Source organism: Rhipicephalus sanguineus, chromosome 4 (assembly GCF_013339695.2).
Source record: "Rhipicephalus sanguineus isolate Rsan-2018 chromosome 4, BIME_Rsan_1.4, whole genome shotgun sequence".
Classification (NCBI taxonomy): domain Eukaryota; kingdom Metazoa; phylum Arthropoda; class Arachnida; order Ixodida; family Ixodidae; genus Rhipicephalus; species Rhipicephalus sanguineus.
Window position 1 is genome coordinate 139,888,663 of NC_051179.1, and position 72,089 is coordinate 139,960,751.

Consider the following 72,089-nt stretch of genomic DNA (forward strand, 5'->3'; position numbering starts at 1 on the left):
ACAGAATTCGCAGTTGTGCGACGCTTGGTGTTATTTTACTCTTCTACCACGCTACATTGCATATGCTAATGTGGTTCCTTCCCGACATGAAGCCTGTATAGGACCTTTTTGCAAAGCAGTTTCAACCACCGGCATGGCTCAGAGGTTGAATACTGGGCTCCCACGCAGAGGGCCCAGGTTCGAACCTCGTTCCATCCTGGAATTTTTTCCTAATTCGTTTTTTTTTCTTATTTCGAGCGATACTGGTTACGGACACCGGCGGCGGCGGCGGCGGCGGACAACTACGGCGCCAAAAACGGCCGGTGAAATGATCTCATAACAGCTTTCGCTGTAAAAGCGCAAGGTGTCACTACCGCACTCTCCGCATAAGCACCAAGCAATGATATTGCGACAAAAAATTGGGGGACGCTCAAGCTTCGCCTATAAGAGTTGAACGCGACAGCGATATCCGGCCCCATCCTCATCGCGCTCTGTTTCGCTTGTCAATATGTTCAGTCGCCCGGTCTCTGTCGCACACACACACACACGCTCGACATACTTATAGTAAAGGTAAAGGTTTCCGCCCTCTTCAACAGCACTTTTACGACAACAGTGTACCCACTACGTGTGTGTAAGAGAATACGTGCACTAATGTGTATGCCCATTGCAATGGGTGGCATGCTTTAAACCAGCAGAAATTACGCGCGTGGTACTTTTTCGAAGTTGCGATGCACCCAATACGTGCTCTTAAGGGAATATGCGCAGTAATGTGTGTGCCTTATGTAATGGGTGGCCGGCTTTAAACCACCAACTCGTTATGCAGTTGACATGGTGTGACGCCCAATGGCAATATACGCTTGCACCCCATTTTACTGCGATATTACATCTCGTACTGCGACACCTGTACACAGGACGCGTATGTTTGTGAAGCATAAAAGTTAATTTCAGTGCAGTTCCAAGCAATCGAGTGGCTCTGTGGTAGAACACCTACTTGCCACGCAGGCGGCCTGGGTTCTATTCTCACTCGAACTTAAGATTTTTTTATATTTATTTTACGCAACATGAATAATTTCTCCCTCCCAGCCAACGACGCCGACACCGACGCCGACACCGGAATTTCGGCGGAACGAGCTCTTTAACACTCTCGCGTTAAAATACAGAAGCACCGAAGCAATGATATCATGACAAAAATACGTAATTTGTACTGGCAGTGCTCGATGCCCACAGTCTTTTACGCCTTGGTCTCAGACGTACCACGGCGCCGAAAATACGCATGTGGCGTGTTTCGCCGATATAGAGCGCACGATTCCGGATCTTCGTCTCATCGAATCAGGCACCAGTAGCAAAAATCGAGCCATTTTTGAAGGTCGCTCGGTCTCAGCTCTTGGTAGACACACATGATTTGGGATGATGGCTTTGTCCTGAAAGTGACCTCCAAACTGAAGCTGAGGTCGCTCCTCATGCGCTGGAAATTTCCCTGACGCTTGCTTCCGGCCTGAGAGCGACGTATTCCGGCATATCTATGTCGAAATCATGGGTTGCACCGGCTGGTCGGTTCCTTTTCTGTGCATAGACTGATGCAGTGGTCCTATAATCGATTCAATATCGATAAGAATGTGGGGTGAACCGGCACACCATGGCCAGGATGTTGGGAGGCATACAGTATCGATGCTAGCTCCGCGTCATTTTGCGCGCTCACATAAGCCAGCACCAATGTCCACTTTCAGGCAACGGAGTACTGGAGTTGTGATGGCGCGGCCGTGTTCACAATATTAACGCTGCGGCGTCGAAACATTGATCCTCACGCGGACTAGGCGACACCAGTGGTATACTGCAATGGCTGTGTCGCCTGTGCATCTCGAGAACAAGCACGTTAAAGGAGAACCTCAAGGCGTTTGTAAAACTGGCGCCACAAGAACGACTAACAGCACGCACGCAGCCACTGCCCTCCTCGCTCCGCAAACTAACATTGTCTGATGCACTTCTTAACACAGCGCGATTATAAACGAACAGCAGATGATGCTAACGAAGAAATTAACGGATGGTGACGCCTGACATCTGGCGCATCTGGTACACGCTAAGAAAAAATACTTGGGGAGTATTTCTGGCTCACAACTATAACCGTAATCTGGCTTGCTCGTGTCTCATTTCTTGAAAAGCCGGCTCTATAGCTTCCTATCAAGAATGCTATGTCACGCTGATAGCGCGCAAGCCGTTCGTAAGCGGGAAGTGCCGGGACAGCGATCATAACGCAAGGAAAGTACGCGAGGTAGGTGAAGTTTTGTGGCACAAATACTCAACAAATACTCCGTTTTTTTTTCCTTAGAGAGCAGGTAAGAAAAGAGCAAGTAAAACGGGTATCTTTTTTCCCCACAACGATAATCGTCATCCACCTTGCATGCGGACAAACGGACGGCAAAAAACACCTGCAAGATTGCCGGCCCGGGCACAGCCCACCGGGGCATATGTTCGGTGAGGCATAGCCTTTCCACCGCTGCCTGGGCCCGAAGGATTGCCCACAGTTGTTTGTGTAGATCTGAGCTCGTCAGAGCGCTTAGCCATCGTTCCTCGAGAAGGTCCGGTCCTATTTTGTCCTCTCTGTATATTGTCTTGATCTGTGTGCATTTCGATAAGATATGTGCCACATCTGCGTGTTCGTGCTTCCAGAGCATACAGCTCGCTTATGGGTATTGTCTGGAATTTACTCTGTTTAAGTGTACGGTATTTCCGTGTACTGTATTTCCATTGCTTTATAGACAGTACCATATTTGACGTCTGCATCCCAGGTCAGTGGGCATGGACTGAAGATTGCCGTTGTGAGTGCTTCATGCCGCTTGAGTTACGTCGGCGAAAAGCTGGTGGAGACACAAAATTTCAAAAGTATATTTCTCAAGTTAAAAACATATTACCCTTTTGTAACTTTGCCTATGTTCAGCTAATACATAGTGCTTTCAAATGAAGTATAGTGCATATTTTAAGTCCGACCACCAAGGCAAGTTTTCTGATGCTGAATACAGAGCTTTTCTAAAAAAAGTGAAATTCGCAAGTTTTTCTCAGACGATCTGCTACACCTTGAGCGACTAAATTATTTTTCTTTTGTAGTATGTCGAACAGGCCGCCGGTATATAATTCATTTCTACCCTTTGAGTTTGCCTTGCTCTTGGAAAAAATATCAAAACTTTCCAACTTTATTCAATTTCGCTCGTGCGAAAAGACCTCGAAGAATCGATATACCTAAATAAGTCATTATTTTTACACTTACATCACTTCATTAGCTTGCCGGAAATACCATTTTATCGAGTGCATCACATAAACGTCCTCTGAAAAAAATTGTTGCTTGATGCCCTTTAGCTCAGTCGGTGCAAAAGTACACATCTCACAGATAGGCGGGAAAATTTTTGGCAACAGAAATAAACGAGCAGAACGAGTTTCGAACTTCAAGACAAACGTGGAAATTTTTTCAACCATATTTGTGATGGTCGGAAAAACGCTGGATGATTTGGCATGGAATGACACCTATATATATATATATATGAGCGCGTCTTGCCAAGCCGCGGTCAACTTGGCTGCAAAACGACGAAGCTAAGTGTACGCACCGCCATGCTCCGCTGAATCGACTTTACAGCGGAGCGAGACCTGCGTCGCACGTACCGTTGCTCTCACGATCAGTCTCCGCGCGGACAGACGAGCCCTTGCATCGCAGAAGAAAATACTTTGTTTCTTGCTCAACACAGCATTTTTATTTCCATAAATAGATCATGCGTACTTTTGATTGAAAATTACGCATGATTGTTTTCAGTTGTAAAAGAAAATAGTTCATCATCTTGGTAATGCCAAATCTCGAATACAATTGCAAAGCAATACGTGATACCCTGGTGGTTGAAATTGTATCGCTTTCGCTTCAATCTCACGCTCACGCAAACTTTCTGCTACAACTTTCACGTGCGGAATAAAGCAAGATTAAATTGGAAGTAACTTTGTATCACTTTATTTTGCACTCGGTAAACAAGCGCCGCGAATCTCAAGAGCGTAATCCACCCGGAGTATATCCGAAGCCTTCACTTCCCATCATTCCCCTGGTGGTTGAAGCGCCGCTCAAGGATCCCGCTGAGACAATAGCGCCAGATTACCCTCCAGGTGCATTACGGCCCAAAACCACCATTTATGCTCATGTGGGACGCCGCAGTGCACGGGTACGGAAACCTTAACTACCTGGGCTACCATAACGTGCACCTAAATCTGCGTACAAAGTCCTCTAGCATTTTGGTTCCATCGGAATTCGGCCGCCGCGGACGGGAATTCGATCCCATGACCTTCGGCTCAACAGTCAAGCACCATAACCGCTAGACCATTGCGCCGGGGACGCGCATGCTATCGTTGAGTGGATGACATTTTTGCCCTTTCGGCAACCATCCTGCACCTTGCGGACTTTCGTAGAAGTGATATGGCAGGCATGTACCAGACACCTCTACAAGGCGGATCGGATACGAGATAAGTCTGATGCAGGAATTAACAGACTTCAAAGGGATGTTGCCAGAAAGCGAAGGGCAGACTCGATTGATTGATTGATTGATTGATTGATTGATTGATTGATTGATTGATTGATTGATTGATTGATTGATTGATTGATTGATTGATTGATTGCGAGGCCTCGTAACCATACCGTCGTTTAGGCACACAAAAACTTGGAGTTTAACTGTCATGCTAGCAGATCTCGTAGCACTAGAGCCCGGGTTTCCCCATAGTAATTTATGTAGGGAACTCTTTAGCTGGGGTTTACATGACTACGCTGCTGAATGGCGAGGAAGCGTTCGTACGTCATCGTCGCTGTACCATAGGCTATTTGAACAAATGCCAATAACTATACGTGGTGGCGGCACTTTGCTCCTACGTATATAGAAATATCGCAAAATGTCTTATTGGCATAACTGACTGTCTTGTATGCTATTGCAATGCACGTGACAGTGCTATAGTGGAACACAGACCGAGTTTTTTGCCGCAGGAAACCATTTCGTCGCACCGTCGTCGAATGTGCAATCGCGGCCTATCTGCGTTTTGGATAAGACAGTAACCTAATGCTTGTAACATGAACAAATTGTGTCACAATTTCCTGCGCATGCGCGCCATCAGTCTGTTTTCTGTTATCAGAGGAAGTACGTTATCACAATCTATTTAAAATGGCACACAGTTATTTCATTCTTCTTTGTTCGTGTCGCCTATGCAGTGTCTGTAACTCGTTCATGACATGTCATCAGCGATAACAAAGTCTCTGCGTCTGCGCTCTTGCAAGCTCGAAAGACGGAGTCAAGCTACGCTCACTGAAAGAAATAGCTGCTGGAGTGAGGGGGCAGCGGAAGATAGTGTGTACTCCGCGTTATCAGATGCTTCGGGCAGCCGCGGGCAATGAGCGCTTGTAATCGTTCAGAGGGAACAAAGTTCCATGTATGCCAGCAGTCAGGAGTCGCCAGCGCTGGTCCTTTCTAGGCCTTGAAGCCCTGGAAATAGCGTGAACGCATGTAAACTTCAGTGTATACAACTGGGATCCCATTCAGAGTACTCCATTGCGAAGAGTCAAGACTCAAGCTGAACAGGTGAGCGTTCCTGCCTGTAATGGCGTTTGAAAGAAACGTACATTTTTCGGTGTTTCTTGTTCCTGCATCGTAGTTTTCCTTTGCTTTGCTGTGGTCGTTTTTTATCGCGCTGGCTACAGGAGCTACGAAGTTCTGTTGGCACGACAGCTGTTCCAGCAGGTTTGATCCCCACTAGCAAAGACGATTCCGTTTATCTTCGTGTTCGCAAACTGCTAAGACGACCGTGTACCACTTCAACACTGTAACCGCGAAAGCCCTTGAACAGAGCTCCAAACAAAAACATAAAGTTTGTTTCGGTGATACGCCTCGACGGTATAGCGGTTACGGTGCTCGGCTGCTGACTCGAAAGTCGCGGGTTCCATCCCGGCCGGGGCGGTCGCATTACGATGGAGGCGAAATGCCAGAGTCCCATGTACTGTGCTATGTCAGTGCACGTTCATTCATCTTTTCAATGTCGAAAAGGAATTCACCTACATTTCCAGCTGCGCAGACTTCATGCCTCGCCATTTTTTTCTTACACCTGCTGAGTAAAAAACACAGCCGCATACAAAGCAAAGCCAGCTGAGTTGCACAAGCATGTCATACAAATCGAGTGTAACAGTAACAACTACTGGGTTTTAACACGATAGCGTTAGAGAGCTCGTTTCGCTGAAATTCCGGTGTAGGTGTCTACATCGTCGCTTGTGAACAAAAAATCGAGAAAGATGCAAATAAAATAAGTTTTCGGTTCGAGTGGGGATCTCACCCAGACCTTTTGCGTGGCAAGCAGGTGTTTACCACAGAGCCACGCCATTGCTTCAAATTGCTTCGGGGAAAAAAACGCTATATGAATGTAATGTAGCGGGAGGACTCTCCTTAACGCTTGTAATGTTCCGTGGCAGAAGCGTAGAATCGCGCCAGGCGGGTTTCTTGAAGGCCCACCCATTAAAAAGCGCTCAGACATATTTAATCATCATCAGCAGCAGAAGCGTCAACAAAGTGAGCAGTTGCGAAGGTTCGCGTGCTGCCTTACAGACACGTAGTGGGCCCTTCGCTGATTCGCAAAAGGAAGAATTATGGCGTAGCGGGCACTTCGCAACCGTATTTGTAGCAGATATTCTAGGGCAGTTTGAAACGGCCAATGTTACCCGCACAGGCGTTGGTTTCCTTGCGGCACGATTGAGGCATCTATCGAGAACCGAACCAAGGCTAGCAAATTGAGTACATTGGCCGATTACGCTATGGCGTTCTACTCTTGAGGCTCAATCGTCCTCCCAAGTTTTTCGCGTGCCAAAGCCACGAGATAATTAGGAGGCAGGCCGCTGTGTGGTACTCCAGATTAGTTTTACAGCGAAAGCTGTTATGAGATCATTTCACCGGCTGTTTTTGCAACGTAGTTGTCCGCCGCCGCCGGTGTCCGTAACCACTATAGCTCGAAATAAAACAAACGAAATAAGAAAAAAATTCCAGGATGAAACGAGGTTCGAACCTGGGTCCTTTGCGTGGGAGCCCAGTATTCAACCTCTGAGCCATGCCGGTGCTTGACACTGCTTTGCAAAAGGTCCTATACAGGCTTCATGTCGGGAAGGAACCGCATTAACATATGCAATATAGCGTGGTAGAAGAGTAAAATAAACACCAAGCGTCGCACAACGCGAATCCTGTAATCAGGTGTCACACAATGCGAATTGCGCAACGAGAAGGTTGTTGAATGCTTCGAACCCATTACAAAGGGCTCCGCCATAATTCTTCATCGTCATGAGGCACAGCATCAACAAAGTGCGGATAATGCCTTAAACGCGTTTAGCAGGTGCCACGGCTCTCCGTAGAATGACGAAAAATGGCATAGTGCCTGCTTCCCTGCTTCTCAAAAATTACAATGATTTATAGCGTACTGGGTTCCTCGCAAGTGCACTTGTATTAGTTGCCAAGGGAGCCCATAAGCGCATGATCCATTTCCTCGGGGTCTCAGTAAAGTACTTCGTCCCCCCCACCTCTCTCTCTCACGTCAACGTATGTTATACAGCATGGCGGGAGAGGGACATAGCGACCGGGCGTCACCTAATGCAAATTACATAACTGGTGGGCCGTTTAAAGCTTCTAACCCATTACAAAGGGTTGAGCCATAATTCTTCATCGTCATCAGTCGTCGCGTCAACAAAGTGCACATAATGCTTACAGACGTGTAGCTGGTGCCTCGCTTCTCCGCAGAATGACGGATAATGGCTTAGTAGGTGCTTCCGAACTTCACAAAAATTGTGATTTATGGCGTAGTGGGTACCTTGCTAGTGTACTTGTATTAGTAGCCCCGAGAGAGCTTACAACGGTGCTTTAGAAACGCCGCTCTTCCAGCTTTCGCTGTGACTGTGCCGCGGTTTCAGCGCAGGCCTGGCGTTTTTTGATAACCTGGGTTAATAACGTGCGCATGAAAATAAGTACGTGGTCGTTCTTGCATTTCGCCTCCATCGAGGTGCACTCGTCGTGGCCGGTAATCGAACCCGTGACCTCGAGCTTAGCGGCACGACACCGAGTGTGACAATGAGTTATGTTTCCTGTATACAGCAATGTTGTAACGAGCTGTGAACACAGCCGTCATTATTTTTTTCTCAGCCTCGAAGCTGACCTGAAAAAAAAAAGCACTGTGACGCCGTCATATATCACAGCGTGGGTCGACGCCGCTTGACAACAGCGACGCATATCTTCTATGACAGAACGGTTTTTCGCCTGTGTATATATGGCCTCTGGCAACGTTAACACCTGTGGCACAATAAGACCACATTTTTAAATTACCCGAATAAAAGCGCAATATTCGATGTTCGTGCTACAAAAGGCTCGCAAATTTCGATAATTACTTGCATTGCAAGAAGACTACTGCTGCAGAGACATACTGAGCGGGCAACCAGTCATGCAGTAGTTAACACAGGTGAGGCGTTACGGTATTCCTTATAGTAATATCCTTTAAATGCTGCCTGAATAACACCCATCAATTACATTATTTTGATCTTGGGGGACATGTTTTTTCTTCTTTTCTTGCATATAAGCTTGTCACAGATAAGAGGCCACTGCATACTTACATTTATGCTGGCATCACGGCGATGGAATTATCGCACGTAACCGGCCGGAAAAGGTTGAGGCATCACCTAGCAGTGTATCAGTAGCATTCGCCATGCCATATAAAAAAAACTTCACTGTAGTTTCTTTGCTTGTCTTGTGCACCTATTCTAATTCACGATACTGTTCAGTGTAGTTCACGCCGTTTGGATCTGTGTTCTGAAAGTGAGTGGTGATGTTGGTGAATAAGACCACTTGGCGCCAATCAGCCATCGACAGCACTTCAAGTAAAATTGGAAACTTACGCTTTCGTGTGCCACCCAGGGTCCCCTTGGTGGATTGTCATGCCGTGGGTATTAGTTCAGCTATGCCATGTCATTTCTGTAACAGAAGAACAACAAAAACAACAAAGATTGTGTCCAGTCTGATGCCCTTAGTTTCTTTCTTAGTTTTTTTTTTAAATATGCCATTTGTACCCGAATGTATACGCTCGTTTGGCGGTGTTTCAGTCATATTCTTACAAATTCGCGGCGCAAGCTTTACTAGGACATGCAAGAAGGACGGGTGCCAGACTTCCGACTGGATCGTTTCCATGAGATAAAAGTAAAGAAGACACGCGATCATGGTAAACGCATCAAACGCCAACACATTGTGTGTATGCTCAGCGAACAAATGCGCGCACTAGTCAGACGACACCCAGACCGTTGGCCAGAAAAAGAAGTTCCTTATCTGGAGGGAACTAGCACGGCATGCTGACACAAGCATCGCGAAGTACCACTCTTTTACGAGCTCGCTCTCGTTTTAACATTACATCCTGCCAATTAAACTTCCTTTCACTGTTCGTTCATGCACTCTCACATGACATTAAGGTAGTACCCCGTCATAACGCTAAAATACCGACGGCAGCGTCATACAACCAGTCCCGTATTTGTGACGGCCGCTTTCAATAATTGGGCATACCAATTGAAAAGCAGAATAATAACCTTTACTGGCCAAAGTTCCCACAGTCAGGTACAACTTGAAGGGACGCTGAAACGGTTTTTGAAATTCTTCAGCGTTTCGGCTATAGCATCATCAAATCATTCGCACCATAAGTTAAGCGACGCACCTTGTACCAAGGCAGCTACGGGCCGGCAATTATGTTACTCTCCTGTCATCACTGCCTGTCCTCCTCAACTCGTCGAACGCGCATCCGTCGCGGGTTACGGCAGTGCACTCGACGGCTTGAGCCGCTTAACCCGCTCCGTGGCCTCCGCAATCAGCTACTAGCATCATCAAATCATTCGCACCATAAGTTAAGCGACGCACCTTGTATCAAGGCAGCTACGGGCAATTATGTTACCCCCCTGTCATCACTGCATTTCCTCCTGAACTCCTCGAGCGCGCAGCTGTCGCGGGTGACGGCAGTGCACACGACGGCTTGAACCGCGCAGCCCGCTCCGTGGCCTCCACCGTCAACTCCGGCAGCGCGCCGCGGAGACGAACGCAGCGGAGACGAAGCAGATCGGTTAGGATCTGCTCCGCCAGGTGCTGCACTACTAGCCGTTCATATTTTATTCTCCTTTGCGCCGACAATCTGCCAACCAATGCCAGAAGCATGCGGAGAAAAAAAAACTTATTTGAGAACAACACAGACAAGCGTAAGCTCGGGCAATGGTGTTGTCTTTTGGGGTGAAGTTGCAGCCGCAGACGCGTGGCTTGTGGCCTTTATCAGATAGCTAGAGCCCGACGCTCACTGCACCGACGAGCTGAAACGACTCCAGTCGCCAGTTGCCTTACATGGCTTAAACATGCGGCCCGCGGATCTTCTGGTAGCGGCCCGCGCCCGCACATGTCTTCGTCCGATATTTTTTTTTACTTCGTGACTTTGCAAATGGTACTCGCGTTATTTTCTCGCCTATCGAAAGAAAGAAATACTCTGTTTATCCTATAACATTACAGAAACGGTAATGCTTTTTTCGTATATGCTACGCAGACGTGAACGGTCTCAAGCATTTTTGCCGTGAGGCACCCCGTGCCATGTAACAAAAGCTGTGTGTTACGGGACCGGCTTCCAGACTTAAGTCATTCCGCAGGTCGGCATCGTTGTGTTGTTCAAATCCTCTGACGCCAAACACCCTTCAGAAATGACCCGTTATGCAAGGCCTAGCTTCTTTCAAATGGCACGTTGGCTGGCTTATCCCCCTTCCTGCTTCAACTTCCGTCGCTCTCCCGACCCTTGTGGAATTATATTTCGTGACTGTGGCCCGCTAGCTGAGGTCCGTGTTAGACCACTGCCTTACACGAAGCCGCAGCTTTACAAGTCACCAGTCGCTAGATTTGCAGCATACAAAGCCGATAGGGCAATTCATGGGGTCTGAGAAAAGAAACCTCGATATAAACACTCGCGCGGCTCACGTAAACAGCACGTTTTAACACAGGCAGCCGATGCTCGCTTTCCGCCGTAGGTTCAGTGACGTAGACTGGACAGATCCAATCAGATCGTATAACGCAACCTGTACTGGAATAACGCTACGTTTAAAGGAAGCCGGAAGTTGAAAACTCGTTGGGCTGCGCCGCTGGGATGTGTAGCGACTAGCATGTTTAAAGGTCTTGTAATATTATAATTTACGCAATTGACTCAGAGAGCTTGAATCGGTCGGCAAATGATTCTCGGGACTAGCTCAATGCGTTTGTACGAAATCGCCAAACCCGTTTCAGGGGCTCTTAAAAAGTCCGGTGAGGCGCAGCCCAGTTGACCGAAGTGCGGCAGCCGATCGCTTACGCGACCAAGTAGTTCCGCTCATGCTCTCGGCAATGTTCCCCGAAGGCGGAGTCACCGGCCGTCTGGCTCATAACGTCAGTCCAGACTGCGCGCTCATGGGTGCACGCTTCTGTTTATCAGTCTTTCAGGAGAAAGCACCACAGTCTCATAAGTTTACCCAACTATAGTCTTGTGGGAACGGAAAAAATCTTATCGCCATGATTCTTTGAACATCACCATTTCTTCACTCAGCGTCGTAGAGTGTGCTTCGTGATTGCGGAATTGAAACTTTTCAATGTTCTGCGCACAGAAAGCTCACTCGTACATTTGATACACCAGCGAGTGCAAGTTGTTCTCCAACACCGAAGTTGCGAAAGGAATTACGCTCCAAGCATGGGCCATTTACTCAGCTTTTCACTGCAACTGAAAGGAGCCACGCGGTTTCTCATGCATTCGCACGACGACTCCACGGTGAAAGCCACGTTCTTATTCCTTTCCTCTTTTTCCTTCTCAGTCGAGCTTACCGTCAGGGACAGCACAGAGTATGACTTAGGCATAATTAGCGCCTTGCCGTGCACCGACGTGTCCATTGAACCGGCGCCCTTTTTCATGCGGAAGTAATGCAGCACTAGCTGCTGCGCGGAAAATATGCCTGTCACAGAAAAAATTAGGCCCATCATTGAGACAGTTCACTCCACAGCGAGCACAGGTTCGGAGTTTTAACAGCGTACGCAGATACGCAAGCAAGGTGAAGCGTGTCACAATAAGCGACATTGTAGAACGAAAACGTTTAATAGTAAGAAGAACGATGCGTGGTACAGCAAACAGCTTTTTTTTTTGCTCTCACCGTTAACACGGATCAGAACTTTCGCAGGAGCTGTAGCTTACTTTACTAACGAACAACCTATCCCACACATGCAACCCAACAACGAAGCTACGTATACCGGAGGACATATAATACTGAGGAGCTATGGCGCAGCTTGCATGTGAGCTTGCGTTTAATTTCATTTTTTTTTAATGCGAAGCATTTCTTAGCGAACCTTTGGCACTTTGAGCGTTTATATCTATCTATCTATCTATCTATCTATCTATCTATCTATCTATCTATCTATCTATCTATCTATCTATCTATCTATCTATCTATCTATCTATCTATCTATCTATCTATCTATCTATCTATCTATCTATCTATCTATCGAAGCATTTCTTAGCGAACCTTTGGCACTTTGAGCGTTTATATCTATCTATCTATCTATCTATCTATCTATCTATCTATCTATCTATCTATCTATCTATCTATCTATCTATCTATCTAGCCGCCTACGTCTGGGTGCTGTCGTTATCGCTTCCTTAACTTGGTGTATACCAAAATTGGCATGGTAGGGTAAGAGGTTTTGACGAATATGACTGTCGGGTCATGACATGAATAACGCAAAAATCTTGTCGAGTACGTCGTCAAACCCGTTCCTCCAGACGTGTGGCACATACCCGTGTACGACGGGCCGCGGTGTGTACGCGTATACTCCACAGGTGATTGACAGTTTATATCTACCTTATTTATTTTATTATTTGGTTTGCATACATAGATACAAAAGGACAAAGAGAAAAGAGGCGGAGAGCAAGCTGGCAACTGCGACCTAGAGCGGCACACCGCCTGCCTAGTCTTTCGGGAGGAGGTAAGAGGAAGATCGGAGGAGAGAAAGAGGAAAGACGATAGGAAAGTAAAGAAAAAAAATTGACGAAGACTTGAACAAAAACAGATGAAAACACACACACCAAAAGAAAGGCTTATAAACGAGTGGCCAGATCTGTTTGGTCCATAGAGTTCAGCAGAGCTCGATGGGCCTGGTCGCGTCGAAATACACAACCTCTCGGAAAGAGGTAATCGTCAATGGTCGCACACTTCAGTCCGATGAATTTATATTCCATAATCAGCAAAGCCCGCTGCGTAACAATTAAACGTGGGACAGTGTAATATAAGATGCTCAAGTGTTTCACAGGAGCCACAAGCCGCTCACAACGGACTGTTCACACGCCCTTGACGGTACAGGCGTTCGCGCACTAATACTGAGCCAGCTCTTAGTTTATATTACAGTGCTCTGGAACGAAGAGGCAAGCCACGACAACGAACACGGGGAGGGAACGATTCGTTCGCGACACGCTGGTCTGGGTGCTGCTTTAGGGGGTGGCGGCGTATAAGCAGAAGAGCGTTGTCCATCATAGACGAAATTTCCGGGCAGTCACATTCATCGTGATTAAAAGTTGAAGCCACGCGATCAGCCTCTTCATTTCCAGCAATGACCACGTGCGAATGTATCCACTGGGCAGCTAGGAACACCCCACGTGAGAGAATTTTGGCGTCGGATTTTATGATACTGCAGAGAATAGGGCTGTCCGCCTCTTTTCTAGTAAGTCTGCTAAGGCTAAAAAAGGCGAGAACAGACATTAGTAATTTAAATGCGAGAGCGTTAAGAAAAAACGACATCGGTCGCCTTGACCCGATGAATGCAAAGAATAAAAGTATCGAACCCAAGCATTCCGCGTGGCAGTCGGGGATTCTATCAAAGAGCCATGCCACGTCTAGAAACTGCTTTGGAAATATACACTATGCAGGCGTAATGTCGGTGCAACGTCAATTATAGTTGTGGTGCTGGCTATCTAATTTTATAACAAAGTAATAACACTAAATATGTACTCCTACGATACAGGTATCATGTCAGGTTAGGTTCTGTGGTTCCAGTGTTGGCTCGGCTTTTATAGCAATCTAATAAGCTATTCTCATTTCTATTTCGATGATTCAGCAAGCTATATTCAAGCGTTGCTCGAACCCGCAGGAATGCATTAACTAAAGTTACGTAGGATATTCACATCATCGCACCGTAAAGTGCACTTCGTTTCTATAATACTGACGTATGTGCTCTAACGTAAGTTCTGACGTTACGTCACACCATAAGTTGCCCTTTAAACGACAGTGTTGTAGACATGCCTAGTAAGCCCACGGTGTGCACACAACTGCTACACTTACAAAATCACGTTGACCTACCTCGCAACGCTTGGCTCAGTCATAATACAGCATAGAACTACTCGCTGACTGCTTCGCATGAAACCGTTCCCACAAGGAGTGGGATCTGCCAATTTTTTTTTATTCGTACTTTTTATCTTTGCATGTAGGTGCCCTGCGAGTGGTAACCACTTACTCCACCTAGTAAAATTAGACTGTTTCTTTTCTGTCTTTCGAGTTCTAGAAGTTATTACGAGGGGTACCAGTCATTAAACTAACACTGTGGTGAGATTCAGCGGTCACACGCACACACACAACAGCTCAACCGTTTCTCGCAGGCTTTCCGCGATGGCTGCAGCCCGGAAACCGTACACGCAAATTATCGACGGCGTAGCGTGCAGCCCCTGGGTTGACCCGGAGGCGTATCGGAGAAGCGCATCGTTCCGAGCCTCCAAGGGGGACCTCGTGCAGAGCTCGTACCCAAAGAGTGGCACGCACTGGGTTCAGTACATCACGCAGCTGATCCTCAAGAATGGCGATCCGATCGACACGTACGCCGAGTTCACCAGCAACACCCGCATCATTGAGTACATGGCGGACCACGAGTGGACGCCAACGCTGCCAGTGCGAACGCTGCTGACGCATCAGCCTCTACGCAGGGAAGCCATGAACGAGGACGCTAAGTACGTTGTGGACACATTGATTGATTGATTGATTGATTGATTGATTGATTGATTGATTGATTGTGGAAGCAAACGAAGAGTGAGACACATGGGAGGAATGTACAGTAACATCAGCCTGCCTTGGTGATTGAGGGAGAAAGAGAGCGACCTCAGTCGCCAAAGCAACACACGGAGATGCCGTAAAGGAACTGTCCGTATTTACTCGGATCACTTGGGTATCTTTATCGTACATCCGAGAACGCTAAGTGTTTTCTTGCGTTTCACCTTTGTCGAAATGCGATGTGCAGCTTAGTGGCATCTTTCCGGCACGATAGTTCATATTCGATTCTCTTGGGTAAGGTACGCACGAGACGCTCCATCTTAAAGCGGGATGCGCCACAGGGCTTTGTCTTGTCTGCGATACTGTTTCATCTTCCTTTTTTTCCCCTGGTATGGCAACTGGTTAACATCTCTGACGCATCATTTCTTTATGCGCGGTTACGAAGTGAAAGCGTGATCGCTACATTCAAATTTGCATCGCCTGGAGATAGCCGTTTAGACCGCCCTGGACCCACCTGTCCGGTGCGCAGGCATTCGCGTCACACTCTCAAACACCAAGACAAAGTTGTGGATTGCAAACAGATGAGGCCGAGACCGCCTCGTACGGACACCCATACAATTGAACTTCAATGGTCGAGCACCAAGAAGTGGCTCTGAGATCCGCGTGCTCGGTTTAAGAGTAAACTACTTGCGCACTGCAGCCCCACGGGTTCCCTCTGCGCGCTAGAAGGCTGTGAGCAGTCTACAGCTTATCCGTCGCGCTCCTGAGAATGCTAGTTGCTCTCGTTCCCGCATCGCCAGTGTCCTCAGTTACTTGAAATATGTGCCACCGCAACGTGGAATATTGGGTTATTCACCGTCAACATGCCACCGGTTACCGACCGTGCTCTGTGTTTGCTACCCTTGTATAAAGCTTAATTTTGAATTTTAGACATATCGTAAACAGCAATCACATGCGAACTCCAAACCTCCCGACGCACTTTCTATCGCAAAAGAACACAAACAAGAGTGTACTCTCGGAACTGATTCGACTTTTCCGACACTTTGATATATATAACCGAAAAAAGGGCGCTTAACGCAATGAATAAATTAGCACCATGTGACAGTCTTCATGTCCTTTCAGAAACACATTACAAACTCAGCCGCGCAAGCCAAGCAATAACGATGAAACGCTCAAAAACCTGTCTCCACATTTCCTGAAAGCTAAAAGGTCCGTTCACGCACCATCGTAGCCCAGCTATTTTGTGGCTTACTGTATAAAGTGCATGCGAACTCGCACGTTCAAGCTTATATTTGAATTGATGGGGCAGCTGTATGCCGATCCAATTCGTGATTGTCCACCTTAGGGGTGCAGTGGCTACGATACTCGGTCGCTGACCCGAAGGCCGCAGGTTCGATCCCGACCGTGGCAGTCGCATATCGATGGAGGTGATATGCTAGCGGCCCGTGTACTGTGCGATGTCATTGTATATTATTAAAGGAGTACTGACACAAATTTTAGAAAATTTCTTACTCTTTCTATTAGTAAAAGTACTGGTGCCAAGAACGCCAAAAATTGTATTGTGGTTGCTCGGAACGTATTTAATATATTTTAATACCGCTTCCTTAAAAAACGACATTAAGTTTCGGTATCGAGGGTATGGTATCACAGTGACGTGTAAACACAGTGTTACGCAGGTCTAAGTCACGTGCGGTCAGTAACTCTTGACATTCTTGCAGCACTGTGCAGTTGCTGTTACTTGTACGAGTTACACGCAAACAACGAAGGGTGAATTGACATCTTGCGGCTCCTACAGCTACTTCGACCGCATCCAGCATGCAGAGTTTGCAAATCCAACGAGCTGTCTTGACCCGTCATGATAATGTCAGTTTCGGTGGTGTTGTCTTGCAGATGGTGGGCGACGAAAACTCTAAAATATGTCATGCGTGTTTCCCGGCTCCGGTGTGTGCAGACTACATGCCAAGGAAACAATGAATGTCCCTGTTGCGATGGTTCAAAATCATGTCAGTACTCATTTAAAGAACACCAGATCGCCGAAATTTTCGAAGCCTTCCAATACAGCGTGCCTCATAACCATATCGTGGTTTTCGCACGAAAAACCCCAGATATTATTATTAGTAGTATTACAATCCGTGATTGACAGTTTGTGTCTTGACAGCAATCACTTATAAACCGGGCAGCGCACATCACTAAGTTACGTTGATTTTTTTTCGCATGAGGTTCGGACTTCTAAACGCGCAGTAATCCGTAACACAACAATATGTTCCTTATGTATTTTTTTCCTTTCGATTTAAGGTACGTCTACGTGGCCCGGAACCCGTGGGACGTGTGCGTCTCTATATTCCACAACATGACCAACGTAAGCATCTACCGTTTCCAGGACGGCACGTTCGAAGACATCGTCGACCCTTTCCTGGAAGGAGACCTGGGTTACGGCAGTTACTTCGATCACGTCGCCTCGGGTTACGCCCTCAAGGACGAGCCCAACGTGTTCTTCCTAACTTACGAGGAGCTCAAGCGGGACACTCCAGGAACGGTTCTCAGACTCGCTCACTTTGTGAGCGAAAGCTACGGCCGGGCGTTGGAACAGCAGGAAGTACTGCTGCAAAAGATCCTCGAGCGTTCCCAGCCCGAGAACATGCGGAAAGTGATCGTATTTGACCTTCAGCGAAACGAGAACCCCGGCTGGCGCGAATTGTTCGGCAGGACTGAGGTGTCTTGCAAGCACGGATACGGCGGAGACAAGACTAAGTACGGACTCGTCAGGAAAGCCAAGGTGGGAGGCTGGAAGGAACACTTCACGCCCGGCCAGCTGGCCCGTTTCGAGAAGAAGATACGAGAGCTGGGTGACAAGGCGTCTTTCATGCAGCTGTGGTCGGACATTCGCGAAGAAGCTCGGGCACTGTCCGGACTTTCAACGTGATCTAGGAGTATCTGTTTCTGGCAATGAAATGTCACGTGCGTGCTATCATGTAATAATAAATGTTGCGTTTATTTATTCACTCGAGTACCCCTACGTGTCTGAAAATGACTCGCGATATCAAGTCAGTGGCTCTTGTTTTCGTCTTGGGCTCCTCTCTGACACCCGCTGTTACGTATTTTTTTTTCAATTATTTCGAAATACTACAAGCCAATAATTTCGCTCAAGTCATACGTGCTTCACGTGGAATACTAAACTGTCGATACAAAAATTACACCATCTCCCCCTAAAGGGGACCATGAGGCGATGCGAAGCCGGAGCACTTGCACGATCGCGTTCCGTTGGCGTTCGTTGGGCATGCTACCGACCTCGCGTCGTGGAGCGCGAAGAGGGACGCTACGCGCGTCGTATCTTCCATCTAGCCTGGCCGTTAATTCTCACAGGGCGAGCGGGCAACGCGGTCGACAGACTGGCGAGAGGGGGGCAGCGTAGGAGAGCAGAGAGAAGGGGAGGGGACGCGCATGCGCTCGAGCTTACGCGGCGTTGCGCAGGAGAGAATTTCGGCATGTCTAGCCCGTGTTTCAGAGGAAGAGTGGAAAGGGGGAGGGGAGAGGGGTATGAGAGAGGGGAGGGGAGAGGGAAAGTGGGGAGGGGAAGGGGAGAGGGGAGGGGGAGAGGGAAAGAGGAGAGGGGAAGGGGAGATGGAAAGTGGAGAGGGGAAGAGGAGATGGTGAGTGGAGAGGAGGTGTGTGGAGAGGGTATGCGCTGTAAGGGTGGTCACGCCGCACACCACCGGATTGAGCTCGGCCTTAAGATACTTCGCATCTAAAAACAAGAAGGGAGCCGACGGATGGATACACGTTTGATCTGAGGCACTTTCTCCTGTTTTGAAATCTATTCGCATCTAAAAAGAATTACGCCATATCCACGGAATGAATGATAAGACTTTGGTCTGGGCGAGTTGGTTCATAGCAATGGGAAGGCACAGCGCAACTGAGACAATGGACAAGAACACAGCGCTCGTTTGTGTTGCGTGTTCTTGTCCATTGTCTCAGTTGCGCTGTGCCTTCCCATTGCTATGAATGATAAGTGGGCGAAGCTCGAGAGGGGGAGATCATCGGCAAACCGTAACTCTCCCGTGAAAGTTAGCCCATTACATCATTAGAAAGACGTAAGACTGTGCGTATATTATACAAAATCAACTTTTATTTTGTTCTTGTTCGTTTGTTGTTTCGTTTCTTCGTTTGTTCTTTTCATTTCGTCGTTGTCATGGCGGCTGGATTGCGAGGTCCCTTCAATATGACGGCTTTATGGTCCGTGAAATGAAGCGAGAGAGGTTCTTGTACTGGCTGCAGTGGGAAGTTTGCAAACACTAAGTCTATGTACGTCCCTCGGATCGTTGTAGGTTGCATATGGATACATCTGAGTGCGTATTTGGAAAGCATGTGCTGGCACGATGCAGTATTGGCAATGAGGTCCGCGTTGAAGTCCCCAGCCAGCACAAAAGGACGGTTCTTGTACTTGTTGTCGTAGTCACGTAACGCAGCGTCTATAAACGACTTGACGTCCCCGATAGACAGGTTGGGTGCGAGGTACACGGTCATGACGGCGACTAGCACACGGCGACTGAATCGGTGGACCGGTGTTTCGACGCGTGGTGGTGATTCCGGGCTCGATTGTCGGCTCCGCGATGGAGTGCCAAACATGAAACATTACCCCGCACCTCCACCAGTGTAACGACGTGGGATCGACGAGGACACGGAGCACGACAAACAAACACGCTTTATCGATCAGAGAAAGAACTGCAACGTCTTCTTCGTGCCTGCGCTGGGCCAAGAACACTCGCGCTGCTTCGTTGCCATCACCACTGGCACATACGCGCGGCATAGGCGGTCACGTACGAGCTAGGAGGGACGAACCCACGGCTTTAGGAGCTTCGCCCCTAAAAAACGCAAGATAATAACAGGAGAAAGAAAACATATGCTAAATTAAATGCCGTAACATAAAGTTCAGAAGGGTTGCTGATCGGTCGAGTTGGTCATCAATGAACGTAGCGTGTATTACTGCGGTACATAAAAGAAAGGAACACGACACAGACGTAGAGAAAGGTAGGCTCTAAACATCCAACTGTCCAGCAGTAGGAAGTTTAGCGCCTGCCTATCTCTACGTCTTTTTCGTGTTCCTTGCATGTACTGCGCTAATACACGCTACGTTCGTAGCATGAAAATTATTTTATAGAAGCTGTCATTAAAAGAGAGGAACACAACACACATGTGGTGGCATGTTCGTGACCGCACAGAACCACACGCCCAAAATAACCCCCGTTGTATGCGCTTGTGTTCGCCTGAGAGCTAATAACCAGCAAGAGTAGTTGCTTCTGCAGATTTGCAAAGATATTGAGTGGAAAGCCAGAGAACCTAAGCAGATCAGTTTGCTGTTGGTGAAGAAGCATTGGGGCGATGGAAAATGATTTGGATAGATAATTGAAAAGGAAATGAAAACGCGAGAATGGTGTTCTTACTATAAGCGTTCGCAGAGGACGATGTAACATGAAAACCGCATTGCCCAGCCTTCTCACATAATGATCCCAGAAGGTGCTGTAGGCCTTTCATACTACATAAGCCATTGGTGTAACTGGCTGAGTATGACGAAGCGCCACCGTCTCTGCAATGCAAAAAGGGTAATGATATATCGTCAAAGCAGTGTTCACAGGCCGCGGTACTTTATTTGAAGAGCAGAACATGTAATGCTGCAACTTCCATAAAGGCCAATGTACGGCGAATGAGCTATGTGATAACGTTGGAAATAGGACTCCTTGGTTACTGGCATTATGAAACATGGTTACAGCTCTATGGGTCACATGCACTGTATGTGCTACACTGGAAAGCGCTTAGTCGGCAACATAGTGATGTCGAACGCCTGCTGCACCTCGTTCAAATGAGTGATGAGGCGCCATCTGCCGCCCTTTAGATAAACAGCTGACGTTGCTCTATCGCAAAGGCACAAGCTTCTTTGTCAATTTCCCTCTGGCAGGTAATCTACAATCACAAGTGCTCTCAAGTGGTCTTTATCGCCTTTGTCTGCGACATGGTGCTTAGTGAGTACCGCATTGGTGTGAAACATTCACTCCACATTTGACTTGACGTCCCACATACGACAGCATGAAAACATTAAGGTTTTCTTGAGATGCAGACGCGAAGTTTCACGCTTGTGTAGTGCTGGCTTGTACCGTGAAAATGATTTCGATTCACAGCTCTTGACGAACATATTACGCGGTTGGCGTGGCCGCTCCAGCGAACGTCTGAGAAAAATCTTTAATTTGTCGCCGACGCAAGGCAGACATTTCAAAGTCTGTCACGTTATGCGACGCTTGCAAGCTTGGACGTGAACTCGATCATTGCTGCGCGACTTGCAAATGCCGCGCCGTAGCCCGCGATAGACCCCTCGTGTTTACTGCGTCGCGGGTCGTGTAAACCTATCGGCATCTCGCGGAGGAGAACGAAAGAGGCACCCGTCTCGAAGGCCGCGCAGGGACATGGTCGTGGCGCTCATTCCAACTTGCAGTCGGAATGATCCTTTTGATTTCTTTCATATTGGGGAGAATGCCTTAGCGTACACCTCCTACCAAGAAGCGTCAATGTTTGGGCAAATTTTAGTAGAGATCAAGTTACCAGTACTCATCCAGATACATTACTTTTGTTGGGAACAGCGATCTCTTAATTTGTATTTAGGCTGGCGCTTACGTTAACAGAACAAAATCACTTTATTTCTGATTGGGTGTCGCACAAGCAAACCATGTTGTTTAGGTAAACTCTACTCCAGGCAAATGATCGCTTCACATCTGCTGCTAATACCTAGTGAAAACTTACACTCCTGAATACTTTTTAAAACTCCTTGCTCCCAACCCCTCGGGAATTGCGAGCGCTGGTGTCTCCACCTATCGTATTTACTCGTATGCTGCAAAAATACTGGCGTATTTATCTGCATGCCCACCAGAGCAGGTTACTGTTGGTTGTACAAATGCTAATGTCGGCTAGTGGGAACCAAGTAATGTCTAATGTCACTTTGTCTTTGCTGGTCTTACCTAAATGATAGTAAGCGTCGGCTTATGAGGGCGTTTGCTGATACATGAGAAACACTCTCTTCATTCAGTGTAACTCCAATGACACTCCCACTTAAAACCACGTTGTACACTCTAAACGTGGTAGCCGATAAATGTGATTTTGTGCACCGATAGTTGCCAAGTTTAGAATTTTTGAACTCAAAGCTAATGTAACCCTTACCCTATAGGTGCACGAAATCACAGTTATTGGTTACCACGATTAGAGTGTAGGAACGAAACGTTTTTCTTTTTGGTTTCAGTGTTGTTCCACCGAAAAACGTTCCGTTCTGTTTCTATTCCGGGACGAAAAAAAATGTTTCGTAACAGTTCGTAACGGTTTTTACTTGTGTTCAAAATGTTGAAATCAAAGTAACGATAAAAACATATTTAATTTTCTCGTAAGTGAATTACAATTTCTCTGAGTAGGCTCAGTCTTTTGCATCTAAGGAGAGACCATGATATTACAAGGAACACGTCATCGGGTGTAGTCTCTGATGTGCGAGACCGCTGTTCTGATGAAACAAATTTCAGCACCGAAAACGCCTGTCCATGCTGGCCTGTGTGGCTGGCACCCCAAGGTGCTCTTCCGTTAATATATGTAGCTCCGGCTGCCAATCTTTTCGTTTTCCGCAAAATTTCAACGCATCTTGACTTTGTAATCCTTGCCGGAGATACGCGTTCATACTGGCCCAGATATAAGAATTAATGTTCACGTTGCATGACCTCAGTTGCTCCGGATTTCGACATTTTCCCTTGAAGTATAATTCGTACGGCGTAGCGCACCACGACAGGGACAGAGAAGAGGGACGCGCACACTCAGCGCTACTGGCAACTAATGGTTTTATTTGCGATCACACATGCCTTATATACAATAACAGTGAATCGATAAAACCGAGAGAAAAACATGTAACGATACAGCACAAAGCCTGCACGTGTCATCACTAATCATAACAATCTGTACCCGCCAACATTCAAAGCGAATATTCCATATACATCTTTTCTTTAGCTGACAGAGCCAAAGAAGGCACACTCACACATTTTTCTTTCCTTTTGTCGATTTCATAGGCATCAATTATTTCTCGCGTGGTTCTGCCGCGGGCCCTACCGAGAATACGGGTATCTGGAAACATTGGGGCGCAACCACACCTCTGACAGTGAATTCCTAAATGACCAGATACAGCCTTTTCCACATTGTACTGGTGCTCCCTAAGTCTTTGGTTCACACACCTTCCAGTCTGGCCTATGTATACGCGTTCACATGTCAGAGGGATACAATACACAACTCCTCGACTGCAATTGACAAATTTTTCCCGGTGCTTGATCGCACAATCCCGCTTCCTGCTACTCTCAGCATTTACCTTTCTGCGCATCCCTTGTAACCGTTCGGGAGCAGAAAAAACCACGTCCGCACCGGCCTTCTTCGCTATCCTTCGCAAATTATGTGAAATGACATGCATGTAGGGCACTACAGCAACCTTGGCTACCTTAGTAGCGGCTGCCTGCTCTCCGGCGTTTGCCCTTCCCTTCCTGCTCACATCTTCGGCAACGGCGGTCAGCAGGCGCGTGGGATAACCATAATCCGTTAAACGTTTAGCCTGGGCCCACAAGCTTGCATCAAGCTTGTGGTGACACGACTTCATCATTGCATTTTGAAAACAGGAATTTATCGCAGCTCGCTTTACCAATATTGAGTGAGAGGATGTGAACGGAAGGACCTGTTTATTTCCTCGCGGTTCATAGCTCCAGCACACCTCTGCCGGCGAAAAATACAGCCCGAGGTCTAAAAATCTTATGAAGTTGTCCTTAGCTATTTCATGCGTCAGCACTAGGGGAGATGACTCGGTCGTAAACATGGTTAGTTTCTGAAACTACTGCGTCAAAATTGTTACGTTCATTATTAGCAACTATCAGATAGTCGTCTACGCACCTAAAAACAGCAACAACATCCGTGTGCTTCACACGCTCTTCAAGAATCTGGTTTCGTTTTGCTAAAAACAGGTCGCTCAAGTATGGGGCGATGCAGGAACCTATGCATATTCCATTCTTTTGTTTCACAGTGTTCCCATTCCACGTCGCATAGGTCGAGTTAAGATAAAAGCAAAGGAGCTCCACAAACTGTTCACTTGATACACCAGCAGCATTTTGGAATTGAACAGCATCTACTCAGTCGATACCTTCGGACACACACGCCATCAAGTCGGCCTGAGGAAGGGTGTAATAAAGATCTTTCACATCAATTGAAAATGCTAAAAGATTCGCTTTTTCGTTGGCTTTGACAAAGTCTAGCACCTGATCAGAATTTTTCACCAAAAAAGAATCGTTAAGAGAGATCAACTTCAAGTACTTCTGTAGAAACAAGGCAGTGCAATCTTGCCAGGTTTCATTCTACGAAATGATCACTCAGAAAGGGCAGTCAATTTTATGCGTTTTGGCCATGAAAAATATATCTAGGTAGGGCCCGTGGCAGAACCACGCCAGAAATAATTGAAGCCTACGAAATCGACAAAAGGTAAGAAAATGTGTGAATGTGCCTTCTTTGGCTCTGTCAGCTAAAGAAGAGATGTATCTGTAATCTTCGCTTTGAACGTTGGCAGGTGCAGATTGTTATGATTAGTGATGACACGTGCAGGCTTTGTTCTGTGTCTTTACATGTTTTTCTCTCGGTTTTATCGATTCACTGTTATTGTATATAAGGCATGTGTGATCGCAAATACAACCATTAGTTGCAAGTTGTGCTGTGTGTGTGCGTCCCTCTTCTCTGTCCCTGTCGTGGTGCGCTACGCCGTACGAATTATGAATCCTAACGAACTAGCCCGGCAACGTGCCTTAGCAAATTTCATCCCTTGAACCAAAAACCGATGAAAAATATTTCGGTTCCACTCCGGAACTAAATGATAGATAACGTTTCTGTTACGTTTCCGTTACGGTCCTAATGTTTTGTTTGTTTTTTTCGTTTTTGGTTTTTGGTTTTTGCTCGCTTCCGACACACTGCTTCTAACAGCCGTGATAGCTTAGCGACTGCAGTGTCGCACTGCTATGCTGGGGTCAGACACATACATAGAGTCCCCTCGATTTTTCTATCACGGGAAATGCCGAATTAGCGCTCAGAACCAACGACGTCGACACCGTAATTTCTGCGAAACGAGCTCTTTAACGCTTTCGCGCTAAAAAAAATTAAGGCAGCTTCGCACAAGTGTTGCCAAACCTGAAGGAAGTGTGGAACTCGGCGACCTACCTTGTTTCTCTTTATTTTAGCAGTGGAGCTGTTAGAGCTTTTCGTTGTGCCGGGTAGTGCGAACAGAAATGAACAGGCACGCGCTCGATTCGTCCTGTTCATCTTCTACTCCGCTCTCACAACACGTGCGCCCATTTATCCGGCCATGAAATGCAATAACTATGATGGGCGAGTATGCCACGTCACCAAACATCACGTTACGTCACGTGACAACTAGCCACGTGACTAAAATCTCGTAACATCGCGTAACAACTAGTCATATTGCTAAATTCACGTGAGATCACGTAACAACTACTCACGTTACTAAAATCACGTAACAACTGGTCGCATGACATCGCCGTGGCACGTGCATGTGTGGGGAACTGACCGAGACCTGAGAAGAATAGACAAGTCTAAACACACTTATTACAACTAGCAAAAACTTGGAAAAAGCTAGGTGGAACGCTAGTTCCGCCGCTGGTTCCAGCCTTGCGCCACCAAGGCAAGAGCAGTACTTTGGTTTGGGCTAGTTGATGCATGATCGGATATGCTTTGGAAGGGCAGCGAAAAGACACAAGGACGAAGAAACACAGTAGACGCTACAGGCGCTGACTAAAAACTGGTTTTTATTGCCATCACATGCACATATATATGTGCCAAAAACACGCAGCAGTGAAGAAAGCAACTTGAACTGGTATAGCGCATTGCGGGGAAGAAGAAACGGCCGAGCAGACCGACACAAGAGGACAGAGCGCTAACTTCCAACTGAGCTTTATTGTGATAAATAAAGCTCAGTTGGAAGTTAGCGCTCTGTCCTCTTGTGTCGGTCCGCTCGGCCGTTTCTTCTTCCCCGTAATGCGCTATACCAGTTCAAGTACGACGAACCAACTCGCCCAATCTTCAACACTTGTGAAGAAAGCAAAAAGAGAGTGTTGGTTTAACCAGTGAAAGAAATGATAAAAACAACATTTAAAAGATCTCACACATGTGCGGTGTGTAGACAAATAAGCTAGGAAAATAATAAACCACACAGGATAAAATCAGTTTGGCAAGCAAAAAGATTATGTCTACGTGTTGGATGAAAATGGAAATCAACGAAAACCCCTCAGATACACAATCTCAGCGCTAGGCAAAGTGATGGACGGCCTGCTAACACATTTGTGAGCTGCTTCATGAATTATAACAATATGTGGGTTTTTACGTCCCAAAACCATTGTATGGTTATAAGATGCTTTAGTGAAGTGCTCCGGAAATTTTGACCATCTTGTGTTCTTTGACGTGCACTGACATCGCACAGCACATGGGCCTCTAGCATTTTTCGTCCATCGAAATGCGAAAGCCGCAGCCGGGATCGAACCCGTGACATTCGGGTCAGCAGCCGAGCACTGTAACCGCCGCACCACCGCGGCGGACTTCGTCAATGAAGCAGGTGCAAGCTGTGCATTTTTTTTTCGTGCTTCCTCTCTTTCTTTCGCTGTTCTCTTTCATTTTGGTTTTTCTATCTCTTCTTTGTCTCTGTTCATTTCTGCTTCTCTCTCTCTCTTTCTTGCTCTCTCCGTCTTTCTCTTTCTTCCCTTTCTCTCTCTCTATTCCTCGCTTCCTCTTTCTTTCTATATCTTTCCCTCTCTCTATTTCTTTGATTCTCCCTCTTGCTCTTTCTTTATCTTTGTCTTGCTCTCTCTTTCTTCTATCTCTTTTTTTGCGTCTCCGCTTTCTATCTCTTTATATCTCTGTCTATTTCATTCATTGTCTTCCTATATTTTTCTGTGTTTCACCCTTTCATTCTCTTATTTCTCCCTTTCATTCTATCCCTCGCTCTCTCTCTCTCTCCGTACTCAACCACTCACCCATCAGAGTTATTGCATCCCAATCTCGACAAATCAGACAGCGTCTTTTGGGAGCGAAGCGCAAGATGTAGGCATTCTAGGATAGCTTGAAGCCGCCAATTTTACGCGCACAAACGTTCCTTTCGTTCCGGCACGACTGGGGTGTCCAGCGCCAAGCGAAGCTAGGCTAGCGATTGAGAGGGCGACGCGAACGGGGCCCGACTACGCTATCGCGTTCTGCTCTTGAAGTCGAAGCTCAAGCGTCCTCCCATTTTTTTATGTCCCGCGCGAGACGAAGCACCACATCTTCCTAATAAATGTAACGAGTGTTTGTCTCCGTATGTAGGTATGTACGGGACGCGCATTTAGATTGGAATGAAATAGAACTGTCGGGAACAATTACTGGGGATTGGCTGATGAGCCAAATTGGTCAAAATTATTGGGAGGTCCCTCATTATGGCACGCCTCATAATCATATAATCATATCGTGGTACCGGCACATAGAACGCCAGAATTTCCGTACGATACGTACGCATAGTCGAGAGCAGCACGGCAAAACCACATATCGTTGCAGCGTACCGCTTTATTGTGAAGAGCTACATGCCACCCGGCGATCAGGATACAAACTTCGGTCTGTTATTTATATGGCAGAATTTCCCCTACAAAGACCGTTACAGTACACTCTGAGCTCTGAAAAGACGTGGACCTTCCAGTATTTCAAGAGATTGAAGAATCACAAAGTGGCCCGTTATTTCAGTTCATCACGAGTGTCGCCAGAGAGATAAAAAAAAATCGGCTTTCCCCGTGTCCCGCACTAACTTTATTACAACCTATAGTTCGCAAAAGTGTAGCATCGGATATGCGGAACCTATACAGGGCATGTTCAGTTCGCCCAAAGCACGCCAACGTCCAATACCCGCTCTCTTCTAGGGATAGATGCGAGGGCGACAGCACGCGAGTAATTGCAGCTATAAACATAACCTCCAAATACCGATAAAGTATTCTTTAATGCATCAATGTAACCAGCGAAGTGAAAATAGCAAAAGATGTTCGACATGCAAACAGTTAGCCGCCGGCCGGTATTTATTTGTAATCACATCGCAACTTCTGCTTTTCTTATTCACGGTATGCTCCACTATAGACCGTAGTAGAGCAGAGCGTAAATACCAGTCGCCAGTATTAAAACCGCCTGCTTATTTTCCAGGATACAGCCTACGCTCGCGATATAATAACCATGCCAGGTCGGAGGCCCTATCGGCAAGTCATCGATGGTGTGCCCAGGTGTTCGGAGGTCATCCCAGAAATTTTTCGGAAAGGCCTCTATTTTCGCGCTGCCAAGGGCGACGTTGTGCAGAGCTCTTATCCCGGGGGAAAGCCCATAAGCTCCTATGATGAGTTCACCAGCAACCTCCGGGCTATTGAGTACGTGGACACCGAAGGATGGGTGTTGCCTATGCCCTTCAGACTCCTCACGACGCACCTGCCGTTGAGTCGAGACGCGATGAACGAGCAGGCCAAGGATATCTACATAGCCCGAAATCCGTGGGACGTCTACGTCTCGCAGTTCCGCATGACCAAAGATCTCAGCAGCTCGAAGTTCCAAGATGGCACGTTCGAAGAGTTCTTCGAACCATTCGTCGAGGGTGACTTGGGCTACGGGAGCTACTTTGACCACGTGGCGTCAGTGTACGCCCTAAAGGACGACCAGAGCGTGTTCTTCGTGACCTACGAGGAGCTCAAGAAGGACACTAGAGCCACAATCTTGAGACTGGCTAGCTATCTGGGCGAGAGCTACGGGGAAGTCCTCCGGAATGACTCACAAATGCTCGAGAACATTGTCGAATTGTCCAAACCCGAACACATGAGGAATGTCATCGTGGTTGATTTGTACGCGAATAAGTCGCAGGAATGGAACGAGCTCCTTGTGAAGAAGAAGATTACAAGCAAAGAAGGTTACTGTGCAGACAAGTCAAAGTATGCACTGGTCAAAGAAGCGAAAGTGGGAGCATGGAAAAAATATTTTACGCCCGACCTACTCGGCCGTTTCGAAAGGAAAATACAGGAAGAAGGGGATAAGGCATCATTTATGGAGCTGTGGGAAGACATTCGGAAGGAAGCGGTTAGGTTATCCCGCGAGCCTACATAGCACCTGCTCTTCTACTCAGCACCTTAGCTGTAAGCTGATAGTAGGCGTGTACTGTATATTGGAAAATGAACCGGAGCCGAACGTTTTTGAAATTTATTTGAAATAAATGAAAATTTTCATCATGTAAAGGTCTCCAGCAATGTGAACAAAAATACTCTGAAAACTGGGGTCTCCTCTGCTCCTCAGGAAAGGCTTCTGTTAGTTGCGGCCTATTGCCGAGGCTCGCGTTTGGGCGTGGCGAAATGGAACACTACACCCGAGGCATCCTAAGGTGCTCAGGTGCAAACATTCGACACTCTGTTTTCCCCTACGAAAAACAACCTTGGCGGAATAGCTAAACTTGGCAAAGATGCATTACGCGGCCTAGGTTCCTAGTTATAGTTTGTACTGAGCAGCGCACTACCACTGACATACGCAAATTTCCGACTGAATATGGCAATGTTCTTCTTAGGCCTAGAGCGCGGCGTTGTTTAATACAGAGCTAACTTCTCAATTACACGCGTGAGCTTCGATTCGGGTTACGGAAACGTTGGTAAGGCCTGTAGTGGGCATAGGCTCATGGTTTGCACAAGCATATGCAGCTTAATATTTCCACGTATCTGAGAGGTGTCGTCGTTGTTTATAATAGCAGACCAGTTGGCTCTTACAAAGTGCTTTGGTCGGGAATGGTCTTCGAGCTGGAAAGCGCGTGCACTTCTTTTCTTTACATGCCCCTGCTCTTGCACCCCGCCGGCTACTACACGAGGGCTTTAAAATACTATAGGTGGCATTACCCTGTCATCCCCGAAAAAGATCCATCGCCTTGATACGCCATAATAGGTGTAAGAAAATAAACAAAAAATCGGTAGATCCCATGCGTTGTGCATCATTCCGTGAGTAATTGTCTATGCTGCATTGTTTGTCTTGGAGACAAGCGTTAGGAGCTGGATAGATGTGTTTTTGTAAGTGTATCAGTTGTGTGCACATCATGGGCTCGCCAGGAAAGTCGATTACGCTGGCATTTAAAAGGTAACTTGTGGTCTCACGTTAGAGCACAGACGTCTGTATTATTGAAACGAAGTGTACTTTACGTTGCGATGATTTCAATATCACACGTAACTTTCATTAGCGCATTCCTCCGGGTCGAGCAACGCTTGAATGTAGCTTACCGAATCATAGGAATACAAATGTAATGTTTATTAGACTGCTATAAGAGCCGAGCCAACGCTGGACTATAATTTATGTTACGTCGGTATGGTGGCTAGAGGGGGAGGTGGCGCGAGCGCGGCGCGAAAGGCGATCCGCCGTTCCATGACACGTAGCGGCGGCGCTGCGGCTCGTAGTAAGATGCCTCTCCGCCGCGGCCCTCTATCTACTGCGTACACGGCGCTCAATTCGGAATGAGCACGTCGATACATCTAAGCTTTCAAAACCGCTCTGATGCTGTACAAGTATCCGATACTTGCGTTATGGTCCCTGTATTCTTATAATAATTTATTTCACTGCACTCCCGTTCGGCTAAGTGTGTTTTTTTTTGTTTTTTTTTTGACCGGTAGCCCGTTGTCCTACTGCGCGCTGCGCAACTGAAGTTCATAGCACCCGCACTCGCTAAAACTATAGCTGGGCTAGCTGGGCTAAGGTGTAAGACTATTGCCGAGATACTGCAAGTGTTTGATTGCCGCTGCTCGTGTCAACACGACACCGCTTTTATTCGCTACACGCGGACTTCAGAGATGCAAATTTATTTTGCACACAAGAATAATTTACAATAACATATTCAAATCTGCGCAACACACAGAAAGCCAAAAAGAAGCAAGAAAACGCATTCCACATACACAAAAAAAACATTTTAAAGACAACATATTGCGAAATCTAACACAAACAGAACATAGAATAAAATAAAATATCACCCACAGTTCTACTGAAAAATCACAGAAATGTTGCCTTAAACAGTGCCATAGTAACGGAATGCAAATACAGATAGTGTGACGTATCTTGCAAAAAAAAAATGAAGAAAAAGCATCTGCTATACTCATGAGATTTCTTTGTACACTGGAATGATGTATGAGGAGCAGATGACGTCAAGACTAGAACCAGTTGTTTTACAAGATGAGACATTACAATCCACAAACACAACCAATAACAGCATTGTTATTCTGCTATGGCACAGATGCAAAAATTTTCTGCTGAAAAAAAAATTCAAAACAGAAGCGCTCAATTTGATTACAATACACGTCTCAATTTCAGCAATTTCATTCGCTTCTGCCTTTCACTTTGTGAAGAATTCTGGCTTTTCACTTGGAAATGAAGCCTAGTCAACACGTAAAACTTGATTATCTTGTTGGTGAGAATTGTGCTGTGCTTTGCACATCCAACAAGAGTCAGCTTTGCGAGCTGAAGGAATGACACTAACTCAATAAGGCTATCACTGTTCACCTGCTTTAAACTAAAGCAGCGTGTAAATGTGTTTTCAAGTGTGTTCACAAGTGCATTCAGCTGCTCTGATGGGTATAAAAGGCCTCCCCTGTCTACTGCTTTAGTGAGGGATGCTGTTGCTGGAGATGACACATCCTTTTCTTTAGGCAGCTGCCGGCAGCAATCCGTGCACTTGGTGCTGGCAATACTTCGTCTTGCCACATAGCCAGCCATGTAATATATCAGCCTCGAGTCGCTGGCTTGCACAACCATCGAAATGTGGCCAAGGAGGTCACAACCATTCAGCACGTCATGTGCCTCAGAAAGATTGCCTATGTCAAGAAACTCATCGATTTTTTGCTGAGGAGTATTGTTGACATCATCAGTTCCTACCAAGTTTCTCAAAAATCCTGAAGACACATTTTTCATGTGTAGGCGACTTAACGAGGTTTTGGAAACTTAGTGTGCTTACTGGGATTAAAAAACTGGCTGGGTGGTCATTACACCCTGACATTTGTCGCACAATTCCAAAAAGCCTTTCAATTGAGTCTTGGCACAACCGGCTTGTCATAAGGTAATGGTAGTTAAGCTTGGTAACTACATAATCCAACAAATGCAGAGTGCTTGAAAGAGTGACCCGGAGGCCTTCAGCTGTGCTCTGGCTTAGAAAGCCTTCGGTGTAGCTGCTTCTTCCCACTCGTCCAAGTATTCGAAACGATCGCACAATATACTGCTCATCAAAATGAAGCTCGCAGATTCTTGAGCTTGCGTCGAGGACTTGATCTGAACGTGGCACGGCACGCTGCCATGCTTTTTAGCGTTCAGGCTCTTTCGGCACGGAAAACAACGACACACGTTGACCAGATCTCCTCGACGAGACGTACCCGGACGAACAGCCGGGTTCGAAGCAGTGTGTCTGCGTCGTTTTCTTCTTCTTGACGCCTGAGTCCATAATGTTGGCGGTAACGCACGATAACTTGCACGAACAATGCACGCCGTGTTTTGTAAAACGGCGCGGAGGAGAACGAGCGAAGCACACACGACGGAACGCGGCACAGCACGAAAGAAAGCACGTGAGCGCTGCGCAGCGAGCATCGAACTGCCTGCAGCAGCGCCGCTGTGTGTCCGCGGCCGCTTCATGAAGCAAGGCAGCGCTCTCTCTCTGCCGCCGCAATGCCGCTCGCGCCACCTCCCCCTCTAGCCGCCATAACGTCGGCATAACACCTGTATCGTACGATTCAATATGTAATATTTGTTGTGTTGTTATATAATTAGATAACCAACACTGCAACGACATTTGGCGTTGGACCAATATTACGCCAGGTCTTGCAACAGCTCAAAGCAGTTCCAAGACCTGGTGTAGCTCTGTGGTAGAATACCTGACTGCCACGCAGAACGCTGGGTTCAATTCGTGCTGGGACCCTGATTTTTATTCTTTGCTTTCATCGGATCAACGCTGTCGATGTCGGTTTTTTATTACAGTGTCTGTTCTGGTGACTGTTACGGTAGGTGGTAATCACCTGTTACGGTGACTGGTACTTTAACATACACTGTTAAATTACGAGTGTCTGTTCTCGCCGTTCATGGGTAGATATAAACTGTCACTCACTTGTGGCGCATACCGGCGCACTGCGACGGTGGTATACGGGTATGTGCCGCACTTGTTTGGAAGAAAGTTTGACTCATATTCGTCAAACGCATATTCGTATATACCTGGTCTTGTCCTAGTCTTGTGCCACGACATACGCCGTGTCACAAGACCAGGACAAGACAAGGTATATACAAGTTATATACTATATATACAGCTTCACTGTTATACACAGTGAAGTTGTACCGCGTGTTTCAAGAAATGTGTCTAAAATCGTCAAAAAACATAAAAGTGCGATATTTCCTCGCTGCTTTCAGAATTGCTTTTTCTGTAGCGGCAGGCATCTTAAGATGGTGAAAGACATCACTTGGGACAGCAGTCAAGAAAGTTAAATTCAATAACATTTTAATTATTTGAGTCAGGCGGTTATCTCAAATAGGTGAGTTGAAGTTCTCATCGCCATCCGGGCTGCTCTAGAGTTCGCAGTTGAACCGCGACAGGCGTGGTTAGTCTTCTCCGACTCCAAAGCAGCGCTCCAGTGCATTACGTCACCATATCATCATGTACCAAATGAACAGTTAGTCGGTGACATAAGACTGCTTCATCACCGCGCCATTGAGAAGCAGCACAGCATCACCTATGAGTGGATACCGGGCCATTGCGGTATCTACGGAAATGACCGCGCTGATGAAGCCGCCCAATATGCCCATGATGCTCTCCATTGTTCAGCTATACCGCTGTCAAGAACGGACGCCGCAACAAGGCTTCGTTCACTTACACGTGAACTGACACTGGCACAGTAGAACTCGACGGAATTTACCAACGCCCGTCTTCCCAACTTGGACCCAACTCTACAGCTTCGTCTTCCGTCGGGAATAACTAGAGCTGAGGAGACGCTCCTGTGCTGCCTGTGGCTTGGGGTGACCTTCACGAAGGCCTACTCATTTCGAATTGGAGTGGCCAGCAGCCAGGCATGTGATAACTGTAGTTGCGAGGAGACAATCGCCCATCTTCTCTGTGAGTGTCCTCGCTTCAGTGCACCAAGAGAAGAACTGTCCAAAGTGCTTCATAGACTTGAAAATCGTCCATTGTCGGAGGAAAAGGTCTTAGGACACTGGCCGAAGCCATCCTTGGCACGGAAAGCTTTGAAAGCGTTGTTGCGCTTTTTGCGCACAACTAGTCTCAGAGACCTTCAAACGCTGTCGTTTATCGTAGTATTGTTTTTTTTTGTTTTTTTGTAACATCTCTTTCGTATCATCTTTCACTCCCCCTTCCCCTTTCCCCTAGAGTTACTGTATATGCTACCTAAAGGTAGCATATACAGTAACTCTACTTTCCCCAGCACAAGGTAGCCAGCCGGTCTGAGAACTGGCTAACCTCCCTGTCCTTCCGTTTTTCTTCTCCTCCTCCTGAAGTTCTCCATGCGATGAACCCATTCCAGCTTTAAGGTATAGAAAAAACGGCATCTAGCAATTATTATGGCTTAATGAAACTCAACCACATTCAACGACTTTCGACGTTTAATTTTGTTGAATTTCATTTTCTGCAAATAATACAAGGGCCGCTTTTTCGAAATCTCAACACTGCAACGGGTTCTTAGCATGAAGAACTTCAAATCTCCCATTTGACATGCCCGCCTAACTCCACTAACTAAAAATTTAATTAATTTAGCTCTTTATTTACGGTCCCACATGATGTCTTTAATCATCTTAAAAATGCTTGCCGCTACAGGAAAGACAAATATGAAGGCAGCGAGCAAATATCGTATTTTCCTGATTTTTGAGCCTTTGGACTCATTTCTTGAAATACCCAGTATACTGCTTCACCCTAAAACGCAAACAGGATGTTCTAACTGTAAGCGTTCACAAAGAACGGCAGAACGCAAGCACCACCTTGCCCAGCCCTCTGACATAATGGGCCCGGGGGGTGCTATAAACCATCCATACCATAGAATCCAGTCATTTACAAGGTTGAGTACCACGAAAGCTGTAATATCTGCAGTGCGAAAAATGGCGATGATTTTTCGTCTGAGCAGTGGTCGCAAGACGCGGTACTTTATTTGAAGAGCAAAACACGTTATGCGGCAACTTCCATGAAAGCAAATCTACGGTGAATGAGGTATGTGTAACGTTGAAAACAGGGCTGCTCAATTGGTTACTGACGTTATGAAACATGGTTGAGCGCTATGGGGCACACGCAGTGCATGTGCATCGGCGGCGCAAACACAGCGCTTAGCCGGCAACATGATGATGTCGAACGCTTGCCGCCCCTATAGTTCAAATGAGAGCAACGCGGCGCCATCTGCCGTGCAAACATACAACGTTTCCGTATCGCGAAGGCACACGCTTTCTTTTTATCGCAAAGGCACACGCTTTCTTTTTTTCTGCTTTGCTCTAGCAAGTAATCTGCAATCGCAAGTGGCTCTCATAATGATCTTCGTCGCCTTCGTGTGCGGTATCGTCAGTCGTGAGTAGCAGCTCTTTTTTCAAACGGCAGCTTCGTGTGATACACTGACCCGAAATTTATTAATTTAACTGGCGCGTACGACTGTGTGAAAACAATGCGGTTTAAGATACAGACACGAGTGTCGCGCGCGTCCAGTGCTGTCTTGTCCACCGAACATTATTTCGATCGCCGCTGACGAACCTTATTATGCGGGATCTGTGGCCACTCCAGTGAACGTCGCAGAATAAGCCTTGATCGTCGTCAACACAAAGCATGTCGCGAACTGCGGCCCTCAAAGTTGCTTGGAGATTAACTCAATTACTGCTGCTCGAGTAGTAAGGTTGTAAAATGCAAGTGCCGCGTCGCAGCCGCGATACGCCCCCTTGTTTATCCTGCGTCGCCAGTCGTTAGAGTGCCTCGATGCGCGCCCCCGCTTAGAGTGGTGTCGGCTTTTGAAAGGGCAGGTGCCGCCTCCTCGGCATTGGCGGCAGCGTGGCCGCCATTTTGACTCTTCCGCCCAGTCACTTGTGCGTGGCGCGCGTGCTGTTGTTGGGTCAGCGCAAGTTTCCCATCCAATTTTATGCGCTCGCTACCGTCACCGTGACCGGGTGTTGCGGGCCGCAGCGCACCAATCATTCAATGAACGCTGGAAATTGGATCATTTTCTCAAGAGACCCGAAATTAAGGCATCTTTGGACAGTAAAATCAAACGTGACTAGTGGCATCCAACGAACACATAATCCATTTGTAGCCTAAGTTTCCAGCTGGTATAGGCTTCCAAAGCAACAAAACGGCAATTTGAGCCAGTTGGTTGGGATTCATTTTTTCACTCGGCTACAGCGCAACACACACGAGGACAATAGAAGGAAACAACGCACAGCACACGACAACAACACACAGCGCTGTGTTGTTCGTTTTTCTTCTATTGCCCTCGTGTGTGTTGCTTTCTAACCGAGTGAAAAAAATGAATTCCAAAGCGACGTCGAGCGGCGCCACTGCTCTTGTCGCAAAAATATCCACGGCGCGTCTCCTTTCGCCACAACACCGCCGCTTCGGCGCACGCGCAGAGCTCTCGGAATGCATCTGTAGTGCGTCACAATGTAACTATTGCTGACTATCAGTGCTCAGGCGGAATGAGGAGCGCATGCGCGCACGTGTCCTAGCCGCCGCCGATGCCAAATCCAGCGACAAACCGCCTTCGCCGGCAGCGTCTATTCTGCACTAACGCATAGCCCCGCCTTGTGAGCGTCGCGCCCGAAGTTGAGCTTGCGTTCCCCATTTCGAATGTACGTGCATACATGCAAACAAAACTTGTTCCGGCGTCAACCTTGCGTAAGAGATGGACACGCTGATGTCAGCTGGTATGGTTAAAATGTTTTGGTTCACGTGTGCCTAAATCCTGCATCTCACTTCGTAAACATTCCTTACTGCACTTGCTTGGTCCTGTATCTGCCTTTGACTTTTGCTTTCACTTTTTTTTTGTAATGTGAAACGTATCATAGAATATATTATGCGTGTTTGTCTGCAGATGATATCCGTCTTTTTTTCTAATAATAATCATAAGTGGAAATTTACGTCCCAAAACCTGTAGGCTTGTAAAGGCTTGTAGCCTTTATGCGGCGCCCACGACTGCTATATTTGGCTGAGCAGTTCATAGCCATGTCAGCTTTCCGCAGGATGTGTTTTTTCAAGAAGCCCAAGGTGTGCTTCATGAGCCCTTAATGTAAGCCATGAAGGCTCATACAGGAGTGCGCATACAAACAGTACTCGCCAAGCGTCTGTAGAAAGAAGACGCATGAAAACAAGAACATGAGGCAGCATTGTGTACAGTAATCAAGCTACGTCAGTAAAACTATACAAGAAGCAAAGTTGTACAATGAGTATCTCATGGGAAACCAGTTAATACAATAAGAACTCACAGGGTCCCTTATGCATTCACTTAAGACGACTCGAAGGCGAAAGTCTTCTTCTTCTTCTCGGTTTTTTGCGCACATAGCGTGGTTTTCCATTGCCTCCAAGACCGGAGGCAACTCACCTGGTTTTTCACTGCCTCAGTGATCTGCCCACTTTTGACTAAGCTACGATGTCATGTGATACCGGCATCATGTGACGTCACACCAAAATTTGTGAAGTCGTGATGACGTCATATGGTGACGTCATCACGTGACGATGATTTTTTGCGTCCCTCGTCCCCAACGCCGCGGTACGCTGACGCCGTAGACGCGGGACGCCGACGGCCAAATTTCACGTTTGATGACGCATTTAAACGGACACTAAAGAGAAACAATGAATCGGTTTAGATTGATAAATTGTACTTTGAGAACTATAATGTCGTTAATGTCACCATCATAGGTGTATTAATACAGGAGAAAATTAAGTTCAAAGTTTCATTTCTAAATTTCGCGCCAAAATCTCCACGCATGACGTCACTGATTTCAAAGTATATTTATCGCATTTTGGCACCATTGGCTCAACAAAATTTTCTCAAACTTGATATCGTAACTCTATGGCCCTCTCAGAGGACAGTACTTGATTTTTACCGTTAATGAACTTTAGTAGCCGCCGTTAAAATATGTGACGTCACGGCGAGTAGTGCGGAAACTTCAAGGTGGCGTCGCCACCCACATTTTCTTTTTGCGCGATTTCTCGCTTACTAAGCGTCTTCTCGAAGCAAGCATGGTGTTCTTGGTGTTGTGAAAGAGTAGTTTACTAATACGAGAAAAATCGTTTTGCTCTTTAGTGTTCCTTTAAGGCGAAAGCCTTAAAGAAACGGCCGCGCCGTAGGCTTAGTGGTTATGGTGCTTGGCTGCTGATCCGAAAGTCACGGGTTCGATCCCGGCCGCCGTGGTCGCATTTCGGTGGAGGCGAAATGCTAGAGGCCCCTGTACTGTGCGATGTCAGTGCAGGGTAAAGAGCACCAGATCGTCAAAATTCATGGAGCCCCCCACTACGGCGTGCCCCATAATCATATCGTTGTTCTGGCACGTAAAACCCCAGATATTATATTAATAAGAGAGACAAATGACGCCATGGATCTGCTGCACAAAATGTAATAGAGTATTGGAAACGCTCAATAACATGTTCATGCGATTGGGCATGCAAAAAAGAGAAAAGCTACAGATAAAGAAACTGCAGATAAAAAAAGGGGAAAAACGCACAGATAGTGCGCGTATGCAAAGCTTTATCGCATACTACACGACAACGTATTCATCGTTTTGATAAGGACTCAAGGTGGAACTCGAGTGCCGATACAATAGCGGCCACAGATTGTGAGCAAGAAATGTCAGCAATAATAATGACAAAGAAGCTTTCATTTGGTTTTAGCACAAATTTGTACCATACTGACCCTCGGCCCTTTAGTCTGTGTACAACATGTATGATGGCATTTAGAATGAACGAGTAACTTATTTGTAAACTTAGCAAAGTAAGCCACCTTAATCGCCCCTAGGTAGCTTCGCCACACTAAAATGTGCGTGTTGATATATACTTCTGCTGCTGCAGCTGACATGTATATAAATACTTTGAACGATTATTTGTGTATTTGGAATGCAGAGTTTACGAGAAAATTAGCTAAGGCTTTCGACATAACTCTGTCGTTTCCAGCGTAAGAAAGAGGATTCGTTTTCAACATAACGGAGTCTACGTCTACCTCTAGCGCATAACGCATGCACAGGCCGTCAGCTTACATGAATTACATGCTCCCTTAATAAACATTTGGGCAACAACAGCACGAAAAGTTGCCCAAGCTTCACGAAAGACAAGAAAAAGGAAAAGCTCACTAGAATGCACTTATTTCCGGACATGGAGAAATTAAAAAAAACTAGTAGGGATTGTCACCTGACATTTCTGAAGCCCAGCCAAAAAAAAAATGAAACACGGGCATGCTGGGAAATGAGCCCGTCCACGTTATAGGCAAGCGGTGAGTTTTGGAGTACGAGAGGGGAGCGGCTTCCGAGAAGCTTGGCTTGTGGACGCTAGGCGCGCGCGCTTGTCAAATTTTGGTTTTGTTCATGAGCCCGCCAAGAAAGGAAATTAAACAGGAGCATCATGGGAAATTAGCCACGAACGCGAGGAGCAAGCAGCTTCAGAGGAGCTTGGCTTGTGAACGCTAGGCCTGCTCACTCCTATATTTTTTTTTTCTTCCCTCCATGTTTCTGGACGTGTCCGTGCACCGCAAGTGGGTTGTGTAGCGCGTTTCGCATGCTGCCGAGCTACGGCGGGAAGCGCAATAGCGGCCATCCTAGCAGACGATGCGGCTGTCCTCAACCTCAGCGGAGCAAGCGGGTATCAAGGCACCCTACCAGTCGTGTAAACTCAGCGGCATCTCGTGGAGGGGAACGAAAGCGGCACTTGTTGGCCATGGCCTCTGAGATTGCGCGCCGGCGCAAGCTGGGGGCGCGCAGTCTCGGAGGCCACGTGTCGGCCATGACGGATGCGTGGCGACGTGCATGTGGCGCGAGTTCAAGTTTGCACTGAATTCAATCTTGATTGTTTCTTATAGCCGAGGGGACATGTTAGCGTACTCCGCCCCCCCCCCCCTCTAACACACGGCACTCTCTCTCTCACACACACACACGTTTTGTGAATGGCGAGCGACGTGGCAGTGTCATGACCCACCGTATTTAGCCCATTCCAGCCAGCACTGGTCAGCCCTGGCTAATGTCAATCAATCAGTTTTATTACTGCGTATTAGGTTGATTACAATACATCAAATACACAGACGAAAATCGCAAGGTACTAGACTGCAACGGGACCCTCGGTGCAGGTTACATATAAATGGTACAAGGATTAGCAGCTGTTTAACAGTAAAACATAAATAAAGCAACATACATACCTGAATAAAAACAAAAGCACATAAAACCAAGAAAAAGTAATCTGATAAATATATAGAGTACATAAAAACACAAATCTAGTCACTAAAAAGAAAATGCGGAATAAAAATTTAAGAAATACTCTTTTAGTGAATTCTTGCATTCTCGCATTTCATTGATGTCAGTGACAGTGTACCATTTCTTGGCGTTCACCTCGATGCTAACCTCATATTCGCTAAAACACAATCATAGTATCGTCGGCATATAAAACGCAGTGAGCCACGTGGGTTTGTATTCATACATTCTTTCATACAAATCATTCCCTTTAATACAAATGGTACACTGTCACTGACAATAATGAAATGCGAGTCAATTGTGATCCCTTGTCAAGATGTCAACTTGCGTCGAGTTGAATTAAAAACGAGAAATTTAGATTTATTTGTATTAATAGATAAATAAGTTCACGTCACCACTCAGACACGCTACAAAGTACCGCATTTATTCTACTAGATAATCTAAATTTCTGGTTTTTAAATCAACTCAGCCAAAGTTAACCTAGACATGCTGCCAATGAAGCACACAATACAGTTAGCGAATTTGAGGTTAGCATCGATGTGAACGCCACGAAATGATACAATGTCACTGACAATAATGAAATGCGAGTCAATTGTGACCCCTGGTGAAGAGGTTAACTTGAGTTGCGTTCATTTTAAAACAAGAAATTTAGATTTATTTGGATTATTAGGTAAACAAATTCGTGTCACCACACAGACTGTCATAACTGATATGAGAACGTATAAAAGCAAAGAGAAAGAATTTCCTTATGAGGAAAACATTGCGACCTTTAAGCAATGTGCGAATTGCGAACGCTGCCATTTTTCTAATGCCAGGAATACGGTTAGCGAATTTAGGTTAGCACCGAGGTGAACGCCAACAAATGATACACTGTCACTGATATTAACGAAATGCGACTCAGTTGTGATACTTGGTGAAGAGGTTAACCTGCGTCGAGTTTGTTTAACAAAACCAGATATTTAGATTTATTTGGATTAATAGCTAAATAATTTCATGTCACCATTTAGATACGCTACAAAGTACAGTATTTAATTTATAGTGGCAGTGTTAATAATCTATCAGCAAAATGAAAGCGTAGCATCGAAGGACTTTGTGTGTAGGTTGTCGACAGTTGTATGTAGGTTGTTGACAGTTGAGATGTTGTGGCAACGAAGAAGGTCAGCGGTGCTACTGTCGCGAGAACTGTTAAAGATAATGTGAAAAGCTCAATTTTGTACATGATGTCGGCATGAAAGATGTTGTTGCAACGAAGGAGGTCAGCGGTGATACTGTTGCGAGTACTGTTAATACTAATGGGAAAAGCTCGACTTTGTATGTAGATAATCCCAATAAATCTAAATTTCTGGTTTTTAAATCAACTCAACGCAAGTTAACGTCTTCACCAGGGATCACAATTGAGGCGCATTTCATTATGTCGGTGACAGTGTATCATTTCTTGCCGTTCACCTGCATGCTTAACTCAAATTCGCTAACCGTGACAGTATTATTTATTATTGACAGTGTTAGTACACCTACCAGCTAAGGAAATCGTGGTATCGTCGGCATATAAAGCGCACTTGTTGTTCAGGAAAGCTAGATTTTAGTGATGTGGGTAAATTAGTCGATAATGAGAGAACACAGAAGTTTGAAGATGATTTACCGTAATTACTATGAACCCTAGGAAGCAAGAACGTGTTGTTATCCCCAAACCTTGTAGTGTTAGTACTAATAAAGGCTCAGGATCAATGAAGTTACTATGAAGTTGATTTTTTATTTGTTACTACAGAAACATACTTGGATTAAAGCGAAATATGTTGTTGACAGTTCAGATGTTGTTGCAACAAAGAAGGTCAGCGGTGCTACTGTCGCGAAAACTGTAAAAAATGATGCGAAAAGCTAGATTTCGTAGATGTTGTAGGAATGAAAGATGACACTGATAAGTATTCCCCCATGATACCATGCCAAACTGATATGAGAATGGGTGAAATCAAAGTAAAAAGAAGGAAGTGCCTTATGAGAAAAATATGAGTGAGCTCTAAGCAATTCGCGAATTGCGAATGCTGCTCTTCTTCTAATGTGAGCAATACCGTTAGCGAATTTGAGGTTAGCATCGAGGTGAACGCCAAGAAATGATACACTGTCACTGACATTAATGAAATACGAGTCTGTCGTGATCCCTGCTGAAGAGGTTAACTTGCGTTGAGTTTACTTAAGAACCAGAAATTTAGTTTTAATTAACAGGTAAATAATGTCGTGTCCCCATTACACACGCTACGAAGTACAGCATTTAGAGGGGCCCTACAACAGTTTTTGATCAGGGTCAAAAAGCGCTGCCAATCGGTAGTCGAGGCTCCCGAGAACACGGGAGCCAAATATTATAGCGAAGCGAGCGGCCTGGAATTTACAATAAATTCTCAAAGTGAGCTGAAAATCGCTCCCTCTTCTCTCGACAAATGATGTATTAGTCCACAATATTTGACGCGATTGTCGGCAGTTCCACCATTGGCTGATGTTATAATCACGATAACACCCTCATTATTACCTTCGTTGTTAATTTTGAGTTCAATAAGTAGATATGTATGTTTATATTGTGTTATGCCGTTAAAACACCGAACATTAATATTAGCACTTCCGGTCTCACCGACAGCTCGTCTGCTCGTAGTGCGTGGTTGCGTTTTCTTCACCATGCGCAGTGGCGAAATCGTGAATATTTCTGGGCTTTTGACCATCGCCGATTGCCGTTAAGAGTGGCATCCGTTCGAGTGTTGCCTCTTCAGCTGGAAACTGCATCGTCGGCACGTTCTCACGACCGACCGAGGCAGGGGTGCAGCATTTCTCCGATAACAATGCTAGGCGCCGGCTAGTTTAGGATACCTGTGTTCTCTGTATGGCGAGAGTCCCGTTCGCTGTCTGTTCAGTATGTCATCGAGCCGTACCTCGGCGTATCCACCCCGTAGTCTCATGTCCCCGAGAAACCGCGACACAGCAACCAAGCAGACTCGCATTTTCACGGTAGCTGCAGACATCCGGGGGATGGGTCCGCGCCGGCCCGATGCCCCACAATCCTTTCTTCTAGTGTTTAGTTCTTTGTTGTCAGCCTGCACTCGCTGTGCGCCCGTATTCGAAGAGCAAACAGCATCGAAGTGGCCACCCACCCGTTTAAATGCTGTCAATCCAGTACCGCCACTGGAAGAAGGGTGCAGGCAGCTCTGCCGTGTTGAATACGATTCAAGCGCGAGCAGTGCGACGAGGTGGTGTATCGGAGTGTGGGTCGAAACCCATCTCAGCTGTCATTCGTTCCAAACGCGCACACAGGTTTCCGTCCATGGTTGGCAGAGCCATGAAAACACTACGGCAGTTCGAGGTGCACACCCAACATTACCAAACCGACTCGCAGTTTTCAAGCACGCGCGATACACGGTGCGATGGGCTCCGCTCGACGAGGGAACCACGCAAGCCGACCGGAAGTGGCGCCACAGACCACGTGGTTGCGCCCAGACGCCAGAGAGAAAAAAATGAAGAAAAAAATTGGCCGCGTATCTGCGTGCTTCGCTGCAAATGTCGTCTAAAGACGATAGAAGAGGCGCTGCGTGAGATATGGATGCCATCTGGCAATACGTCGGGAAACATGAGTGCTGTGTTGCGGGCTGGTAGTCCCGGCGCAGCGGCAGGCGAAGACCGGCGGTGACCAACGCGACCGGTGGGGACGCCGGCCAGCCCAAACAGGCTGTTTGGCGCGATGCGCCGAAGGAGAAGAAACGTCCGCACTCAACGAGTACTCTCCACAAACTCTCTTACTTACACGTCGCCTGGGTAAAACAGGAATGCCAGAGCGGCGCCCCCTGTCATTCGTACAATGCAATACTGAACCGAACCCGAAACACAACATGAGCTTGTGCAGAGGGCACGGAGGAAGACAAGTTTCAGCGCACCTTTAAGAAACTAGGGTTGTAACATTGTAGGGCGAGTAGGGCCAGAAGGACCGTCACGACGAAAACCTGCCTCCTCAGTCGTATTCGCCTGGAACGTTGGTGTGGCTTCGCGTTCCCTCCTCCGCTCCTGGCCTTTCCACAAAGCTACTGCCTAAGTACGAAGGCCCCTACCGCGTCCTACGTCAAGCATCCCCAATTAACTATATGACTGAGCCTGTTCAATCATCTACGGACCGCCGTCGTCGCGGCCACGAGACTGTTCACGTCGATCGACTGAAGCCGCATTACGACCCACCAGTTGTACCTGTTCCTTAGGTCGCCAGGATGGCTCCTCTTCCGCGGGGGAGTGATTTGTAACATGGTATGGCGCAGACAAGAACGCCTGCGAAAGAAGAAGACGAAGACGGTTGTTGTTGGCGCTCGCGCTTGCTCGGCTTGGACCGCTGATCGCTTCAGCGTTACTGTCTCAACGTTAAACGCATACCATCAAGGTCTTTAAAATTGCGTATCTATGTATTTTCTATTAAACGAACACACCACCTAATACTTACCTAGTGATGTTACACCTCAGATATGCGTAATATTTACTTTTTGATCGGCAACGTTCACTAGTATGAACAGCCATACCAGTTCAAGATGGGTGGGCGGTAAGCAAGTGGTTCGACTTTGGCCGGGTGGCTGAATCGAGGGACGTGCCGACAAACAGAAAGACAGACAGACAGAAAGACAGACCAAAATTTAGGTGTTTAGGTTCCCCAAGAAAGACTATCGTCTTTAAAATATTCCGCCGGCGCTGACGTAACTCTCGGGCACCTCCTCGAACCTCCGCGGTCTTGCCCTCCACGCCCGGCGCAGCTTTCGCGCGTTGGCGGCGTTGAGCAGAGGGAGAAAGCTGCGGAACGTGATTTCTATAATTTGGTAACACCACTTAGACTTGACGGATTCGAAAAATATTTGCGGCCTAACACTCGTGAAGAGTCTTACGTCAATAATGAGACTATTCCAATATAACTGAGAACGGTGTTGCAGGGCCCCTTGAATTTAATAGTGGCAGTGTTAATACATCTATCAGCAAAGGAAATGATATTATCGTCGACATATAATACGCTGTGACCCATGTGTATAATGTCAGCAAGGTCACTAATTTAAAGTAGAAAATTAAGGGACCCAGCAATTAGTCTTGAGAACAGACAGCTAGACAATGAACTTTAATAAGATAGTCCTGAGGAGCACCGCAGCCGTTCAGGGCGGCACCGTCGCGGGCCGCTCCCACGTGAGGACGGGGAGGCCGAGCCTCACCACCGCGTCGTGGGCCCTCTGGAGGGCCCTTAACTGGTCTAGTAGATTCGAGCTCCTTAGCTTGAGGAACACTTTGATTAATTGTCTGCGTAGAGGAGAATGTGCCTGTTATGTATACTGTGTGCTTTCTCTTCACCAGGTAACTGTTCAAAAACTTGAGGGATGGACCTTAAATACCATATGCGTCGAGTTTGTTGGGCGAAACGAGATGATTAATGGTGTCACATGACTATGTGAAGTCAAAAAAAAAAAATACAGACCACACAACGCATGCCGAATCAACAGAGTATTTCAAGTAGTCACCTATTGCAAGAACAGCAAGGTTAGTGGAATTTCCATCGCGAAAGCCAAATTGGCAAGGCTTTAGTATATAAAATTTATTCAGCTATTTGTTTAGGTGAACTATAAATAATTCTTCGGTGACATTACTGAGGGAAAAAACAATACCGATGAAATCATAGTTGGAAACTGACAGCTTATCACACTTCTGCAAAACCGGAAGAGGTTAAGCTATTTTTGGAGAAGTAAGGAAAATGCCATCCTTGAACGCAGGGTTTATAATTACAAAAAGTAATTCAGAAATGACACCTACTAGAAGTTTTATGTGAAATTTTATCTATACCAGGGCTGGTCTCTTTAAAACTTTTGATTGCTGTAGACACATCATCAGGACCCACGGGAAACAAAAAGAAAAAATATGAATAGAATGATGTAGATTACAGCGTGGACTGCCATAATTTTGACTGAAAATTTTGAACAAGATGTTACTAAAAACGTCAGCAACACTTTCGGGGTTCTCATGTGCAATGCCGTTATATGTCGCTTTCTGTGACGACAAACTATGAGGTGCTAGATTTAAGAAATCATTGAAGAGTTGCCATTCTCTTTGAGAACTGTTTTTGTCGCTAGATATTGGTATTCATAATATTTTTTTCCTTGACATTTTTCACGAGACACGAAAGAACGTTGCAATATTTCTTACAGCGTGAAGGTAAAGCAGGGTTAAATGGTCATGTGAAGTCAAGAGAATAGTCATGTGAATATGGCCACAGCTGTTGCCACAGCAGGATCGAGTGGTGGCCACAGCTACCGCATATAGTGTTCGTCTAGAGCTATGGATTGAAATAAGTTCCAGAGAACAGGACTGCGCTGCACAATCATGCGAATATTGGTCATGTGAAGGAAAACGTCGTCTAGTGTTGCCTTAGTCACAACTAATCTCGGCTAGTGTTTGCTAGAGCTAACTAAATGACGGAATGTGCACTTTAATAAGGGCGAAATGGAGCATCTATCGCATACTTGGATTTTGTGGCAACCTAAATCATCCCCGGGTAGTTAATGTTATGATAGGCGTGCGCCGGGTTCCCCTTCAGGGGGGGGGGCGAAGGTTCGTCGCAGCGGCCCCCACCTCCCAATTATGTCACCGTGTGGCGCTGACATAGCGCCCCCCCCCCCCCCCGAGTCGCAGCGTCCACCTCTCCCTACTATGTCAATGTGTGGGGCTGATTTTGCTATACCCTCTTAGGTGAATAGGGGGGCGCCCCCCCCCCGTGTGCACGCCTCTGAAAGTTATTTCACAGTCCTCCACCGCGGAGTGCCTCATAATCGTAGCGCGGTAATAGCTCCAGTAATTTCGCACGATACGCGAGTACGAGGGGAGCAGCGCGCCGAACAGCAAGTATTCTTGCAGCGTGCCGCGTTATGAAGAACCATATCCCAGCCGGCTGTCTGGATATAAGCTTCGGTGTATGTTGCTCATATCGCAATATTTCTTATCCAACGACTGCTGAAGCGCACTAGGAGCTCTGGACTGACATGGACCTTCCTATATTTCAAGAGATTTAAGAATCGCAATCACGAATTGGCGCAGTGTTTCAATTTATCAGAAGTCTAATCTTAGAGTTCATATCATAGAGCTCATATCATCGAATCATAGAGCTCATATGACTCGGCGTTTCCTCGTGCTCTGCACTGACTGTATCACAATCGATAGTTCGCTAGTTCGCGTACGTGTGACACCGAACATATGAAACACATGTATGCCATGTTCAGCTCGCCGAAAGCACGTCAGTGTTCCGCCAGCCACTGCCCTTCACAGATAAACTGTAATTGTGACTGCATGCAAAGAACTGCCGCTCTGAACATTTCTCCAAATGTCGATAAATCTTGAACACGTCATTGTAACCAGGGAGGTGACATTGTGAAGGCGTTTTGAACAGGCATGTACAGGGTAGACCACATCAAACCTGACCACCTCATTAGTATTCAAGCTGGTAAAACTAGAACTTAACCGGGGAAATATTCGTTATATGACGATTAATCATGGTATCGATAAACAAAATAATAATTTTCCGAATTATGTAATAAACACCATCTTCTATCAGGTAATGAATACCAATGCGCCCATCGCCTTAGGAATGGAAGACCATGTACACTGACGTATGGGCCGAGTACGTAGCCAGGTATTGAACGGTAAACACAACGAAACTTTGACGTTTCTCATTCACGAGCTATTTCGCGTTAGAAAGCGGTATAGCGGAGCATGAATATCGGTAGCCAATATTAAAACAGCCTGCTTATTTTCCAGGATACATATCCTACGCTTGGGATATAATTGCCATGCCAGGTCGGAGGCCCTACCGCCAAGTCATCGATGGTGTGCCCAGGTGTCCTGTTGTAATCCCAGAAATCTTTCGGAAAGGCCTCTCTTTTCGCGCTGCCAAGGGCGACGTTGTGCAGAGCTCTTATCCGAAAAGCGGGACCCACTGGATTCAGTACATAACGCAGCTGATCCTGAACGGGGGGAAGCCCATAAGCTCCTATGATGAGTTCACCAGCAACCTCCGGGCTATTGAGTACGTGGACACCGAAGGCTGGGTGTCGTCTATGCCCTTCAGACTGTTCACGACGCACTTGCCGTTGAGTCGAGACGCGATGAACGAGGAGGCCAAGTACATCTACATCGCCCGAAACCCGTGGGACGTCTGCGTCTCGCAGTTCCGCATGACCAAAGATCTCAGCAGCTCGATGTTTGAAGATGGAACGCTCGAAGAGTTCTTCGAACCTTTCGTCGAGGGCGACTTGGGCTACGGGAGCTACTTCGACCACGTGGCGTCAGCGTACGCCCTCAAGGATGAACAGAACGTGTTCTTCGTGACCTACGAAGAGCTCAAGGAGGACACTAGAGGCACAATCTTGAGACTGGCTAGCTTTCTGGGTGACATCTACGGCGACGTCCTCCGGAATAGCTCACAAATGCTCGAGAATATTGTCGAATTGTCGAAACCAGAGCACATGAGAAAAGTCATCGTCATTAATTTCAACCAGAATGAGACGCAGGAATGGAATGAGCTCTTTGTTAACAAGAAGATTACCTGCAGGGAAGGCTACTGTGGAGACAACTCAAAGTACGCGCTGGTCAAAGAAGCCAAGGTGGGAGGATGGAAAGAATACTTCACACCCGACCTACTTGCCCGTTTCGAAAATAAAATACAGGAAGAATGGGATAAGGCATCTTTTATAGAGCTGTGGGAAGACATTCGAAGGGAAGCGGTCGTGTTATCCTGCGAATCCACATAGCACTTGTTCTGCTCCATACCTTATTTATAATCTGCTACTGTGCACTGCATATTGTAAAATAAACAAAAGCCAAATGTTTTTGAAAGAAAATCACTTAGCCATCAACCGAATTATTTCTATGTGTAGGTGTCTCCGGCAATGTAAACAAAAAGAACTCCGGAGACCATGGTCTCCTCTGGTCTCCCATAAAGATTTCCCCTGTTCGGTACAGCCCATTCCTGTGGCTCATATTTAGGTGCGGCAAAGTATAAGAGTACATATGCGGCATCCTTACGAGTAAAGGTTGGTCGCTTTGCTTTTCTGTGCACCGAACAGAGGTAGGCAAACTCACTCATAAGTCGACTCACTGAGATTCACATCGAGCCTTAAGTCTTAGTGAGTCCGGGTGAACAATAGCAATATTTCGGTGAGGTTGAGCCCGAGTGAGTTCGGGTGAGACACATTTTAGTGAGGGTGAGTCCGAGTGAGTCCGATTGAGCAACCTTTTGGTGATTCTGAGTCTCAGTGAGCCGTAAGCCCAAAATATATTTCTCGAGTGAGTCTGAGTGAGCTCCAAATTTTTTGCCGATCTATGATGATAACTACTCAACTTCAGATTTACTATCGGCCTTATGACGGCTCACGTTGGCAGTCGCTTCTGCTCACATATGCTTCAGCGCACTAGCGTTCATACGCCATCTCAAGATATATTGATCAGGGGCCTGCTTTGATCCCTCCGCTTTGCAAAATTTTTCATTTTTCAAAGAAGTTCTTGATTAAAATATCTCGTGTGGGTAACATCTTTTAATAAAAATACACTTACTAGAATTGCAATCATTGATAACTCCTATGTGAATGTGCGAGATCAAAACGCGTATTGTAGAGCACCGATTAAGTGGGATATTGACGTTGAAGTGCGTTGACATCCTGCTCGAAAAAGTTAGTTATACATTAACGGACTCGTGAGTCGACTCACTCAGACTTATTCACACTCGGATCGAGCCGTGAGCCTGAGTCTGAGTGAGTCCAAGTCTCAAACTCGGACTCATAGTCGGACTTGAGTCTGAGTTTTAGTCCGAGTGAGCCCGGTTGAGAAAAATGTTGTGAGTCTGAGTCCGAGTGAGTCCGGGTGAGGAAAATTTGGTGAGTCTGAGTGAGCCCTAAGGTCAAAATATATTCCATGAGTGAGTCTGAGTGAGTTCTACAGTTTCCTTGTCGGACAACTACAATACCTTGTCGGACTACTACACTTGACAGAAACGCAGTACGTATTCTAGTTTCCCAATTACTTATAGTTTATACCGTTCGGCTTAGGTGGCTATGCTGGACTTCACTTAAAGTAGCCATGTTTGGAAGATATAAAACGACGGAAGGACTATATTACACTATGTGTTACTGCGGGAGGAAATTTACTGGGCACCGCATCACCAGTGATGATGATGATCAGGGGAGTTTTGTGGCGCAGGAGCCATGCATGGCCACAGAACGCCATGACGTTTATGCGGTGTTAGCGATGACCAATGATTTTGATGGCAGGGTGTATTATGTCTGTATAAAGGCGTAAAATAAGGCGCTGTATAGAAGCGTAAAAGCTGTGCATAGAGTATACAACTACGGCAGTGATCCGTGAAGTGATCTATGGTTGTGGAATGAATTACTAGTGAGCATGATATCTACAAGTGAGAGATGGGAAAATAGCACGAACGCCTCCTCAAGGCCTTTCAGGCCAAAGGCAGGGAGGCAGATGCTTTCTTTAATGTAGCTACCACAGCAACCACCTCTTTTCAGAGGTCTTGCTACGGATTGCCTGGGTATATGACGTGAAAGCTATGAACTTCTTTAAAAAATGCGAACAGTGACTGATGTTTAAAAACCTGTTCCCTACGGATGAGCATTGATGGGTTAAATGGTATTTGTTGTCGGTAGGGTAATGGAAAGTGTTGTTTTGTAAGCGTGTCTAATTCTTTACGTCGGATTAAAATGTGAAGCATGGTAAGTGCTTCACCACATCTCTCACAAAAAGATGGATCGCCACCGAACACAAGGTATGAGTGTTTACTGTGTGTATGTCCCGTTCTTAGCCTGGTAAGAGTTACTTCTGTGCGGTGTGACTGATGCTGGCGGCCAGTTACCAAGTTGCGGCTTGATAACGTGCGGTTTGTTTGTGTGTGCCCATCCCATGTGTTCTGCCAATAAGCCCTGAGCTTTTGTTCCAGGAATGGTTTTTCGGCCAAGCGCATGGACAGGTATGAATGTATCGGCAGCGTTTTCGTGGGCGCATGCTGATAGCTGATCCGCCAACACGTTTGCTTGTACCTAGCGGTGCCCGGTGCCCTGGCATCCAGTACACTACGACGTATTGTTTGAGCAAGTAGACTGTACACAAAATTGAGTATAGCTAGACAAAGGCAGAATTTCTGCGTCTTTTCTGAGTTCTTTAAAGCATTCACTACACTTAAGTAATCCGTGTATATCACTGCACTTTCTAGCTCTTAAGTCTTTTATCTAGTTAACGGCCGCAAGTATCGCACAAGCCTCTGCTGTGAAAATTCTTGTACTGGGGTGCAGGGCGCCGGCATCTGAAAAAGATGGACCGACCGTTGCGCAGGACACAGAAGTGTAAGACTCTGAGGCGTCTGTGAAGAATTCAGGAAAACTAATTCTGATGCAGTTAGAGGAAGTGTGTACAGATATGCGCAATAGGCGCGTGCTTAGTAACTTCCACGAAGGATGTATCACAATCTATGAGCTAGCACTGCCACGGCGGGAGATATGCAGCGGGAGCAACCAAACAGTGTTCAAGAAGTGGCACACCCATTTGTTCAGTTAGACCCCTTACGCGAAGTGCTTAGGGCTGTCTCAGGGCAGGACGGTTATCAAACAGGACAGAAATAGAAAAATCATTCATAGCAGAGTGTAAGGGGTGTTCGCTATTCGCGTTCACCTTGACGAAATATACAAAAGATAGGTAGGATCTCTGGAGGCGCAACGACCACTCGTTCGATTCAACGTAAATGCTTTCTACGGGGCTCGTGCGGAAAGCACCCGTAGAAAGGCGATTGCCTAGATGGTGGACAGGGTCAAACATCTTCAAGGCGCTTGGTGTCGCAGACTGCTAGATTATCGCGTCCCAATTTAGGCGCGTGCGTATAAAGGTTTTATAAAGATTCATCAGATACTTCTCGACACTACGCCACGTGACAACATTTTTAGAATATTCATAGTTTTTATGCAGTTCTTTTTATACACTTCATGTGTGATATGAACGTCAGCTTCGTGTCTTAGGTTAGGCCTAGTAATTTATGCTCTATCTTTAGAGACAAACGTTGACCATGCAGGTCAATGTCAGGATCGGTGTGAAGGCCCCTCTTTCAGCAAAATAAGATGCACGTGCTTTTTTTTGTATTCAGTCTGGATGCATTTTCATCTGCCCATTTAGCAACTTCGTTCAAACCAAGCTGAACTTGCCGCTCAAGCAGTCCAAGAGAACAAGACTTATAGCCAACCTGCACATCATCTGCATACGTGGAATAGATCATGTTACGTAAGATGCACAGTCGCGAGGAATGCATTTTGATAATAAAAAGTGTACAGCTTAGCCACCAGCTTGTCGCAATCTAGTTTCCTGGACAAACGTTCTGGACAAAACATTGCCTACTCGGACACGGAATGTACGATCTCACAAGTAACTTTCTATTATATTTAACATTCTTCCGCTTACACCTACGTGGGATATGTCTTAATATTCTATAGCGTCATGTTGTGTGAAAGACCTTTCCCATATCAAGGAACACCTAAAGAATGAAATGCTTGTTGACAAAAGCGTCGCGAATTTGAGCCTCGATATGTAAAAGGTGGTCAGAGCTAGATTTACCCTTTCGAAAACCGCACTGGTATAGGTCAATTTGTTTGCTTCGAGGAATTGTAGGAGCCGCCGATTTGTCATATTTTCAAAAGCCTTACTCAGACAACTTGATAGGGCTATAGGCCTATAATTCGAAACTAAGGATGGGTCCTTGCCCTGCTTTGGAATCGAAATAATAATGGCTTCTTTCCAGGCAGAAGGGATCTCGCCGTAATACCAAACATTACACAGGGAAATGAGGGCTTTTGAGTTTCAGAGGGTAGGTGATTCAACATTTAATATACTGCACGGTCTGATCCTGGAAGGTTTTATTGCAGCAATTTACCGATGCCTGCAGTTCATCCAGGTGGCAAGGTTCATTGTATGCCTCGTGTTTCGTTAATTTACGCTCTAGGTTTTGTTTTTTGATTATTGTCTTGTATCGTTGAAAAGCTTCAGTATAGTGCGACGAGCTACACACCTGTTCGAAGTGTGCGCAGAGGAAGTCCGCCTGGTCTTCCTAGCTGTCGCCATGTGTGTTTGCTAGATGCAGTGAATATGTTGGTCGCCCTGCTACCCCATTAACCTTGTTCCAGGCTTTACATTCATGTGTACATGAACTGATGCCAGATAAAGACTTCTGCCAGCTCTCCCTTCTAGCCGGTCGGCGTTTTTGTCTGCCTTGACACTCTAGGTTCTTAAAACTACCAAGATTCTCGGCTGTCGGTGCGTTCCGAAGCAAACTACATGCCTTGTTTTGATTTGTGCACGCATTTTGGCACTCAGTGTTCCACCATAGGACTCGTCGTTTGTCGGGTAGTGCAGTTGTTTGTGGAATACACTTAGTTGCAGCAGCAGTGAGAAAATCTGTAAAGTACTGTACGGCTGCATCTATGCTTAAACCACACATGTCAGTCCAACTAAAGCGAGTCATTTTTAACACGAAAGTGTTTTACTCCGGGGCCCACCAAGGCTTCATGACGTATTTCCTTCACGGATATGACGTAGATAAAGTGGACGCTAACAGATGAGAAAGAAGAGAAAGTTCCGCTGCCGGAAATCGAACCTGTAACCTCTCTGTCCGCGAAGATAAGCGCCCGGCGCGCTACCGACTAAGCCACCGAGGCAGATGCGCGGCATTCCACAAACGTGCGTTATATCTCTCACACATTCTCTCTCGAACGGTGCTCTTTTTGGCGGGGCGGGGTAGTTCCACCGTCTGTGAGCGGTGAAGGGAATTATTGCGGCATGACACTTACTAGCGCCGATAGAGAAGGATTCGGTGACGACACAGGTAAAGCGTGGCCTCCGAGAAGCCTGTCGGCGCACATTCTCGGAGGTCATGGTTATAGCGCGTCTCGATGCCAGCGAAAAACACTGGCCGCGCTAGCACACGCAGTTACGTTCTTTGCCTTTCGCTTCGTGTTAGCGTGTGACGGCTCTTTGTCGAAGAAGTGCAGTAGCCACATGCACCAATGGTGCTTCTCCGCTGCCGACCGATTCCAGTGCGATAGCACCGACTGATAGAACTGCGGCAATAAGCACTGCAGATAGGCAAAGATGTCGACTTGATAATGTCCTGCCTTGGGAGAGCGAAAAAGGCAAGCGGGACGTGGAACGCCTGCGCGCGTTCGCGGCTCAAGCTACGAACCTCTGGCTGCCTTGTTGCTGAAGCCTAATGCGGTAGTGTATGCGTGAGCACAGGCGTAGGTTACCTTATTACTCAGGAGTGCACACCGTGCCATTTCGCTCCTTAATTGACGACGCTTTGAAGAAGTGCATATCGAGTAGTTGTTATTGCCTTCTTTGCACGGGATTCACAATGCGCTGTGTCCAGGTATATGTTAACAACTAATGTTACCACAGCGGTTAAATCATGATAGCGGGCGTTAGTCGTCGCGATGATGTGCCACTGGGCGTCAACGTGGGTGCATCCACGTCAAACGAGCCCCTGTAGCTACCAAACACCAATAGACATTGCATAAGCTGTCACATATGTATTTATCTCTTATTTCGTTACATACTGCCGGCCTCCTATGAAGGCCTTAGGCAGGAGTGGGGCATAAATACACAACGCAGCAACACGGCACAAGCTCTAAGCATTGAATAGCGTTGCATATTAGGAGCAGAAAAAAAGAAAAAAAAAGAAAGACGAAAGAGAAATACGTTTAGAATAATAGAGAGCTGAGCTAGTTGGTAAGCATTCATTCTAAAAAGACAGGGCGTGCAAACACGGACACAAGAAAGAAGTCAGGACACCACAAACGCCGACAAACAACTCATTAATCTCTGGTTAATGTATCGGCCCGTTTGTCCTACGTAGAAGCGGCCGCAGCTGAAAGGGACCTTATACACCACACTCGTACGGCAATCAGTGGATTTGTTGGTGTGTTTTACGAAACAAATATCGGTCCGCTTCTTGTCTTTTACTCGCTCATTCTTCCTCTGCACAGCGGCACAAATCTTTCCTAGCTTATTGGCAGCCGTGAAAACAACATTAACGCATTATCTACTTCCTACTTTCTTTAGCCTGTGAGATACTCAATGAATGTACGGTATACCTACGACACGTTTCTTCCTATCGCTTTCTGCAACCATGCTCGGACTAACACAATAGACGTTCAGCGACCGTGGCCACTGCATCACGAGGATACCCTACATCTAAAAGACGCGTAACCTGTGCGTTGAAGCTATCACTCATTTTGTGCTCACACGACTTGGTGAGGGCTGATTTAAGGCGAGACATGGAGATGTGCCGTTATTTACAACCTTCGAATGCTTCGACGAAAAATTTAACAGCGGTTTCGAAGATCTAAGAGATACTGCCAGCACACGTGGTTCTTCTGGAACGTTAAGGAAATGTCTAGAAATTGTATTCCATTATTCTGAGGCACCTCTTTAGTAAAGCTCAGCCCACCTCCATTTAATTCGAATTTTTCGCTCACGGAAGTTACCGCCTTTTCAAAGTCCTCACCACTACAAAAGATCAAGTAATCGTCCACATAACGAAAAACCTTAATAACCGAATTACCTAAGGCGCCTTCCAAAAGATTGTCAATCTTGCTCAGGTATAAATCACGAAGAACCGGAGCAACCTTAGAACCAATACATATCCCTGATTTCTGCACATAAACCCCTTCCTTCCAACCTACAAGCGTCGACTTTAAATACATGGAAAGGATTTCTAGAAATGCCCCGGTAGAAACACCACATTTATCGGTGAAAACCGTCTGGTGCTCTTGTTCGTTAATACATTCATTAACACAATTTAACAAGTCCTCATGCGGCAAAGAATAATACAGGTCTTCAATATCCATACTAAAAGCTTTACAACAGCCGGGGTTCTCCTCTGAGAGGAACTGAACTAGCGCCTGAGAATTACGCATACGAAAAGGGTCTGAAAAACTGAAAGAGGTTAAGCAGTTCTGCAAATAACTAGATACAGCGACTTGCCAGGGTGCCTTGCTCTGAAACGATTGCTCGAAATGGGATCTCGTTCTTATGTGTTTTGGCTGAAAAAGCAATCCTAAAGTAAGTGATTTAGCCTTCTTGACATTACAAGCTATTCTCTCAAGATTATGTCTTAACAAAAGGTCGACAGCACGTTGCCTAACTACCGATGGCTTAAGTTTTACCGTCCTAAAATTCTTTTCTATGGCTGTTAATGCTTTTTCTGAGAACAAACTGTCCGGCATAATTACAAAATACCCGTCTTTATCTGAATTTACTGGCATGAGTTTCTTCTCGACACAGTAATTAACCAAAGGCCGGATAGGATCAGAACACTTGAGATGCATATTAGAACCCTTGATGCTAGCAACGCAGTCTGAAATACAGTGGGAACGCTCTTCTTCAGGAACAAGTCTAGTGATTGTACGTGGCAAAGTTAAAACTTCTATTGGTTTCAGGTTCGGCTTAAAACAGTATTTAGGACCTAACGCTAGGGTTTTGCAGTGACTATCATCTAAGACAGCTCCTCCAAGGACTAGCAAGTTATTTTGCGGTGTTTGTCGGCGTTTGTGGTGTCCTGACTTCTTTCTTGTGCCCGTGTTTGCACGCCCTGTCTTTTTAGAAAGAGATATACGTGAAGTAATATTTTGCGAAGCAACGACATCGATAAAATATGCAAACCAACGAAAGGGAACAAGTTCCACGGCAATCAGTATTCATAGCACCAAGTACTCACAAGTACCTAAATTGTACTCACGTAGCACAAAAAGTCGAAGGAAAAAAAGAAAGAAACTTTCATCATTTCTTCGAACACAGCAGAGTGAAAGCGGTAGCAAGTGATGTTACATGATGGTTCAAGCGTAGTGGCGCTTATTGCGCTTCATTTCTGATCGCCTCCAGAAAAGAATCATTGTTGGGACGTTCTACCGCATCAGCAGATAAGGGGTTCCGCTCGACGATTGTCCGAGGAAAGAAAGAGTACGTAAGAGTGTTTGTTCTGCACTTCAGCTCGGCCACCTTTTTTGTGTGAAGAGCCCGAGTAAAGCGGCTAATGGCAGGTGCTGTGAATGCGGATGGATTAACTCGTAACGTTTTGTGATAGAACAAATAAAATATATTTAGCCTATCGTGATAGTGCCAAGTTTCAAGTTTCTCTGGTCCTGCTTTCTGTGGGAGGTGCGACGGGGATGTTTCCCAACTGTTACTGCTATAAATGAACCTAACATATCTTCTTTGAATACTTTCCAGTTTTAGTTTATTAGAGGCTGTCCTTATCAGACGCTGTCCCTATATCACTATACAATAAGCACTACTTATGTGAAGACACGTTTCACTTTCGTGTTATACCGACTCCTATGACGGAGGCATGTTTTTTTTTTTAAACTGCTGGCAATCGGTTTGTCGATGTGCCATTTCGGAACCTGTGGAGGACATTTCTTCTCTACGGGTGTGCTCATAACTATAGAAACGTGTTCACTTCCGCAACGAATATTAACGACTTTCCTTTTTAGTAGGGGTGGATGCGATAGAGATGTAATGCTGAAATCTATGGACGAGTAGTAATTGTTGACGAGACTATAATATGTTGGCTGTCTTTCATTCAAGAGACATGCGCCGGAAGAGAAAAGGAATTGTTCAGTTTGACGATCTCGCGCATCGCAGTGAGAGTCACCCCATAGACCGCTATGTGCATTAAAGACCCAAGGAACAGATAAGATTCTAAAATTTCCTCTATTAATAAGTGGAATTCATGTTTTCGCAGGTGGTAGTATGGAGGTATGTAGAGAGCGCAAATGGTGACGAGTTTATTTAGAAGAACCGCTCGAACAGCCACTGCCTCAAGGGACGTTTGGAGTCGTAAATATGTCTATGCTATTCCTTGACTAACTCCAACAGCTACACCACCGGATGACGCCATGGCATCATCCCGGTCCTTTCGCGAGATAATGTGACTGCGTAGAAAGTTGGTATGTTTAGACTTTCGCTTTCTTTCTTGTACACACAGCACTCTTGCTGAATGTATGGGTAAAAGTTCTTGGACGGGAGTCGCCGGGATCAGTGGCTTGGTAGGTGGAGCAGACTTGAATGCTGCCACCACGAAGGCAGCCGCCACGGCCAATGGCTCACTTTGCGTGGGCCAAGACAGTGGCGGTGGCCGATGCGACGCTGCCCTCTGACGCGCCGCATCAGCATAGGTTGGGCCATGAAAGGGCGTACACCTTCTTCGTGCTTCCTTAAATGAAATGTTGTCTCGAACCTTCAACGATATGGTTTCTCTTTCCTTCTTCCAGTTTGGACAAGAACGTGAATATGCACACACTGTGGCGTTTCACAGTTCACTCACTGTGTCGTTTCATTACAGATGTCGGAGGCATGGCCTTGGACACCACAGTTTGCACAGTTGGGTCGACCACAGCAGCTCTGAGAGCCATGGCGAAATCTTTGACATTGGAAACATCTACGAGGGCCTGGTATATATGGTCTGGTGGGTGTTTTTGCGTAGCTAGTTTCTATACTTTGTGGTAGGTTACTTGTGACAAAGGTTAGTATGAAGTGTTTCGTTGGGATTTCCTGATTGTTTCTTCGGATTACAATTCGTTTTAAATTTGTGTCATTCTGATCCTTCCACCCTACAGTCTCGGGTAGGTCAAAGAGATCCGTGTCTGATACGAGTCCACGTGTGGAGTGCATGGATCTGTTGGGTGTGATCGTTACGAGACTGTCGCCAAAATTTACGAGGTTATTCAGTTTCTCGAACTGTACTTTTTCATGGAGTTCCAGAAGGTCTCCATTAGCCATTTTAGTAACTTTATATTCAGCGCCTAAGGCGTTTTTTAGTGATTTGGCCACTACAAAAGGGGAAACGGTCCTAGCTTTTTCTCGGTCTTTTCATTGCGTACAACATGATAGTGGGGAAATGCTTCCTTTGGCAGGCTCAGTAAAGTCAGATATTCGGTGCGTACGCGTTTTGAAGCTGCACGATCACTAATCAAAGGAAATGCCTTATGCATGATATATGAATTCGATTCGGCAGCGATGGCGGCCACCCACCACGGAGCCCAACATGGGGACGCTACAAGATTCATAGTATCGAAAACATGCATATCGTCACACGAGAGAGGGCGCCACTGAAAGATCTCGAGGCGAAGAACTAAGTGCGCAAAATTACCAACAACTGTCGCATGAAGCCCGAAAGGTACTTGATCATCAGAGTGGCAAAATTCTGCGCCAAGCTCCAAACACCGGATGCGCACCGGATGCAGCATATGGCGTAAGCGTTACACAGATCGCGCTCAGACATTTTTCCTGGGGTACTTCAAACTCATGAGAGAGTCGCTACCAGCCACTGCGCGCATTTTACACGTACTGGCCGACGTCTCTACATAGCAACAGCTAGCCTACGGTTTTTCGCTCACTGCTTTCACTGGCAAAGTCACCTGTGTCACTTTGATCTGAGGCATTTTCATTCGTGAGTACGCACCTCCGATGTTTCTTTTAATATAGAGTTGTGCAAAACCGCTGCAGATGTACAGCACACCACAGCTGCAAGTAGCGAAGGTTATTTACGTTACACAGAGTTTTATGCGCGTTTATGTCTCACAATCCCAAGCGATGCTAAGTTTCGCGCAATTCCGTCTTGTCCCGTGAAGACTATCTTTGGTCATTCGAGGGCCAGCCATAGCCGAAAGAGTGTCCGTTCAAGATTAAGCAGAAATTGTTTATGCACACGCAATGCACACTGCAGAACGTCGCGAAAATCTCAGCATTGCGTGTTTGCGGCACGGATCAAACTTTGCAAGTGAACTTGCACTCGCAAATAGCAATAGCATTTGCAAGCTGCAAACACCGGATTGGTACCGGATGCAGTATGTAAATGCATTTGCAGCGTCAGCGTTACGCAGGTTGCACTGAGACAATCTTCCTAGGGTACTTCGGATTTAAAACAGGGTCGCTATCCGTCACTTCATGCCTTTCACGCGAACTCACTGGCCGACGCCTGCACATAGCAACAGCTAGCCTGCGGTTTTTCTGGCTACACTGTTTCACTTGCGAGGCCACCTGTGTCACATTGACCTGCGGCATTTTTTTTTTTCGTGAGCGCATACCTCTGATGTTGCCTTTATTACTGTTACGTGAATGACGAGTCGCTGACACCGTACACTATATACAAGATGTATTTACAACAGCAGTTGCAGCGCTGACCGCTTCAGCCTTCAGTGGAAACAGCACTTCGTCCTCTTCGTCGGGCGCACACGCGCATGGTGCGAAAGACTAGCAACATTGATCTAGCGTAATCCCCGGCGGCAGAAGCGCCGTTTTGGCCCGATGCCGACGTCACTAGGATAGCGGCACGGTTACAAGCGTGCGACCTGACCTGCGAGGTGTATGAAGATGAAGAGGCGACAGGAGCGGTTCCATACGTTACAGCAGTCGCTGCAGGGAGCACTCGGTGTGGGTCTTTGTAGCGAGAGAGCAGTGTTAGCGCGATAGCGTTAAAGAGGTTGTTTCGCCGAAATCTTGGTGTCGGTGTCGGCATCGTTGGTTGTGAGCGAAAAATTGGCGTTGTCCGTGAGCGCAAATTTGAGATAGATGCAAATAAATCAGTAAGAAAATATCTACGGTCCGAATAAGGATGGAATCCAGGCCTTCTGCGTGGCGTGCAGGTTTTCAGCCATTAGCCATGCCAGGGCTTGAAACTGTTTCGTAAAGAAGCGCTGTAAGATTATCATGTAGTGGTAGGAGTCTCCTTAACACATGTAATATTGCGTTAGAGAATCGCAGCCAGCGTCAAAACATATGAAGTGCGCAACGAGTGAATGGTTTAAACCGGCCCACCAATCAGGGTTGCCAGGTTGAAAACAGAAAAAAATAGCCAGAAGAATGGGAAAGCTAGCAAAAGGTAGTCAACTTGTGCCAAGCGCAGTAAAAGTAGCCGACAGTGACCACACGTACGTGAAGACAACTCTGAGGTTCTTATTTAAATGACTAAATGCAAAATCTTTCGGCCATCATCCTTTCCCTCACTTCCTTTTGCCGCACCCTTACTATGCCATACTATACATGGCTGGGCTATATATGCCCTTCCTTGCGTGACGCCATACATAGCTATGCTGTTCTTTACACTGTCCCCTCCTCCTTTCCTTCCGGCTCACCCTCACATCTCTCTTCCTGAGCTTTCACTTCTCTTTGCCGCACCGCTTCTATACATGGCCATGCTAAACATGGTTTTGCCTGCGTGACGTCAAGCGAGATGAGATGCATACTCCCTCCGTCTCCCTCTCCCTTCCTCCTTCCCTCTGCCTCACCCATTACTCACTTACTCCTGCTAACCCTCACTTCACTTTCTCGCCCCCTTGCTACACATGGCAATGTTATACATTGCTACGCTATACATGGTTTTGCCTGCGTGACGCCAAGCGACATGAGCCGACGACGACAACATACGATGACAGCATACGATAGCCCGGGCTGCTAAAATGTTCCGCACTGTTACGTTTGGCCCTAGCATTCTCCGTGGCAGACGCCATTTTGCGTGCACCTGTCTGCCGGAATGCTGTGTCAACCCCCCCCCCCACTCCCCTGCCCTGTATCGGAACATAAAGGGAGGCACGGAACGCGGTGTGTTCCAGGAGGGGGCTTATGCCGAGCGAGCCGCGCATTCCCCGTGGATGGATTCCCAGCAAAGCGACGTTGAAAATGTAATTCGGAGACCCCTGTTTGGCTCGGTGTTTTCAGCGTGAGATGGCACCCCTGACGGGATTCTCACCAAACCGCTGCATTCTTTTACTCTAGCGCAGACATGAAGGTTTGCACGTGGTGGACTGAACTGTCCCCCTGTCCTCCGAATTCGACAGTTTTCTTGTGCGGTATTCGTCAGCGTGGGACATCGCCGCTGTAGCCGCTCTCATCGAACCAGTTGGGGCCTTCCAACCGAAGGCAGCGATCAACGCTTCCTACGAGTGTTCCCGGCAGCGGCAGCAGAGATCATCGACCTTTCATGCCAACCTTCCTTCGGACTCAAACTCCTCGCAAATATTCCAGCAATGGAGTCATCGGGGCGTGGTGCGTGATCATTACTGTGTAGTGCACTGGTGTTCACCAATTGGACTTCTCGCCCTACGAGGGTATTGTGTGACTCTTTTCCTCCATTCTGGAGGCCGGACGCCGGGACCGCAAGTCACAGGATTGGCGGGAGCTGCGGACACCGGCTTCACCGCTTCAGGGCCCTCATTGTTGACAGACAGGGGGGTTTAAAAGCCGAATACTTTTGTAGTAGTAGTGCAGTTCAGTCGAGTCAGTTGATTCATTCGTATTCTCTCAAAAATGTAAACAAACCTACGTTCCTTCTGAAAGTACGCGCCTCCTCACTGGGAATCTTCGGCTATGGAGACGGACGGCTGGAGCCAGCTACCTCACGCGACCCGCCGAACCCCACTCCTTACAGCACTTAAAAACAACAGTCCATGGGGCTTACATGTGACCAAGTCGTCTCGTCGTTAATGAATGCGCTTGCGTCACTTCGCATTGCTGTTGCTTATATTCGCAGAATAAATAATATTAATATTAATAAAAACAACCAGGAAGCACGTTCCCGTTGTCGTGTTTGAAAAAATCTCCTCTAGTGAACGTCGCCACGCAATCGATACAAGCTACAGTATGCGGAAAATGACTTCACCAAACTACGCAGAGTTTTACGCGGCTACGAAGACGGGAAAATAATAAAACCGAAAGACGAAAAAAATGCGTCTTGCGGGATTTTTGTTTTCTCTTTTTGTCAACGCAACACGCCCCACGTACACCCCGTGCTGTCACTGCAGGACTTCGATCACTAATGCTTTAAACGTGAATGCAGATGAAACGGTCGCCGTGAAGACGATTAGAGGGGCGTCCGGAAAACGGCGACTCGCAGTATGCCATTTACAAAAGTATACCGCCAAGGAAATCTCGCGAATAGAATTTTTTTTTTGCTGCGCAAGTTGATGGAAAGCCAGTGAGTGATTTTGGCGGCACACACAATGCGGCGGATAAGCAGCAGCTCGCTCTGGCCGGCCGCGGCAGCCCACAGCCGATGGCTCGGCACCGGTATCGTCGCTAAGCCTACCGCTTCGCAACTGCAGTGCTGCAGTACATGCTTTAATAAGAGCAACCTACGCTCATATAAGAAGCTAAGCTTTGTTACCATTGTTGCCGCTTTACCTTGCGTTGGTGATTAGCATCGCATAGGTCGGCAAAAAAAAATGGAGCTCACTTAGACTCATTCAAGAAATATATTTTGATCTGAGGGCTCACTCAGACTCAGACTCACCAAAATTTTCCTCAACAGGACTCACTCGGACTCAAACTCACTCCTATATTACACAGCTCGACTCACTCAGACTCACGGCTTGACCTGAGTCTGAGTGAGCCTCAGTGAGTCAACTCATGAGTCCATGCGCGTAAAATTAGGTTTTTCGATCCAGGTGTCAATGCTCTTTAACGTCAATATCGCTCATAATCGGTGCTCTACGATACGCCTTTTGGTCTTCTACCTTCAAATACGGGTTATCAGTGGCTTCATCGCATTGAGGAGATTTTTATGAAATAGGCGAGTCACTCAAAATATCTTTATCAAGAACTTGTCAAACAGTTTGCGAGTAGGAGTCATGGAACACCTCCACCAGCCCCCTAATTCACGCCTCTGATATTAATATAGTAAGGTGGCGCATGAACGCTAACGCGCTGAGATATGTGTGAATAGACTCGAGATAAACGTAAGCCGATATAAGGCTCATAGTAGTGTTCAAGATGAGTAGATAGGACCACAAGTCAGCAATGAAAGGTGGAGCTCACTCAGACTTACTCAGAGCAATATATCTTGCGCTTCGGGCTCACTCGGACTCAGACTTACCTATATTTTCCTCAAACGGACTTACTCTGACTCAGACTCACTAAACTTTTCCTCAACTGGACTCACTTGGACTCAAACTAACCAAAATAATGCTCACCCGGACTCACTCAGACTCAGACTCACAGCCCGATCTGAGTCTGAGTGAGTCGACTCACGAGTGAGCTTGCCGACCTACACTCTAAGAAAAAAAGAGTCAAAAGAGGGTCATGGAACCGCGACTCTCTTCGGGCGTCCATGTGACACCTTTTGGAAGGTACAGGCAGAGAAAAAGAGTTTTCATTACGGAAGGAGTCACCGGACACTCCTGAAGCGCGTTTCGATTGGCCTCCGTCATCAAAGAGCCACCCTATACGCCATACATATCGCGCGCTTGTCCTTTGGCGCCGTTGTGGCGCGCCTTGTTCGCCGACGTAGACGAAGTTGGCGCCGGGGTGGCGCGCTGCTTCTGCCTCCTCTCTCAGTCGTCTCAGTCTCCTCGTCTATTGGAATGCGTTGCGTGGTTGCGTTGGTTGCACGGGTTGCGTGTCTTGAAGTTTCATGGTTTCATCAATTTCATGTTCGTGCGCGTCTTCGGCGGTGTTGTCGCCGGCTCCGTGCACGAAGTGACGCTTGGAGGGCGGAATATTTATGGAGCTACGGACAACGGGCGCCAGTTAACGGTGAGTGTACTGCTTTCGTAGGTACTAAATATACAGCTTTAGCTGGGCGTCTGCAGCAGCTCTGCGGAAGTTATCTGCCAGCCATTTCCAACAGCAGCCTGTGTCTGCGGGGCTGTTGCGGATGCCCAACTAACGCTGTCAGTTAACGAGTTGACACCGTTATGCGCGTTGCTGTACAAGCTTCCATAAAGTGAGCAATGCAAACAATTATCAAGGGTCCTTTCTTGCTGATCGCACGTTGTGTCTGCACTACTGAAGGTGCAAGATGTCATTTTGAGATGCACTTTAGTCTACTTCGTAATAACATTTCCATCGACCTTGAGTGTGCTGCGTGCTTCCGCGCGTGGGAACGTGAAAAAAAAAAGCCTGTGTACAGAACGCTCAGACGCAATATATATAATGGTTTTTGTATGCTTAAAGACGGTAGTTTGAGGTGCAGATATAGTACGGTGGCTTCCAGCACGTACGCGGTAGTCATTCAAGTTGGACACGCCTCGCCGGTAAGGCGAAAATGCTAGACTTTCGACGGCGCCCGTTGTTGCGGCCGCCGCCGTGCACTTTTTACAGCGAAAGCTGTTATGAGATCATTTCTCCGGCCGTTTTTGGCGCCGTAGTTGTCCGCCGCCGCCGCTGCCGCCGCCGCCGGTGTCCGTAACCAGTATCGCTCGAAATAAGAAAAAAATTCCAGGATGGAACGAGGTTCGAACCTGGGCCCTCTGCGTGGGAGCCCAGTATTCAACCTCTGAGCCATGCCGGTTTCTTTTTTTTTTCTTTCATGGTATTTATTCAACATAGGATATCACTTGAAAGCAATTGAATACAGACAAAGAACTAATATGTTGATTATGCTCTTATCGCAACACAATGACGAACAGAAGGCACTACAGAATTCGCAATCACCTCTATAGCGGATACATCACATAACTGATTTTTCAATTGTGTGCTAGAACAGCGGTAAGGATAAGCACCTCACCAATGCCGTATACCATTCTGGTTGATATTCCATTTGCTCGTAGGCATCTCTTAGCTGAGTGACCAACGTAATGAAGTGGGCTGTTGAGGAAACTATCGGCTCTGCGTTTCTCTGCAACATGCGCGTCTTCCACAGGCTATGCATTCCAATGAGGAGAAACATGTCGAATGGTACGTCATTACAACTCGCTGGCAAAAGATATCGCACGGAATGGGAATTTAGCACAAAGTCTTTTTGAAGAGTTCGTTGGAGCAAGCACCGGCATGGCTCAGGCTGCAGAGACGCAATCTCTGAGCCATGCCGGTGCTTGAAACTGCTTTGCAAAAAGGTCCTATACAGGCCTCATGTCGGGAAGGAACCACATTAGCATATGCAATATAGCGTGGTAGAAGATTAAAATAAGCACCAAGCGTCGCACAACGCGAATTCTGTAACCAGGCGTCAAACAATTGCGAATTGCGCAACGAGTAGGTTGTTGAATGCTTCCAACCCATTACAAAAGGGCTCTGCCATAATTATTCATCGTCATCAGGAGCAGAATCAACAAAGTGCGCATAATCCCTTACATGCGTTTAGCAGGTACCAACGCTCTCTGTAGAATGACGAAAATGGTACAGTGCCTGCTGCCCTACTTCTAAACACTTACAATTATTTATAGCGTAGTGGGTTCCTCGCAAGTGCACTTGTATTGGTTGCCAAGGAAGCCCATAAGCGCATGATCCATTACCTCGAGGTCTCAATAAAGTTCTTCGCCCCCCCCCCCCCGTCTCTCTTCCACGTCAACGTATACAGCATGACGGGAGAGGGAAATAGCGACCGGGCGTCACCCAATGCAAATCACATAACTGGTGGGCCGTTTAAAGATTCCAACCCGTTACAAAGGGCTGAGCCATAATTCTTCATCGTCATCAGTCGTCACGTCAACAAAGTGCACATAATGCCTTACAGACGTGTAGCTGGTGCCTCGCTTCTCCATAGAATGACGAATAATGGATTAGTGGGTGCTTCCGAACTTCACAAAAATTTTGATTTGTGGCGTAGTGGGTACCTTTCCAGTGTACTTGTATTGTAGCCCCAAGAGAGCTTATCGGGCTCTAGAAACGCCGCTCTTCCAGCTTTCGCTGTGACTGTGCTGCGGTTTCAGCGCAGGCCTGGCGTTTTTTTTCCTTCGTTTCTGTTTGCTGCTTTCACGATTTGCCAACATCTGTGATGACGCTATAACAGAATCAAATGAGTGTACGTGATTGTGGGAGTTATGTGTGCTAATTCTACCATATGACATGTCTGATCTCGACGTAGACGGCGTCCGCACGCGCTGGGCGTCGTTCGGGCCCTCGTACTCGCATGTGTTTATCTGAGTATGGGTTAAGTTTGTAAAACATGCGGTCAGTAACCGCTCACGGCGTGCCCCTGACTGCCGGAGGATGTGCATGGGTGTCGGGGTAAGCCGGCGCAAAACCGTGTTTATTCTGAAACCAAATTTTGAAGCGATTTCTCAGAAAAGAAATGCTTTCATTCGTGTATAGCCAGTGTCTATTGCGAGACAAGGTTCCCGCTGCCTTTTACGTGAAAATTTGTTTTCGTTGCGAAATTTCATCTAAACACTCATGGCAGATGTGTGTACAATAACGGTGTGTTGGACAAAGGGTAGTTTTAAATACAAACAATGTGTGTGTTTTGGTTATTCCCAGAATCCCGGATCACTTCTCCCGCCTCTTCACTCTAGTTGATAGCCACACTCGGGGAAACGAAGGTGCCGCTCTGGTCTGGCGCCTCACTGCGCGTGATGGGAAAATCAACAGCGGCGTTCGCCCTGTCAACGAGGCAGTCGGTCCTACATTTCTTTTGGTTTGACAAGCTGACGTAGGAAAAGAGGTGAATGGCACCCACGCAAAGGAGCCTAAACCAATTTCGTTTGTTGTTTAAAAGAGGCTCACATTATCTTGTGCTGCAAGTTTGTCGCCAAGTGACATGTTACAAAAGCTAATATTTGCAAGTTGTGTTTTACACGATAACGGCAAAAAACTTGGTTCCTTACCATACGTGTCTGCATTTGTTGTTTTGTTGTGAGCCTTCATTGTGTCTATGTGAACCACTTATTTTATAGGTTTTGCAAACCTTTACTGCAATTTCATTTTCTCATCATAATATCACGTTCTGCTTTTCGGATACCGTTTTTCATGGTGCTCACGCTGAACAAGAGCGATAACCTATCAAGCCACAAGTCTGATGCCTCCAGCCGTCACCACTTTTTGATTTATTCTTAATCATAAGGAATAAAGATTGAAACATGATGCCCATTTCTGCAGTTTATTTTGCACCATATGACACTATGCTAATCAGTCACACATTTTAGTTGGCTATGCTCATAGAAGCATGTAAATGAGGAATACCCACACTTCTTAATTGGAAATCATAGACCATATTTTCGCGCTTTCTATATAACTTTGCTGGAAAATATGTGTTGTTTTGACGAGTTTTATTAAAACAATGGTAAAACTGAACTATTCTTTTTTTGCAGTCGCTGGGCAGAACGGCAAGTATAATTGGACTTGCTTAAAATGAATACTCCACTATTTTCAACAGTAGTCGCGCAAAAGTAGGGCAAGGGTCAAATGAGTAGCTTAAAATACTCGTGGAGTCACTTGACGCTTCGGTGTGGGTCACTTGACCCCCGTAGGAGTGTCACCGGCAAGAGTCGTCTGACTCCCAATAAGTGGTATTGTGATCCTTCGGATGAGAGTCTTTCCACTCTTCCTAGAGGGTCAGGGGACTCCCAAAGAGCGAGCCGACCCTGACCCACCAAGAGAGTCACCGTGACTATTTAAAGAGAGTCCTATACGTGGCAAGTCAGAACTCTCCGAAAACAGTCACGCATACTCTTCTTTTTTTTTTCTTAGAGTGTATGAGGAACAAGGAAATGCCGGCGACGTCTCTAACTGCGATGCCGGCATGGCTGAGTTTTCTCCGTGCTCGGGTGCGAGCTGTACAAAGCATAAGCCAGTGGAGGGTTCGCTCTGCCTAGACATTTGACAGTTGAGTCATCGTTTTTGGTCAAGGTCAGTTTATGTGCCGCTATACATTTAGGCGATCACTGTTTTGCCAGGAAAACAATTCGTATCTAATCTGTCGCCACTGGCGGTGACCGCTTCGGCAGTGGGATCTAGCAAACGCAGTAAGTTTTTAAATGCGAAGCATTTCTTAGCGAACTTCTGCGACTTTGAGCGTATCTATCTATCTATCTATCTATCTATCTATCTATCTATCTATCTATCTATCTATCTATCTATCTATCTAGCCGCCTACGACTTTGTGCTCTCCTGGTCGCTTGGTTAATCGAATGCACCAAAATTGGTATGGCGTAACATGACTGTATGGCGAACATAAATGACAAGTCATAACATGAAAATCACGACACGCATGTCATGTACAGCATGATTTACATGCCACGCTCATGGTGCGCTGCCGGCCGTTTCGCTAGCTTGATATACACCAAAATTGGCATCTTGCGACGTGACTCTGTGACGAACATAAATACCACGAGTTAACGTGAAAATCATGACACGCATGTCATGTACAGCATGACTTACGTGCCGCGCTCATGGTGCGCTGCCGGCCGTTTCGCTAGCTTTATATACACCAAAATTGGTATCTTGCGACATGACTGTGTAACGAATATAAATAACACGAGTTAACATGAAAATCATGACACGCATGTCATGTACAGCATGACTTACGTGCCACGCTCATGGGCCGCTGGCGGCCGTTTCGCTAGCTTTATATACACCAAAATTGGTATCTTGCGATGTGACTGTGTAACGAACATAAATAACACGAGTTAACATGACAATCATGACACGCATGTCATGTACAGCATGACTTACGTGCCACGCTCATGGGGCGCTGGCGGCCGTTTCGCTAGATTTATATACACCAAAATTGGTATCTTGGGACGTGACTGTGTAACGAACATAAATAACACGAGTTAACATGAAAATCATGACACGCATGTCATGTACACCATGACTTACGTTCCACGCTCATGGGGCGCTGGCGGCCGTTTCGCTAGCTTGATCTACCCCGAAACTGGTATTGCGCGACGTGACTGTGTGACGTACATAAAAACACGAGTTAACATGAAAATCATGACATGCATGTCATGTACAGCATGACTTACGTTCCACGCTCATGGTGCGCTGGCGGCCGTTTCGCTAGCTTGATCTACCCCGAAACTGGTATTGCGCGACGTGACTGTGTGACGTACATAAAAACACGAGTTAACATGAAAATCATGACATGCATGTCATGTACAGCATGACTTACGTTCCACGCTCATGGGGCTCTGGCGGCCGTTTCGCTAGCTTGATCTACCCCGAAATTGGTACTGCGCGACGTGACTGCGGGACGAACATAATAACACGAGTTAACATGAAAATCATGACACGCATGTCATGTACAGCACGACTTACGTGCCACGCTCATGGGGCGCTGGCGGCCGTTTCGCTAGATTTATATACACCAAAATTGGTATTGCGCGACGTGACTACGTGGCGAACATAAAAACACGAGTTAACATGAAAATCATGACATGCATGCCATGTACAGCATGACTTACGTTCCACGCTCATGGGGCGCTGGCGGCCGTTTTGCTAGCTTGATCTATCCCGAAATTGGTACTGCGCGACGTGACTGCGTGACGAACATAATAACACGAGTTAACATGAAAATCATGACACGCATGTCATGTACACCATGACTTACGTGCCACGCTCATGGAGCGCTGGCGGCCGTTTCGCTAGCTTGAACTACCCCGAAATTGGTATTGCGCGACGTGACTGTGTGACGTACATAAAAACACGAGTTAACATGAAAATCATGACATGCATGTCATGTACAGCATGACTTACGTTCCACGCTCATGAGGCGCTGGCGGCCGTTTCGCTAGCTTGATCTACCCCGAAATTGGTATCTTGTGACGTGACTGTGTAACGAACATAAATAACACGAGTTAACATGAAAGTCATGACAGGCATGTCATGTACACCATGACTTACGCTCATGGAGCGCTGGCGGCCGTTTCGCTAGCTTGATCTACCCGGAAATTGGTATTGCGCGACGTGACTGTGTGACGTACATAAAAACACGAGTTAACATGAAAATCATGACATGCATGTCATGTACAGCATGACTTACGTTCCACGCTCATGGGGCGCTGGCGGCCGCTTCGCTAGCTTGATCTACCCCGAAATTGGTATTGCGCGACGTGACTGTGTGACGTACATAAAAACACGAGTTAACATGAAAATCATGACATGCATGTCATGTACAGCATGACTTACGTTCCACGCTCATGGGGCGCTGGCGGCCGCTTCGCTAGCTTGATCTACCCCGAAATGGTATTGCGCGACGTGACTGTGTGACGTACATAAAAACACGAGTTAACATGAAAATCATGACATGCATGTCATGTACAGCATGACTTACGTTCCACGCTCATGGGGCGCTGGCGGCCGCTTCGCTAGCTTGATCTACCCGGAAATTGGTATTTCGCGACGTGACTGTGTGACGTACATAAAAACACGAGTTAACATGAAAATCATGACATGCATGTCATGTACAGCATGACTTACGTTCCACGCTCATGGGGCGCTGGCGGCCGCTTCGCTAGCTTGATCTACCCCGAAATTGGTATTGCGCGACGTGAAAGTGTGACGTACATAAAAACACGAGTTAACATGAAAATCATGACATGCATGTCATGTACAGCATGACTTACGTTCCACGCTCATGGGGCGCTGGCGGCCGTTTCGCTAGCTTGATCTAACCCGAAATTGGTACTGCGCGACGTGACTGCGTGACGAACATAACAACACGAGTTAACATGAAAATCATGACACGCATGTCATGTACAGCACGACT

At 46.6% G+C, this 72,089-nt stretch overlaps 2 protein-coding genes across 3 annotated transcripts; both read left to right on the top strand.

Annotated features, from left to right (window-relative positions):
• The first annotated feature begins 14,683 nt into the window (after window positions 1-14,683).
• On the top strand, window positions 14,684-18,077 carry LOC119390748 (amine sulfotransferase). Its single transcript, XM_037658442.2, has 2 exons — window positions 14,684-15,027; window positions 17,363-18,077. The coding sequence occupies exons 1-2, from the start codon at window positions 14,693-14,695 to the stop codon at window positions 17,988-17,990; spliced, it is 963 nt and encodes a 320-aa protein (XP_037514370.1). The 5' UTR covers window positions 14,684-14,692; the 3' UTR covers window positions 17,991-18,077.
• Window positions 18,078-28,298: 10,221 nt separating this feature from the next.
• On the top strand, window positions 28,299-49,518 carry LOC119390749 (sulfotransferase 1B1). Of its 2 annotated transcripts, none has more exons than XM_049414915.1 (2): window positions 28,299-28,370; window positions 48,425-49,516. In XM_049414915.1, the coding sequence occupies exons 1-2, from the start codon at window positions 28,364-28,366 to the stop codon at window positions 49,375-49,377; spliced, it is 960 nt and encodes a 319-aa protein (XP_049270872.1). In that variant the 5' UTR covers window positions 28,299-28,363; the 3' UTR covers window positions 49,378-49,516. The 2 variants fall into 2 exon arrangements, with proteins under 2 accessions (XP_049270872.1, XP_049270873.1); XM_049414916.1 differs by having other exon boundaries at window positions 28,333-28,410; window positions 48,465-49,518.
• The last annotated feature ends 22,571 nt before the right edge of the window (window positions 49,519-72,089 follow it).

Coding starts and splice junctions, on each gene's coding strand:
- LOC119390748 (XM_037658442.2), top strand. CDS start 14,693: ATGGCTGCAGCCCGGAAACCGTACACGCAAATTATCGACGGCGTAGCG. Junction 15,028..17,362: donor GCCATGAACGAGGACGCTAA/GTACGTTGTGGA, acceptor TTTCGATTTAAG/GTACGTCTACGTGGCCCGGA.